This window comes from Rhinolophus sinicus, chromosome 2 (genome assembly GCF_057876585.1).
Source record: "Rhinolophus sinicus isolate RSI-liver-muscle chromosome 2, RSI-T2T, whole genome shotgun sequence".
Lineage (NCBI taxonomy): Eukaryota > Metazoa > Chordata > Mammalia > Chiroptera > Rhinolophidae > Rhinolophus > Rhinolophus sinicus.
This window is the reverse complement of record NC_142502.1, coordinates 118,568,200-118,640,288: the sequence shown is the minus strand read 5'-3', so window position 1 is coordinate 118,640,288 and position 72,089 is coordinate 118,568,200. Positions and strand designations below refer to the sequence as shown.

Below are 72,089 nucleotides of genomic sequence, written 5' to 3'. Positions count from 1 at the left end.
TAAGATCGTCAGCCATACGGATGCATTTAGTACATTATGATGATATTCCAGAAGAAGACGGCATGACTGTATTTGAATAAATGTAGATTGTTGTACATGAAAAAATAAGACATTCCCTGAAAATATTCCCTAATGTGTCTTTTGGAGCACAAATTAATATAAAACCCAGTCTTATTTTTGGAGAAATATGGTATAAGACCCGGTCTTATTTTCAGGGAAACATGGTAGATAGTTGTTAAAACCAAAAATGTGAAAGTAATGGCCTAGTGAGGGAGGCTATTTCCAAGGAGAGATGCCAATGACAGAATCCTGTGTCTCAGAGGTGTGAGAGGAAGGGATTCTAGTCTAGCAAAGAATAGAGTATAGGATGGACACAACACTACGAAGAGGGCCAGATAATGGTGTTGTCATGGAGTGCAAACGAGGAGGTAGCTGTCAGAATTGGAGGTGAAGCGGGGCAGGAAACAAAATGAAATCCCTGAAAAAGGTCAAGGGCCAAGGAAGGCAAAGACTGAAAAGTATAGTCAGATTTGGTTGACAAGAGATTGTTGGTGACCTTACTGAGAGTCATTTGCATAGCATTGTGGGGCGAAAATGAGATTTTAACAGATTAAGGCATAAGAGTTAAAGAAGCAGAGACAGTAATATGCTAGCCCTTTGGAAGTCTTCATTGAGGAAGCAAAGAGAAAGCTGGGCTCCCATTTCCACTGACACCAGTCACCTCAACATAGGCTGTGGCATTAACTTCCTGCTTCTACTCTCCCCAACTCTAATCCAACCTGGGTGATAGCATCATATTATTATTTCTAAAACACCATTCATAGATAATTTTCCTGCCCCAACCTTCACAAAAAGCATTCATTATTTGGAGAAGGCTTCTCTTTAGCTTCTCACTGACCTTAGATGTACTCCACTTCTTTAGATTTCTGGTATCTTCTCTCCTCTGTGAGCAGTGAGGTCATCAAAAAGGCCTCCCTCACATTCTCTGATCAGCTGGCACCCCCTTCCCTCTGCATTCATATTGTGCCATTTCTTCCACTGGGAACTTCAAAGAGCTACATGCCAACCAGTCCCATGCCACTTTCTCTTTTATCTCTCCAGAGCTGAGAATGGCTCAATTCACATCCCTTATTTAATCCTATCCTTAATGGGAACTCCTAGAGCATTAATTTAGAAGTCAAATGAGTCTACACCAAATCCACTTAATTTTACAGTCAGTTCTGCTATAATGAAACATATACACTTCAAAAAATAACTGTGCTATGCAAAATTGCACAATAAATACCACAGGACTTAATGGGAAAAATGAGATTAGGGACTCAACACTCAAAATCTTTGTCTATGACACATAAAAAAGCAAGAATCTAATAAAAATGGTACACCATTTGTATTTGTTCAATGGTCAAGATATACACAAATACCACAATAAATATGACACTATACCTTGAAAAAGCCCAAGGCCATGCTGGATGTGGAGGCCTGAAGGGTGTAGCTTGTGAGTTACTGTGGTGAAGTTAAGGGGTGGCAGGAGGGTGATCGAAAATCAGATAAAAGTTGTAACATGATGTGAACATGTGGTGAACTGGGGTAGCTAGTGGGCATCTAAGGTTTGAGTGTAGTGTGTGTAGAGTGCATTCCGGTGTGGCTCCTTTCAGCCAGGGGGTGGTTTCCTGTGTTCAGTAGTGTTTCTAGGGGACAACATCATGTGTAAGCAAGAGCAAAATTTGCATTATGCTCAGTTGCCGAATATAGCAATTACACTGGAACAAATTTACGTTTTCAAAGCCTAAGTTATAGCAGAACTGACTAATTTTTCTCTGACCTATGCCACCACCATGTTCCTTTACTTCCCCTCTACTTACACATTTCTTACCTACCACGTGACTGTCTTGGTCATCTGCCCACCACCTGAATCCACTGTCCTGAGCCTCTGTTCTGTCCTCGAGGCCCTATCATTTCTGGATCTGTGATTCTCATCACCTGCCTGTCGGTTTACTTGAGTCTGAAAATATTACCTCCACTTTGACAGACTGCTCTTCCTTACTGGTTCTCCTTGTAGAGAAGACCATCTGTCTAGAGAGCATGGTTCTAAATATTGGTTGCACATTAGAATTGGTTGCACATTTTCAAAGCTGGGAGCTTTGAAAAATTCCAGTGCTCACTCGGTGTCTCAGACTAATTAGTCAGAATCTCTGGGGATGAGATTCAAAATCAGGATGCTTCTAAAGCTCTTCTGGTGATTCTAATGTGCAGTCAAGTTTGAGAACCACTGGACTAGAATGACGTTTCTCAGACTTTTATGTACATTAGGGTCACCTGGGGATCAGCATAAAATACACATTACATTTTATTAGGTCTGATATGGGGCCCGCCATTCTTCATTATGGACAAGCTCCCAGGTTTTGCTCTTGCTGTTCCTCCAAGGGCCACACTTTTCTAAACAATGTCTACTAGACAATCATGCAATGTGTTTCACCTTGTTTATCTTTAGGGTGCCATGATTTATCTGTTTTAAAAGGTTTCTTCCCTGGTATCTGCCACAACAGGGAAATGTGGTTGGTAACCAGGACCTGGCTTTTCTTGATGTGGTCCCCAAGCTAATGTTATGCCCTGCCCCCACATATCCCGTTCTTATTTGGTCTCCAGCTCAAGTGTCAGGACTCTTTGGCACTCAGAAACACTGCCCATGGAAGTAAGCTTATTCTTGAAAAGCCAATGAGAGCACAGGAGCTAGAATGGCCTGTTAGTTTTGCTGTAGAAAATCAGTTGAGAAGCAGTTTCTTTTTCTCTCAAATAGTATATCCATGAAGATCGTTATAGAATTTTCTCAGGCCGATAAATCTACTTTGGTCTTTTCTCTGGTTCTGGACAAAGACCAATAGAGAGCTCTTTCTCTCTGTTTTGGACAAAGGATGGAATTGAGGTCTGCTGTGCAGGGAATTTAACTGGATCCCAGCCTTCTCATACTCTGACTGCCCCCGCCTCTGTCTATGGACTTGTGTTTAAAATAATCCTTTAACGCTAGCTGCTCATGGCTAAAGTCAAGGTCTAGGCTCACACTGGCCAGGGCATGCCGTGCTTGAAGCTCAGAGCAACACCTTCATGCTTCCCATGTCATTGTGGGGTATCTGCCTTGGAACTTCCAAGTGTGCTGCACTTGGGGTGGGGAAGCCACTCGCAACATCTGACTTAGGTGGTCTCTCACCCTCTTGTGCTTCTCGATTCCATGGGTAAAGACTTTGTAGTCACAGTTTTAGTCCTGCTGGTTCCACCCTAAAAATCAGGTAGCCTCAGTCCCACTGGCAGCTTTGGGTCATCCTTGAAGTACACACAATGAATTACATATGTCACCTTGAGAATCTCAAGGATTGGCTTTGTATTTGCACCAGCAGCTGCTGCTTAGTAACTCCAGGTGGGAGGAGAAAATCAATTGTAACCTGCCTCATTTGCTCCCAGGATTCCAGTTCATGCTATCAAGCATTAATAGAGAGTAAGAGTTTAGAAAACTGTGTTTTTATTGATTACCTGTGTACAAGTTGAGATAGATTTTAGCCACTGTAAAGTTTATCAGGGTAGTGAGGTTTACATGTAGTGAGGAATTTCTGTAGGTAGTGTCTGTCTGTGCTAATAAGGAAATGTGTAGGCACCTACCTTTATGGAGAGGACTCTAAGTAATGGCCCGAAGAAATCAGCAACCTGGCTGTTGATGTCCTCAGGGTCAGAGCCATGGGTGGAAGTAGTTAGAGGCAGACCTGGTCAGTGTGCCAAAGGGAAAAAGAGATCAGAAGTCTGATACATAGTCAAGTACAGTTCTAAACATCAGCTGTTATGACAAAGGATGCTCATCCAAGTGCCCAAATGCCAGAATAGACCTCAAGTGAGACAGGACATGACCCTACAGTGACATTTGGAGTTTCTTTGGGGTCAGGGGAAGGGGTAAGGATGTCCCTTGCTATAAGAGGGCAGGGGTCTGGTAAGAACTGACAAGAACTGTCAGTTGATGAGTTCATGAGCTGACACCCATCTTTACAGCATACATTGTTGTGCATTCAGTGGCTATTCTGGAGGTTAAGTTCAGGTTCCTCCACCTCCTAGGTATGTGGTCTTGGGATATTTCTTTATCTTTCTGACCTTCAGATTCTCCTCTGTAATAGGGGATATTAGGGGATTATTTAATAACTTAAATTATGTGAAGGGTGTAGTACAGTGTCTGGCATAGGGAGATTGCTAAATAAATAAATACTAGTTGCTATTTTTATTCTTGTTGTTTTTATTATTTTTTACAATGGAGAAATACTAGCTACCATTGGTTATTATGGTCAATGTATTATCTTGATTCATAAAATAAAACCCTAAACCTCCTAACTTACCAATGGCAAGAGAGTTTCCCATCAGGAAAGGACAGTTGAATGATAGGTGTGACTCTGCTCCTGACATTTCTTGCTCCTGAGTTCACCTCTTTGGCCCCTGGCAGGAGTAGAATACAGATATTGCTCGTACCTTCAACACCTAAACCAAGAGTAAATACAAATGTTTTCTAATTTCTCTTAACAGAGATACTATAACCTGTGAAAACAGCACCAAAGAAATAACAAATGGGAAAGCAAGAGAAAAATGAAGAAATAAAAACAAAAAATCTCTTAGAAGTATAATTTTGTCTCTGGATCTCATAAGTCCCACCATTTTGAGTGAGATAGCATGAATAAAGAGAAACCTTTCTGCTGAGGTTTCTTGTTCCTGGGCTGTTTCCCCTCTTTAAATTTTATCTCCCAGAAGTTCTTTCCTAGATATCCAGATCAGTCTCCTGCACCCACCTGGGGCTTTCTCTCCAATTCCCTCTTTTTATTCTGAGCTATTTCACTGTTAAGTGACCTGTGCTGCAATGATGCAACGTAATTTCACGGTACACCACGAAATGATTGTATCGTATCATAGCACAACCCGAAAGCCATAGTGGTTATACCATCGGGATTGGACATACACAATAACCAAGTTTCCTCACAGAAGCTTTCTTTAGATAATTGGCTAAACTATTTGCTAAGAAAATCATGGTTATGATATATATTTTTCATTGTCCACTACAAGTTTGGACTCTAATGATGAGAAATACATTTATTTTGACAAAAATATGTACCCGATTTCATCCGAGTTTGTGGTATGGACTACGTCCACTTTAGCCTCGCACATCCCTGGCTGTGATGCTCACAGCTCTATGGGTAGCATCTTAGGTTCCCTGAGTGGCTGACTTTGTTATTAGGTGACCTTCTTGTTAAAATGGATCTGAAGACCTATTTATGCTTTTGTTATGCTTATTAATATTCAATTCAATAGTTATGGACCATCCATTTGTGTTAGGCATTATGTGAGGAAGTGACTAATGAATATCAAGTGGACATGGGTCATCTCTGGATGCTCCATGACTTTTGCATATTGCTTATACATTTGATAATCCACCTCACCCTACGTAGACACTTCTGTAATAACATCGACTGTTAAACATATTTTCCAGCCTTCCTGAGAGTACACACCTCCTTTTCAACTTTCCTGGGAAAAGCTGTGGACCATACTCTTCCTACAAACACAGAATAGCTACCATTTCTCTCCTCCAGGGGCATTAAAACGAAGTCTCACAGACACATTCCTCTTACAACTCAATCAATTGGTGACCCTGAAGCTCTTCAGGCTTCTGAGACCTGACGTCTCATTCCTCTGGGGCTTTGTGCTTCCGCCACGCAAATCCTTTTTCTATTATGTTTATGTCTTTTAAAGTTGTTTTATTTTCCATTGTAATCCATTGAATCCTTTACATCTTCAGAAAATGTCTCCTCTATTTAACTTTTGATCCTTGGTTTTCCTTTAAAGGCCCTACATTCCTTTTGGTTTTCTAGAATGGACCCTCCCTATTAACCCACACACCGCATGCCGCAGTGTCTAGAGGACCCATTAACATTATCCTACCATCCATCGTGACTTTGAAATATTATTCTTCCTCATCGAAACTTTTTCTTTGAAGGTCATCCCCTCTTCTTGTTGCTTTAATTGACAAAACTTTCTATAACAACTCCCTTCATTCATTGAAGACTTATGTAATAGGACTGTCAACCTTTCTCTAACACTCCAATTTTTGCCTTCATCTTAACATTCACTTGTTCAATTTTAGCCTCGCACTCCTATAGCTACATTCTGTATTTTTAATGGCCCAGAACTCTGGCGCAGCTTTTTAGCCTAGGCCATTACACTGAAACCGTGCATGGCCAAATTGTTTTTTCAAATGTCATCCTTTCCTGCCATCTGTCTGGGAACTATTATTCTACTTGGAGATTGCAAACACTGTGCATATATAAACGAACTAAAATAACATCTCCAAAATAATTAACTTCCACATTGTATTTCAAGATGTAAATAATATTTTTATAAGCAAAATAGGCTTATTTTCATAGTAGCTGTCAGAGAAAATCATTCCTTAAGGGCTAACTGCCAAAATTTATGTATCATAATTTTGCTTCCTATTTTATATACTAGTTTTATAGTCTGTAGAGTAGAAAATAAAAACAATAAAACCAAATATGTTCCTACTCATTCTTCCCACTATATTTGGGGTAAGCAAATATCAAAAATAATTACTATATGCTGAAAGGTGATACTATCTCTGCACCTGCAAATTTCGAAAGCAACCTGAAGCATGTTTCCACAGCATAGATACACACGCCTACCAAAAGATTTCCTCTGAAGTGTGTGTGTGTGTGTGTGTGTGTGTGTGTGTGTGTGTGTGTGTACTGTCTTCTAAAAAAATATGCCCTGCAGGACAAATCACATTTTTTAAGACAATCATTCTTTCGTATACCCGGGAAGAGCAAAGTTGAAAATGTATCCCCCAAAAAGAAGGCTGGTGTCTTCCTGAGCAATTTGCCTTCTTTCTTCTAGTAGGTTCCCTTAATGTAAGATGTTGCTTTGAGCTAATGCAGCCTTAGTTTCACTCAGTCCTTCTCTGCTCCCCACTTCCTTGTGGGCAGTGCTTACAGAGGGATTCTGGCTTCAGTCCTGGGAAGTTACATGGGAAGAGAAATGGGTCCACGTGGTGGCTCTGCTATTTATTTGTCTGTCCTTAGGCAGGTGTTCAGCCTCAGTGAGTGATGAGCTGATTAAGAGTCTGCTCTTTCAAAGTCCCCCAAGGGATTTTTTTTTTCCTTGCCTCTTTGTCTTTTCGTCTCTCCTGTGCTCAGTATATAATAGTCAAGCAGTCCCTATTTAGCCAAGCTTCTAGCTGTGTTCAGTTGTATCCTTTATTTCAGCCTACACAACAGGTCTAATTGGTGAACACGACCTTCAATAAATGAAGTCTTAGCAACGGAGGCTGTCGGACCAGTGTGTGATTCACACAGGTCCTTCTTCCTGGGCTGGCTGACTTCAGGGTGATCAGAAAAAAAGCGAATTCAAGAAATTGCAAAGCAATGCAGCTCAGTAAATACTCAGAAGTATAAAACATTGACCCCACCAACCCAAGTTTAGAGCTTGGGGTTCTTTGTGGATTTTGGTATTAATAGTCCCTGCCTCCTCAAAGTGTCACTGCTTAATGCTATGGTAGATTTCCAGGAGTTATATAGTAGGTACATTGTTATTACAACCTCAGAAAGTCATAGGACATGAGTTTCAGTAGAAGTATTGTTTCAAATTTTTCGAAATGTGTCAAGTATCAAAAAATACATCCAATATTAACGTAATGGCAAAATTGGGGAAATAGCTAGATCTTTAATATTTTCTCCTTTAGCTAATGTTTAAAATTTTCAGTAAATTTCCCCTGTGGAAGAAAACATATTATTATAATCCACATTTTGATTTACTGTCAATAAGATGACAATCTAAGACTTATTACAAATAATTATAGGCATACGTCTATAGCTTTATCTTTTTGCATTACTGAGAAAATAAGGAAATATAACAGGTTCATATACATATATATTGAAATATTCATATATTACTCGTTGTATGTTATATATTTCTATGGTTCCTGGTTGAGAGTATAATAGTAAAGGCTTTCATGTGTAATTTTTACAGCAAATTGTATCTAACAAAAGAGTGAGATTTTAATATGGTAGATAATTAATAGAGGACTGAAAATAAAGATTAATCACAACCAAAGTGGCTGGTAAAATTAAAAACAAACTTGCAACTTCTATTTGTTCAAATGATAATTTTCCATGCAATTTTATCCTCTTTATATATGAAACAAAAATTTCTAGGAAGAAATAACATCTGAACTAAGAGTATTTGTAAGTCCAAAGTAGTGATATACAGCGAGTGCCAAAAAATGTAAACACATTTTAAGAAAGGAAAAGTGTATTAAAATGTAATACTCAATATATACTGATAACAAAAGATGAATACAAGTCACATTTGACTTCTGCAATTGCAAGAGGTGTTCAAAGTGGTTACCACCAGCGTCCAGACACTTCTGATTATGGTGAACTACTGCTTGAGCAATGCTGACAAAAGTGTCCACTGGTATACATTTTTTTTGACACCCCTGATATGTTTCAGGGTTCTATTTTAATAGAACAGATTTTAAAATTTTAAGAGTGGGCCTGCAGGGAGCTATAGTATTTTCTAAATATTTAACTAAAGAGTCAAGCTTAAAAAATAATTTTTTTCAATGAAATTGTGAGCTTCAGGCCTCACTAGCATTAACTGGAGGGTAACAAGTCTTAACAACAGGATCATTTGGGAGGTTTAATAAAATCCTACTGGGAAACGGAAACAGAAAAATGAAGCTAAGGGAAAGGGAGGAGACAAGCGTATATTCTGAGACTCAAAAATGATTTCCATCTTGAATCACTAAAATATATATAATATTTTACATAATACATACTTATTAATAAATTATATATAATATAATATATATACATGTATCATTAGCAACTAAATTTAATTATATATTTATATATATAATTGTAAACATATTTATATTTATTTACTTAAATCTTTAATCTTAGTGCTATTTCTCCAATGGTTTGTATTAAGTCTATTTATTTTCAGTAGTGAATTGAGAGAGTTTTATGCTAAAAATGGCTGGCTACTCAGAAGGTGCTTTCGAAGCACTTCCACCCTGGATTACAGCTGTGAAAGACTGAAAGCTGTGACCAGCCCCCAGAGCCTCTGCAAACCCCTGTCTGTCCCTTAAGAGAGTCCTGGGTGGCCACTGGGTGGTGACTAGCTAATGGAGCTCCTCACTTAACTGAGAGTCAGCCTCTAGTCCCAACAATCACAAGAGGATTGGAGACGCCTCAGAAACAGTGGAATTGTACATTCAGTAATTCAGAAGCAACACACTTTAGATTTCTGTTCTTTTGACAAGGAAAATTCTCAACTCAAGAGGAGCCACCAAAGTGAGGCTCAATCTAAAATAAGTTCATCTTCCCTGCCCTTTGACCTTTCTGCTGTACACACAGCCTAATCACAAATGTACCACATTTTGATAATCAGTATATAATAGTTCTCACTGTGCACCATTAATTAGAGACCTCACTGTGCCATGCCAACTCCTGTCCTTATAATTTTGGATGAGGCTAACAGTGGGAGTTAATGGAGCCGTCTTTGTCAAAGAGCCCAGGAAGTTAAGATGCCAGCCCCAGACCACACAGCAGGTCTAAACAGCAGATTTAGGATTCTCTTTGAAATCCAGTCACTGCTGTTTTGTTTTGTTCTGTTTCCCCATTGCAAGTATATTCCCTCATATGTGATTAATAGTGTAATGAAGATTATAGAACACACACACTTCCATAGGGCTTGTAATGTGCCAGGCCATGTTCCACACGTTTCACACACACTCGCTTGATCAGTGTGGAAAATGGGGCTCAGGATGGTGAAGAAACTTACCAGCAGTTAGCAGATTTTCACATTGTGATTTGAATAATAGCCTGGCTCCAGCATCCTTGATCTTAACCATTATAATCTGCACATAGAAAATAAAAAAAAAATCATTTTTTTAAGTTTAAAAACCATCAACTCAGCTTCCATATAGAGGCTGTATATTTGTCAATTGTGACTAATTTTGAAGATGGCCATTTTGTAAAGTTTGGCACTGAAGGTTTCTAAAAGTTGTCTTCATTTGTGTCGCTTAACAAATTAGAATCAGAAGTAGACCAGAGAAAAGGAAACATAAAGGATGAAATGCAAAGTATCCATCATGTACATTACTAAGTGCTTCCTGTCAGTTGCTACACCACATATGATGCCCATGTGATGAATGGGAAGTAGTATTAAAAGGGGAGTGCTCTGTGCATGATGTGGCAGCTCTCTTTTGTCAATGACCTTGCCTTTAACATCAGGATTGATGGATGTGCTCTGCGTTTTCACCTCCTTTTCACTTTACCTTTACCCCAAATGACTGACTCATAGAATATTTCATCTAAGGTTGTGCACTCAAAGAGCAAACACTTCCATTCAAGATTCAACCAGAGTCACTCTCTGTCATTCTTTCTGCTTCAGGTAAAGAAAATATATCCACAGTAAGGGTGCTTCATGGATGATTGTTTTCTCTGACGAACTTCCTCTTTAGAAAAAAGTCTTTTGGAATCCTTGAAGATAAAATGAGCCTGTAGATATGTAAGTTGTAATTTATAAGTTTTACAAAAGTAAATGAAAATATTTGAGACCAGTGAATCCTAATGCCTGGGCCCCAGATAGAAGACTCTGATTAATGTAGTCAGGTAAGGTGACTGGGCCTCTGGGTTTTTTAACCCAGAGGAAATTTTAATGTGCAGCCAAGATAAGAACCATGGTATAAAACTCTTCAGTTCCTGGCTTCCAGTTTGCTCTTAACTATATTATTACAGTATATCATTTTGAAAATCATTTTTCATGAAGAAAAAATAGAGAACCGATAAAAAAGCCTTGTTATATATGATTTTTTATGGTTTACAAAGCTCCTGAATTTAATACTATCTTAATTGATTTTCACAGAACCCCATTTTACAGTTAGTAAAACTGAGAAGCTATGAGTTGCTTTGTACATAGTGCATTCATTACCAATGGGTATTATTGAAGCAAAATTATAAAAAATTAAAAATTTAAAATATCTTACTAAAAATGAAAATTTTCCATTAACAAGAAAGTTTGGGTATTTTGATTTTCTCATTTTTTTCTCCATTTATTTACTATGAACTATTTCATACATAAAAATACATATCTACAATGAATAACAATAATCTATCACCCATATTAAGTATTAAAGAATTGTATGACTCCATTGATATGAAATAAGCAACAAACCAAATGTACTTCAAAAATTACATTAGTGGTTGTCTGTGTCTGGGAGTGGCAATGAGGAGAAACTGCAGATGGGCCCAGCTGTCATTTTGGGGTGATGAAAATTTTCTAATATTAGGTTATGAAGACAGTTGGACAATTCTATAAGTATACTAAACATCACTTGGTATGTATTTTGGAATTGTACACTTTTTTAAAATGGGTGAATTGTATACTATGTAAATTAGACTTCACTAGCACTCTTAAAAAAGGAAATAAAGCTGATCAATATCGCTGAAGCCCAACAGCTTTGTGTCCCTCTTTGATGACATTCTGTTTTCCCAACAGATGTAACATCTATCCTGAAAGTTGTGTTTAACATTTCCTTGATTTTCTTTGTATACATATACACATGTATCTATACAAATACACATGTATATCCGTATATTCCTTCACATCTGATATTTAAATCTAGATCTGTTTCTTTATCAATATTTATTTTATATGTATAACTGTCACTGTATGTATGTGTCTATTATCTATCTATCATCATCTATTTATCATCTAATCTTCCTAAATAACCTACTGTTTAGTTTGCTTTTATGCTTTATATAAATGATATAATTCTGAATAAATTCCTCTGTAACACGAAATTTGCATGAATGCGACATTATGTTTGCTTATGTCATATGTATGAGAACTGGGTTTTTTAGTTTTTTCTGTGTATTATTCTGTTATCTAAGATATCACAATATATGTACCCTTTCCTTTCTTGGAGTACATTTGGATTTTTGTGTGTGATTATGCACAATGCTTCTATGATTATTCTTGTGCTATTGGCTTCTCTAGATAGCTCTTCCTTTCTATTACTATTTTTTGACAAAGGGATTATTTCTAAGGCAAAAATTTATTGAACACTTAATATGCGCCAGGCATTATACTGTAAACCCCAGTTTGCAGGTGATACTTGGATATTGTAAGTATCTTCCCCATGCTAATCAATGGCTGGAGTTTGATTCACACATTGTATGATTTCAAATGCAGGCTCTTTATCATTATGCTTACAGACTACATTTCTTTGAGCTATCTATGCATTTCTTAATTGCTACCTGTCCCCAAGTTTCCCCTCCTTTCTCCCTCCTTTCTCATTCATGTAGGCAATAGCCATTGGGTGCATTATATTTTTATTTTAAAAACATTTTGGGATTTTAGCCCTTAGAGTTTTGTAATCAAGCTAGCCAATTATTTCTCAACAAAACTAAACATTTCCTAATAAATAGAGAATGCAACAATAACATACCTTTCTTCCTATCGCCAGCCTTGATGCTGATATAAGGGAGCAAAAACTGCTCTCTGAGACTTCATGTAGAGTGTATGTGAGCTAGCAATGCCCCATGAGAGACTAAAAGTGAGTCCCAGTTAAGCACGCTACCTCTGTGAGTAATGGCGGGAGCTGACAGCCTGAGAGGCCATGCTTTCCTTTCACACCACAACTTGCTTCAGATACAGAAAAAAGGCATTGTTCTGAGAAATACAAATGACAGAGACCCTAGCCTATCTTTTCTTTTTGAGTTCCTTCCCTGTATTAGCCAACCACTTAGACTGAAATGACGACAAAGAAATGGGAAAGTCAGGACTACCCATAGTTTCTTTTTCTCTTAGTCTGTTCTACCTTAGCAGAAAGACAAAAGCAAAGAGAATTAGTAAAATTTGTATGTGACAAGAAATGAAATAAAAGCACTTGTGGGTTTTTTGTGTGTGTGTGTGCAGAATTTCCACTGTTCTGGTAAGAACACATTATATATGTATGCACAAGCTACCAAAACATAAATTGTGGAATTTTCATGATTCCACATACAAGTTTAATGCTCTTATATTCTCATTTAAAACTGGCATTGCACAATACAAAGATAAATGGTAAAATCACACACTATATATATCCTAATATAAACCTTTCTTTCAGAAGAGTTAGCAAACAAATGGAACATCTGTTAAGATGAATTATACAAGTGTAAAATCATTGAGATTATGGCAGCAAGACAAATAATCACAAAATATAATTTTAAGTTTCTTGAATAAGTGACAGATTAAAAACTAAGTTTTCAAGAAAGGATACTTATACATTTTCCAATGCTTGTGTCCTCAAATGGTATTAGATACAAAGTTAAACATACAGTAATTGCCTATAATCTACATATTTAATCATCTGTTGGGTAATGTAAGAGATGTTGTAATGAATAGCTAAATCACAATATTTTCTCAACAGTTTTAGGCCTTTCTATGCATCAAAAAATTATTTAAGGAAAATAAACTAAATTCCTTAGTCTTATTTTAAAACAATATTTTAATAAAACCAAAGTTTTTCTCAAGAAGATTTCTATTTATGATGCAAACTGATTTATTGGAGAAATGTTACCTATCATTGTTTCTGAATGAAAGATGTTTAAGCCAAAATAAATGTATTTTACTGAAAATATGTATATGTATATGAAAAATCACCTAGAAGGAAATAAATTAGTTATAAGATCATAATTGAAGATATGTAAAACGTTGGAGGTAATGCAGTGAGAAAATGAAAAAGTTAGTCATTTTTGATTTTCTTACATTTAAAAACATTTTTGTATAATTTTTCCAGCTCTGTTGATATATTATTGACATATAACATCATGTAAATTTAAGGTGTACAATATGATGATTTGATACACGTATGTATTGTGAAATATTTACCACAATAAGGATAGTTAACACATCACATCATTCACCTAACATAATTGTCAGTTTTGTTGCTATTTTTGTTATTTTGTTATGGTGAGAACATCAATGCTCTACTCTTGTAGCAACTTTACATATATAATACAGCACTGTTAACTATAACCATGCTGTTTCTTAGATCTCCAGAACTTATTCATCTTATAACTTACAGTTTGTATGCATAACTTATAACTGATAGTTTGTAGGCATGACTGACATTTTCCCATTTCTCCCACCTCTCAACCCCTGGAAATCACCACTCCACTCTCTGTTTCTATAATTTGGATGTTTTTAGATTCCACTTGACACAATGCCCTCAAGGTCCATCGATGTTGTTGCAAATAGCAGGATTTCCTTCCCTTTTGAAGACTGAATAACATATTGTTGTATACCAATGTTGCATTTTCTTTATCCATTCATCCATTAATGGACACTTAGGTTGTTTCTTTGTCTTGGATACTGTGAATAATGCTGCAATGAACATGCAATGAAATACAGATACCTCTTCAAGATAGTGCTTTTATTTCCTTTGGATATATACCTAGAAGTATGAACTATATGGTAGTTTTATTTTTTCTTTTATTTTTTTTAAATTAAAGTTTATTGGGTTGACAATTGTTAGTAAAGTTACATAGATTTCAGGTGTAAAATTCTGTATTACATCATCTATAAATCTCATTGTGTGTTCACCACCCAGAGTCAGTTCTCCTTCCATCACCATATATTTGATCCCCCTTACTGTCATCTACCACCCCCCTCACCCCTACCCCTCTGGTAACTTCTGAACTATTGTCTGTGTCTATGAGTTTTTGTTTCTCATTTGTTTGTCTTGTTCTTTTGTTGTTTTTGGTTTATATACCACCTATCAGTGAAGTCATATGGTTCTCTGCTTTTTATGTCTGATTTATATCGCTTAGCATTATAATCTCAAGATCCACCCATGTTGTCACAAATGGTACCATTTCAACTTTTCTTACCGCCGAATAATATTCCGTTGTGTATATATACTACAACCTCTTTATTCATTCATTTATCGAAGGACATTTTGGTTGTTTCCATGTCTTAGCACTGTAAATAAAGCTGCAATGAACATTGGAACACATTAGTCTTTATACATAAATGTTTTCAGATTTTTTGGGTAGATACCCAGGAGAGGGATTGCTGGGTCATATAGTAATTCTATTTGTAATTTTTTGAGGAACCTCACACTGCCTTCCGTAGCAGCTGCACCAGTCTGCATTCCCACCAACATTGTATGAGGGTTCCTTTTTCTCCACAGCCTTTCCAACACTTGTTACTATTTGTCTTGTGGATGATAGCCATTCTAACTCTGGTCTGGTGATATCTCACTGTGGTTTTCATTTGCATTTCTCTGATGATTAGTGATGTTGAACATTTTTTCATGTCTATTTGCCATTTGTATGTCCTCTTTGGAGAAACGTCTCTTCAGGTCCTCTGCCCATTTTTTCAATTGGGTTGTTTGTTTTTTTGTTATTGAGTTGCATAAATTCCTTGTATATTTTGGATATCAGCCCCTTATGGGAGGCATGTTTGCAAAAACCTTCTCCCATTCAGTTGGTTGCCTCTTTATTTTGTCGATGGTTTCTTTTGCTGTGCAGAAGCTTTTAGTTTAATATAGTTCCATTCATTTATTTTGGCTTTTGCTTCCCTTGCCTTTGGAGTCAAATTCATAAAATGCTCTTTGAACCCAAGGTCCATAAGTTTAGTACCTATGTTTTCTTCTATGCAGTTTATTGTTTCAGGTCTTATGCTTAAGTCTTTGATCCATTTTGAATTAATTTTGGTACATGGTAACAGACAGCAGTCCAGTTTCATTCTTTTGCATGTGGCTTTCCAATTCTGCAACACCATTTATTGAAGAGGCTGTCTTTTCTCTATTTTATGTTTTTTGAATCTTTGTCAAAAATTATCTGTCCATATTTATGTGGTTTTATTTCTGGGTTCTCAATTCTATTCCATTGGTCTATATGTCTGTTTTTCTGCCAATACCATGCAGTTCTGATTATTGTAGCCCTGTAGTACAAGCCAAAGTCAGGAAGTGTTATACCTCCATTATTGTTCTTTTTTCTTAAGATTGCTTTGGCTATTTGGAGTCTTTCGTGGTTCCAAGCAAATTTGATGATTTTTTGTTTTATTTCTTTAAAAAAATGCCATTGGGATTTTGACGGGGATTGCATTGAATCTGTATATTGCTTTGGATAATATGGCCATTTTAACTATTTTGATTCTTCCAATCCATGAGCACGGAATGTCTTTCCATTTCTTTGTGTCTTCTTCAATTTCTTTAAAAAATGTCTTATAGTTTTCAACGTATAGGTCTTTCACATTTTTGGTTAAGTTTATTCCGAGGTATTTTATTCTTTTTGCTGCAATTGCAAAAGGAATTTCTTTTTCTTTTTTCTGAAATTTCATTGTTAGTATATAGGAATGCAATGGACTTTGGTATGTTGATTTTGTAGCTGGCAACTTTATTGTATTCGTTGATTGTTTCTAATAGCTTTTTGGTGGAGTCTTTAGGGTTTTCTATATATAGCATCATGTCATCTGCAAAGAGTGACAATTGAACTTCTTCATTCCCAATTTGGATGCCTTTTTATTCTTTGTCTTGCCTGATTGCTCTGGCGAGGACTTCCAACACTATGTTGAAAAGCAGAGGTGGTAGGGGACAGCCCTGTCATGTTCCTGAACATAGATAGAGCAAAGGGCTTCAGTTTTTCACCATTAATTATGAGATTAGCTGAGTATTTGTCATATATGGCCTTTATTATGTTAAGGTATTTTCCTTCTATACCTATTTTATTAAGTGTTTTAATCATAAATGGATGTTGTATCTTGTCAAATGCTTTTTCTGCATCAATTGATATAATCATATGATTTTTGTCCTTTATTTTGTTTATGTGATGTATCACATTGATGGATTTGCGTATGTTGAACCATCCTTGTGCCCCGGGGATGAACCCCACTTTGTCGTGATGAATAATCTTTTTAATGCATTGTTGCATTCTATTTGCTAGAATTTTGCTTAGGATTTTTGCATCTGTATTCATCAGAGATATTGGTTGGTAATTTTCTTTTTTTGTGTTATCCTTACCAGGTTTTGGTATTAGGGTAATGTTGGCCTCATAAAATGAGTTAGGGAGTACTGTCTCTTTATTAAATCTTTTGGAAGATTTTGAGCAGGATTTGTATTAGACCCTCTTTGAAAGTTTGGTAGAATTCACTAGTGAACCCATCTGGTCTCGGACTTTTGCTTTTGGGAAGGTTTTGGATGACTGATTCAATTTCGTTACTGGTGATTGGTCTGTTTAGATTTTCCAGTTCTTCATGGTTCAGACTTGGGAGGCTATATGTTTCTAAGAACTTGTCCATTTCTTCTAGGTTATTGAATTTGGTGGCATATCGACCTTCATAGTATTCTTGGATGATCCTTTGTATTTCTGTGGTGTCCGTGATAACTTCCCCTTTTACGTTTCTGATTTTGTTAATCAGTGTCTTCTCTCTTTTTATCTTAGTGAGTCTAGCCTAGGGTTTGTCAATTTTGTTTTTCTTTTCAAAGAACCAGATCTTTATCACATTAATTTTTTCTATTGTCTTTTTGTTCTCTATTTCATTTAGTTCTGCTCTGATTTTTATTATTTCCTTTTTTTTTGCTGACCTTGGGTTTGTTCTTCTTTTTCCAGTTCTTTAAGGTGTAACGTGACATCATTTATTTGGGATTTTTCTTGTTTCTTGAGATAGTCCTGTAATAATATAAATTTCCCTCTTAAAACTGCTTTTGCTGCATCCCCAACATTTTGGTAGGATGTATTTTCATTCTCATTTGTTTCTATATATCTTTTGATCTCTCCTCTAATTTCTTCTTTGACCCAGTCGTTCTTTAAAAGTATGTTGTTTAATCTCCATGTATTTGTGGTTTTTCCTGCTTTCTTTTTGCAGTTGATATCCAATTTCAAAACCTTATGATCAGAAAATATGTTTAGTATGAGTTCAATCTTCTTAAATTTGCTGAGGCTAGTTTTATGTCCCAATATATGGTCTATCCTTGAGAATGTTCCATGTACACTAGAAAAGAATGTATAGTCTGATGTTTTAGGATGAAGTGCTCTATAAATGCCAATTATGTCCATTTCATCTAATGTGTCATTTAGGGCTGCTATTTTGTTATTTATTTTCTGTTTGGATGATCTAGCCATAGCTGTCAATGATGTTTCCAGGTCCCCTAGTATAATTGTGTGTTGGTTAATTTCTCCCTTTAGTTCTGTTAGTATTTGCTTGGTACATTTTGGTGCTCCCTGATTGGAGGCATAAATATTGATGGCTGTTATGTTTTGTTGTATAGTCCTCTTTACCATTATGAAATGTCCATCTTTGTCTCTTGTTACCTTTTTCACCCTGAAGTCTCTTTCATCTGATATCAGTATGGCTACACCTGAATTTCTCTGGGTACCATTTGCTTGGAGTGTCAATTTCCACTCTTTGACTTTGAGTCTATGCTTGTCCTTGGAGCTGTCATGTGTCTCTTGGAGACAGCACATGGTTGGGTTTAGTTTTTTGATCCAATCTGCTACTCTGTGCTTTTTTATTGGTGAGTTCAGTCCATTTACAATGAGGATGATTATTGATATGTGAGGATTTCCTATCATTCTATCTTTAGTTTTCTGGTAAGACTGTGTCTCCATTGTTTCTTTGTCATTTTGTTGTTATCTATTATTATTGTGTGGTGGTATTCTATGATTTTCCCCTCTGTTTGTTCTTTTATTACAGTATATGTTTCAGTTCTCGATTTTTTTTGAGTGGTTACCATTAAGTTTATGTAAAATAAAGTTTGATATTTATAGAGTATTCCATTTTCCTCAGCATGCTTACTTTCTCCATTCTCATATTCTGGTTGAGGCATTTACTCTCCCCCTTTTTATGTTTTGGTTGCCTCAAATTGTCCCTGTTGATGGTGGTCGAATAGCCACCTTTAGTATTTCTTGTAGTGTAGGTCGTGTACTAGAAAATTCTGTCAGTTTCTGTATGTCTGGAAAGGGCTTTATTCCTCCTTCATATCTAAAGGATATCTTTGCTGGGTATGTTATTCTTGGCTCATAATTTCTCTCTTTCAATAGTTTGAATATTTGTATCCACTCCCTCTTGGTTTGTAGAGTTTCTGCTGAGAAATCTGATGATAATCTAATGAGCTTTCCTTTGTAGGTTACTGTCTTCTTTTCCCTGGCTGCCTTGAGAATTCTTTTTTTGTCGTTAATTTTTGACAGCTTCAATACAAAATGCCTTGGAGAAGGCCTATTAGGGTTGAGGTAATTAGGTGTTCTATTTGCTTCTTGGATTCGAGGATCCAGTTCTGTCCACAAGTTTGGGAAGTTCTCATCCACAATTTGTTTGAATATAATCTCTGTTCCCTTCTCTCTTTTTTCTCCTTCTGGTATGCCCATTATTCTTATATTGCTCTTTCTGATGGAGTCAGAAAGTTCTTGTAGAGTTCTTTCATTTCTTTTAAGTCTCAAGTCTCTTTCTTCTTCCATCCTTGTCATTTCCAGGTTTCTATCTTCCATGTCACTGATTCTTTCCTCCATCTGGTCAACTCTACTACCTAAACTGGCTATTTCATTCTTAATTTCTTCTATTGAGTTCTTAATCTCTAGAAATTCTATTTGGTTCTTTTTTAAAATTTAAATCTCTTTGGTAAAATGTTCATTTTGTTCTTTGATTGTGTTTCTGAGTTCATTAAACTGCCTGTCTGTGTTTTCCTGCATCTTGTTGAGTTTTTCATAACTGCAAATTTGAATCCTCTGTCATTTAAGTCACATATTTCCATATCTTCAAGTTCATTTTCTGGAGACTTTTCACTTTCTTTCTGAGCTGTCTTGTTGCCTTGGTTAGTCATGGCAATCAATGATTTATTATTTGTCTTCCTAGACATTTACAGGAGTGGGTTCTGCAACAGGTTGATAGGAAGAAGTCTTTGTTTTGTTTTCCAGTACGTGCTTGTAGAATGTTTTATTTTCTCTCTGACTGCAGCCTTTTTTTCTCTCTCACCCTGTAGTGTTATGTTTTCTCTGCACTATTCCAGCTTCTCACACAATGGGGAGATTCCCTGGAATGCAGGCTTCTCCTTTGTGAACAGTTTACCTGGGTCATAGGGTGCCACCTCCGTGGGGGATGCCTAGAGCTTCTGAAGTTCCAAAGCTCTTCTGCACCAGATTCAGAGCCCCTGTCTTTCATCAGCTGTTTACTCCTGCAGGGATCTGCCCAGATAGCTGGGGACTGGTGAGTGTGTGTGGGGGGTGAGTTGTGAGAATTGGCCCAGAGCAGTTTTGGATTCCACCACCACAGCCAGTCCTGTTTCCATGGCTCACTTCTCTTTGCCAGAACTAGTTGGGTTGCGAGTCTCTGTCTGTGGACCACAGTTCTCAGAACTGCAAACATTCTGTTCTTTTGATCTGCCACTGCTACTCTTCTGCTTATAGCACTTGGCAGGTGGGTGTGGGGTGAGCTCTAGGAGGGTAGGGAAGGGGCGGCTAGTCTCAGTGACTAAGACTTCTGTTCTCTGCTCTGCACTGAGGGCTTAAACCACCGTTTTCAGCCTTCTTCCCTCAGTCTTTGCTCCGAGGTCTCTGCCATGAGCGTTGGGTTCAGCAGTGTTATATGCTGTCCCCTCAGCCCTGTGGGCCATAAGCAGAGCCCTTGCAGTCCGAGTTCTTCCCTCTCCCGCAGCTGTGGTAGTTCTGGGATGCAGCGAGCTCGGAGCACTGAGCTAGGTCTGAGTCCTTCGCCTGCACGTCCCTGTCTCTGCACTTCTCCCTTCCCTCCTCCCCTGCTCGTGCAATTTGCTCACCTTTAGGTGAATTCAGTCGTGAGCCTCTTCATCTTCCCTGTCTGCTGTGCTGTCCTTTGTGGAGTTATAGTTTTTCAATTTGTTGTAAATTCCAGGGGAGATTGCCAGAGGCTCACCTCACACTGCCATTTTGATGACATCACTCTGGTAGTTTTATTTTTAATTTCTGGGGGGAACCTCCATGCTGTGTTCCATTGTGGCTGCACAAATTTAGATTCCAACTAATAATGTACAAGTGTTCCTTATTCTCCACATTCTTGCCCGCATTTGTTATCTATTGTCTTGTTGATAATAGTCATTCTGAGAGGTGTGAGGTGGTATCTCATTGAGATTTTGATTTGCATTTCCCTGATGATTAGTGATGTTGAGCATCTTATCATGTACCTGTTGCCCATTTGTATACCTCTTTTGAAAAAATGCTTATTCGGACACTTTGTTCATTGTTTTAACTGAGCTACTTCTTTTCTTGCTTGTGGAATTATATGAGCTCGTTATGTGTTTTGCATGTTAACACCTTATAAGATATGTGATTTGTAAATATTTTCTCCCATTCCATAGGCTGCCTTTTCATTTTCTTAGTGATTACAGTTGCTGTGCAGAATTTTTTAGTTTTCTATAGACATGCCTGTTTATTTTCGCTTTTGTTGCCTGACAAATCCAAAAGAATTATCACCAAGACTGACATTAAGAAACTTAACCCCATGTTTCTTGTTTGTTTGTTTGTTTTTTCTAGGAGTTTTATGGGTCAAGCTTTATGTTCAAGTCTTTAATCGATTTTGAATTAATTTTTATGTATGGTATAAGATAGTGATCCAGTTTCATTTTTTGCATATGGCTGTCCAGATTTCCCCAACACCATTAATTGAAGAGACTCTCCTTTCTCCATTGTGTATTCTTGGCTTCTTTGTCATAGATTACTTTTCCATATCTGTGTGAGTTTGTTTCTGGGATCTTAATTTTGTTCCATTGATCTGTGCATCTGTTTTTGTGCAATACCATGTTGTTTTGATTATTATAGTTTAGTGGTATGATTTGAAATCAAACAGTGCTACATCTCCAGCTTTGTTCTTCTTTTCAAGATTGCTTTTGGTATTTGGGATTTTTTCTAATTCTGTGAAATATGCCATTGAAATTTTTATAGAGATTAAATTGAACCTCTACATTGCTTTGAATAATATGAACATTTGAAAAATAGTAATTCTTCTAGTCCAGGAGCATACAATATCTTTACATTTATTTATGTCTTCCTCTATTTCTTTCATCAATATCTTATAGTTTTCAGTGTATAGCTCTTTCACCTCCTTAGTTAAATTTATTCCTACATATGTTATTTTGATGCAATTAAATGGGACTGTTTTCTTAATTTTTCTTTAGGATAGTTTATTAGTGAACAGAAATACCATGGATTTCTGCATATTGATTTTGTATCTTTTGCCACTTTACTCAATACATTTATTAGTTTTAGTCTTTTTGTGTGTGTGTGTGGAGTCTTTTACAGTTTCTATATATGAGATCTGACCATTAAGTTTACAAACTCATCCAAGAAGCAGTGCTACATACCTCATTGTTGTCACCTTCAAAGTACACCCTTGGGAAGCTATGAACCAATGCCAGACCCTAGTCCACCCTTCAAAGCAATTGTGGAATTCTTTGAATGGAATGGCCATCAGAGCTGTCATCATATTACCCTTGATGTCCTGAATGTCATCAAACTGTCTTCCTTTAAATATTTCCTTTATCTTTGTGTAAAGAAATAAGTCATTGGGAGCCAGACCAGGTGAGTAGGGAGGGTGTTCCAATACAGTTATTTGTTTACTTGCTAAAACCTCCCTCACAGACAGTGCCATGTGAACTGGTGCATTGTCGTGATGCAAGAGCCATGAATTGTTGGCGAAAATTTCAGGTCGTTTCCGTCTAACTTTTTCATGCAGCCTTTTCAGCACTTCCAAATAGTAAACGTGGTTAACTGTTTGTCCAGTTGGTACAAATTCATAATGAATAATCCCTGTGATACCAAAAAAAAAAAAAGAAAGGTTAGCAACATCATTACAACAAGTTCTTGAACTTAATTGTCTGACCTCATATGATCTACATTATGCTGAGGTATGTTCCACTTTTACCTACTCTGTTGAGAGTTTTTATCATAAATGGATGTTGAATTTTGTCAAATGATTTTTCTGAATCTATTTAAATGATGTTATAACTTATATTCTTTATTTTGTTAATGTGGTTATCGTGCTGATTTGTGAATGTTGAAACAACATTGCATCACTGAAATATGTTCTACTTGATTGTGGTATATAATCTTTTTAATGTGTTGTTGGATTCAGTTTGCTGATTTTATTTATTTATTTTTTGAGTATTTTTGTATCTATATTCATTGGCATGTAATTTTGTGTGTGTGTGTGTGTGTGGTATCCTTGTCTGGTTTTGGTGTCAGGGAAATGCTGTTTTCATAAAATGTGTTTGGATGTTTTCCTTCTCATATAATTTTCTGAAGAGTTTTGAGAAGGATACGTATTAAATCTTTTTTGAATGTTTCCTAGAAGTCACCAATGAAGCTTTCTGGTCCTAGACTGTTTCTGTTTTTTGATTTTTTTTGAGGGGGTGGTGGTTTGATTAATGTTTCAATCTCCTTGTTAGTATTTGGTCTCTTTACACTTTCTATTTCATCATGATTTAGTCTTGTAAGACTGGCTGTTTCTAGGATTTTTTCTTTTTCAAAAGATTTTTATTAAAAATATAGCTAACGTAAAATATTATATTTGTTTCAGGGTTATACCACTGTTATTCAATATATATATATATATATATATATATATATGTATTTATAAAGAAGTGATAGCCATGATAAGTCCAGCAACTACCTGACACTGGACCACACTATCACGATATTATTGAATATGTTTCCTATGCTGTACATTACATCCCCATGACTTACTTGTTTTATACCTGGAAATTTTGATCTCTTATTCCATTCACATTTTCCTCCCTTTTGAAATTTTTCAATTGTAGTTGACATTCAGTATTATTTTATATTAATTTCAGATGTACAGTATAGTGATTAGACACTTATATAATTTAAAAAATGATCACCTTGACTAGCCTAGTACTCACCTGGCACTATACATAATTATTATCATATTATTGACTATATTCCCTATGCTTTATTTTACACCTCCATGACTATTTTGTAACTACCAGTATGTACTTCTTAATCCCTTTACCTTTTCCACCTTGCTGCCCAACCCCCTCCCAACTATCACCCTGACAAATCTTGTACCCATCTGACATCATATGTAGTTATTACAATATTATTAACTATATTCCTTATGCTATACCCTATGTCCCCATCATTACTGCCCAACAACCAATTTATATTTCTTAATCCTTTTTCATTTTTCACTTGACCCTAATCTTTCTCCCATCTGGCAATCATCAAAATCTTCTCTGTATCTATGAGTTTGTTTCTGTTTTGTTTGTTAATTTTGTTCTTTAGATTCCACATGTAAGCAAAATCACATTACACCTGTCTTTCTCTGTCTTACACTCCACTCAGCACATTACCCTCTGGTCCATCCATGCCACCACAAATAACAAAAAACAATTCCCTTCCATGACTGAACAATATTCCATTATATATATGTACAACCTCCTCTTTATCCATTCTTCCATCGACAGACATCTAAGCTGCCTCCACATCTTGGCCATTGTAAACAATGATGCAATGAACATATGGATGTCCATGTCCCCCCAAAATAGCATTTTAGGTTTCTTCAGATAATTACCCTGAAGTGGGATTACTGGGCCTTCTTTGTCACTTTTTATGGACACTTTTTATGGACACTTTTGTGCCAGTTCCTTCTGGCTTGCAAAGTTTCTGTTGGGAAATCAGCTGGCAATCTTATGGGAGCTCCGTTAAATTTCACTATAGTAGTTGCCTTTCTCTTGCTGCTTTTAGGATTCTCTCTTTATCTTTAACCTTTGCATTCAAGTTATAATATGTCTTGGTGTGGTCCCGTTTGGGTTCATCATATTTAGGACTCTCTGCACTTCCCAGACTTGTATGTCTATTTCCTTGGCTAATTTAGGAAAGTTTTCAGTCATTATTTCTTCAAATAGTTTCTCAATCCCTTGCTTTCTCTCTTCTTCTTCTGGTACCCCTATGATGTGAATGTTATGCTTCTTGTTGTCCCAGAGGTCTCTTAAACTGTTCTCATTTTTTTGGATTATTATTATTTTTTTCTTTTTGCTATTCTGATTGGGTGTTTTCTGATAATTGATGATTCCATCCTCTGCTTCAAATTGCTGATTCCATCCTTTGCTTCATCTAATCTGTTGGTGATTCCTTCTAGTGCATTCTTCATTTCAATTATTGTATTCTTCGCTTCTGACTGGTTCTTTTCTATGGTTTCTATGTCCCTTTTTTATGCTTCCTATCTCTTTGTTGAAGTTCTCACTGAGTCTTTGAACAGTCTTACAACCATTGTTTTGAACTCTGTCTCTTGTTGGTCGCTTCCCTCTATATTGTTTAGTTCTTTTTCTGGAAATTTTCTTCTTTTCTTTCATTTGGGATACATTTTTCTTTCCTCATTTTGGCTGCCTTTCTGTTCTTCTTTCTATGTATTACATAGATCTGCTATGTCTCCCAGTCTGGCTGGGTGGCCTTATGTAGAAGGTGTCCTGTGGGGCCTAGTGGCACAGTCTTTCTGGTCACCTGAGTTGGGTGCTCCAGGAGTGTCCCTTATATGGGTTGTGTGTGCCCTCATGTTATAGTTAAGCCATGATTGCTCTTGGCACATCAGTTAGTGAGATTGACCCTTACCCTAACTGGCCGTGGTGTTTGGCCACATCCGCAGCATATGGTTTGCTGTTTGGGAAGCTTACCCACTGAATGGGATTCACCCCAGTGAGCTCTGGTGCCTGTTGAGACCACCCTCTGTGTGTGCCACTTGTGGGCATAATTGGGAAGTGCTCTGCTGCGGTCTGAAGCTAACCTCCAAGTATATTGGTTCTGGGGCCTCTAGGGAAGGTGCAGGCCCAGGTCACCCAGTGCCTGTGGCCAACTGGTGGCTACCTGGTAGGAGCTACAAAGCAATCCACAGTTGTTCGCTGACTGTGCTGGACCTGGAGGCATGTGGGAGAGACCATGCTAAGAACTGAGGATGGCTGCCACCACTACCAGGTCTGAGGTAGCTCTACAAAAAGCCAGAACACCTTGAGGCCTCCTGCCACCTGCCAGGTCACTTAAGTTTCAGTCATTGATAACTCCTCATGTGGTATGGGAGTTCGGTGAGGCAAGGTCTCAGGGAGTCACTAGAGTGGGAAGAATTGTGGTCACCAGGTTAATGTAAATTCTGGTTTGGTGCCAGTGCTGAGCCTGAAATGACTCAGCGAAAATCTTAGAGCACATGAAGGCCAGTCACCATCTGCCTGGGAATAGTTTTCCAAGACAGAGTGCAATGAGCGTGGGGCTGAGTGCTAATGGATAAAGTACCTCCAGCTGTGCATGAGTTGGGCGAGGCAGTGTCCTAGTGAGTCAGCAATATGGAGCAGTGGGGCTTACCAGACCAATCCGATTCAGATTTGGCTAGAGGGAGCAAGCTCAACACAGGAAAGATGGCGCCTGCCTGCCGGCTGCACAGAAGAAGCTGACATAGGGAAAAATGTTGACTGTCTTCTAGTCCTCCCCTTGAAGCCACACTCCTCAGTCTGCCCGCTGTATATTTCCGAAGCCTCCCAAGTCACTGTCCCTCCGCTGGAGCCCAATGTGAATGTCTGTGAGCAAGTGAGTCTGTGTATGGGCCATTTAAGAGAACACCTGGATCTCCCAAAGCCTTCTGTCCCACCCAGATGGTCAGCATCCCCAGTGTTTTCACAGCCAGATTTTGTGGGGATCCTCTTCTTAGCACCAGTACTCCGAGCTGGGGAGCCTGGTGTGAGGGGCTGGGTTCCCATGCTCCTCCAGGGGGAACCAAAGCAGCTGAGATATCCCGTATGATTCTCAACCACCACACGCAGGTATGGGGCCTGTCCTGCATCTCCATGCCTCCTACCAGTCTGACATGTCTTCCTCATTTGTTTAGTTATAGGACTTCTGTTTGGGCTAGACTTCAGATTGTTCTCCAGGTTGGTTGCTGCACAATTTAATTGTAATTTTAATGTGTTCATGGAAGAATGCAGGCAGAGTGTTTATCTACTCCACCATCTTGGATCTCTAAGAATTTTTTTTTTTCTAGATTGTTCAATTTGTTGGCATATTATTGTGGTAGTCTCATCATCCTTCATATTTCTGTGGAATCAGTTGTAACTTCTCTTTCATTTCTGATTTTATTTAAGCATCTCTTTTTTCTTGCTTAATCTAGGTAAAAGTTTTTTAGTTTTGTTTGTCTTTGCAAAGAAACAGCTCTTTGTTTCATTGATCTGTTCTATAGTCATTTTAGTTATATTTTATTTATTTCTGCACTGAGCTTTACTATTTCCTTTCTTGTATTAATTTTTTACTTTGTTTATACTCCTTTTTCTAGTTCCTTTAGGTGTTGCTCAGTAGTATGTTGTTTAATCTACGCCTTTAATGTGTTTGTCTCATTTCCTTCTTGTAATTGATGTCTAGCTTTATACCATTGTGGTCAGAGAAGATTCTTGATACAGTTTCAGTCTTCTTGTATTGAGACTGATGTTGTGACCTATCATGTTATCTGTCCTGGAGAATGTTCCATGTGCATCTGAGAAAAATGTGTATTCTGCTGCTTTTAGATGAAATGTGTTGGATATATCTATTAAATTTATCTGGTCTAATATATCATCTAAGGTTCATGTTTTCTTGTTGATTCCCTGCCTGGATGATCTATCCGTGGATGTAAGTGGAATATTACAGTCCCTTATTATTGCTTTACTGATTTTATTTTTTCTCTTTAAGTGTATTAATATTTGCTTTATATATTTTGGTGCTTTTCTGTTAGGTGTATATATATTTATAAGTATTATATCTTTTTTAATTATTATGGAATACTCTTCTTTGCATTTTAATATAGATTTTTTTCAGTCTATTTTGTCTGACATAATACAACTACTCCAGATTTCTTTTTATTTCAATTTGCACGGAATATGTTTTCCCGTCTCTTCACTTACATTCAATGTGTGTCCTTACTTATGAAGTGAGTCTCCTGTAGGCAGCATATTGATGGGTCTTTTTAAAAAAAAGTGTTCGAAAAGGGAAAGGTACTTAGAACTAGAAATTGTTAGTTATAAAAGTAGTCATGGGGATATAAAATACAGCATAGGGAATATAGTCAATAATATTGTAATAGCTATGTATGGTGTCATATAGGTACTGAATTTATGGTGATCACTTTATGAGGCATACATAAATGTCTAATAACTATATTGTACACATGAAACTAAAATAATATTGTATGTCAACCACAATTAAAAACTAAATTTTAAAATGTATTATTGAGCTACCTTATGTCTTTTGATTGGCAAATTTAGTCCATTTACATTTAAACTAATTATTGATAAGTGTGTATTTAATGACATTTTGTTAATTGTTCTGGCTGTTTTTGTAGCTATTCTCTGTACCTTTCTTCTTTTTTTTTCTCTCTTCCTTTTTGGTTTGATGGCTTACTTTAGTGTGTGTTTAGATTCCTTTCTCATTTACTTTTGTGTATTTACTATAAATTTTTTCCTTGTTGTTAGCATGGCATTTACTTTATCCGATGTAAATAGTAGTCAGTTGTAAGTTGTTAGAAACTTAAAATTGGGCACATTTTAAGGCTTTATCTTTTTTTTAGACCCTTTCCCATATTATATTTTTATGACAAATTTTACATCTTTTTAATGTATCCCTTAACTAATTGTTTCAATTTTAGTTAATTTTACTACTTTTGTTTTTTAACATTCACGTTTGTTTTATGTGATTGATCCACTGCCTTTATTACATATTTACCTTTTACAGTGATTTTTATAGACTTGTTTTCTTTTTATTGATTAGAATCATTTCTTCAGCATAAATTAATGTCTATAACATTTATTGTAGATTTGGTTTAGTTATGATGAATTCCTTTATTTTTTTTTATTATCTGAAAATCTCTTAATCTCTCCTTAATTCCTGAATGTAACCTTGTTGAGTATAAAATTCATGGTTGGAGTTTCTCTCAGCACTTTGCCTTATTCAGCACTTATTCTTTCAACACTTTGCCACTTCCTTCTGGCCTATCAAGTTTTTGCTGACAATCTGTTGTTAACCTTATGGGGTTTTCCTTGTACATAAGTTGTTTGTTCTTTTCTTCCTCTTATTGCTTTTTGGATTCTCTAGCTTAACTTTTACCATTTTAATTATAATGTGTTTTTATGTGAGTCTCTTTGAGTTCATCTTATTTGGAACTCTCTTTGCTTCCTGGACCACAATGCCTATTTATTTCCACATATTAATAAAGTTTTCAGCCATTATTTCTTTAAATAATTTTTCTGGCCATCTCTCTCTTACCCTTCTAGGACCCCTATAATGAGGAAGTTATTCCACTTGATGTTTTCCCAAAGTTCTTTTAAGGTCTCTTTACATTTGAAAATTCTTCTTCTTTTTTTCTTTTTTGTTTCATTTTGCTTCTCTGTTTGTGACAATTCCATTGCATTCTCTTCCAGCTTGCTGATTTGTTCTTCTACTTCATCCTGTCTGCTGCTGAACCCTTCCGATGTATTTTTCAGTGCGGTTGTAACTTCTCTTAAGTACTTTCTTGTATTTTCTATCTCTTTGTTGAAGTTCTCACTGTGTTCATGTATTCTTCTCTTGACTTTGGTGGGCATCATTATGACATTTACTTTGAACCCTTTATTGAGTAGATTGCTTATTTCTGATTTGTTTTAGATTTTTTTTTTTCCAGAGATTTTCTTTCGTTCTGTCATTTGGAACGTACTCCTTTGTCTCCTCATTTTTGACTCCTCCCTAGTCTCTGCATTTGTTTTTGTGTATTAGCTAAATCAGCCACATTTCCCAGACTTAAAGAAGTGGCCTTATGTAGGAGATGTCCTATGGGGCCTAGAAGTATAATCCTCTTAGGCCATCAGCACCTGGCACTCAATGGGTGTCCACTATGTAGGCTGCATGAATTTCCTATTGTGGCTGGGCCACAGGTGTGGTATAAGGATGGACAGGACTCTTGCCTGGGCAGATTGTGACATGGGGCGGGGACTGCTGAGATTAGCATTAGTAGGCAGGGCTGGCTCCCACACCTGCTGTGGGTTGTATCTGTGACTGCTGTGGTGTGTTGGTGGATGTGGCTAGTGTCCAGCCTGGCGGTTAGATGTGTCCATGGCACAAAGATGGGCAGGGCTCTTTGTCAGCCATGCCCAATGGCACTAACATGTTAGGGGGAGAATTCCAAAGTGGCACCTGCCAGTGCTGGTGTTTAGCAAGATAAAGCAAAATAGCAAAAATGGCTCTCTCCAATGTCTCCACTCCCACAAAGAGACCCAACTGAATCCCACCTCTTTGGTAGTCACTCCAAGACTAACAAGTGCTTCTCCTTAAACTATGGTCTATACACCTTTTACACTGGTATTTTTGTACTGGTTTCTGGGTTAAGTGGGTGTGCATATGAACCCTTTAAGAGAGATTTTGTTTTTAGTCCTTATAGTTCTATCATTTTGCTGGAGGTAACCTTTATTGGTTTACAAACCAGGTATTCTGGGTGCTTGTCTCTCCTGTGTAGAATCTTACAGTTTGGGTGCTTGACGTGGAGCTCTACTCCCCTGATGTGGAACTCTACTCCCTCCTCAGGAACAAGTACCTTTGAGGTTCCTCATGGCTATGTATTGCTGCAGCTGGAGTACATTTTTGTTCCCTGGCCAGACTGTGTCTCTGCCCCTCCTTCCAGTCTTGATGCTGTCCTTTTATCCTTTTTGTAGAGGCTCTCTTCATCCAATTTTCAGGTCTCTTCAGAGGAAATTATACCATATATAGTTATAGATTTGTTGTGTCTATGGGAGGAGGTGAGTTCAGGACCTTCCTACTCTATCATCTTGAATCCCTTTACTGTATCTTCTTATAGTTTTTAACCAAATGTCTGATATAACTATTCCTGCTCTCTTTTGGTTTCCATTTGCATGGAATATCTTTTTCCAAACCTTTTCTTCAACTTATGTGTGTCCTTGAAGTTGAATTGGCTCTTTTGTGGGCAGCATATAGCTGGGTCTTGTTTTTGATCCGTTCAGCCATGCTCTGCCTTCTGTTTAGGCATTTACATTTGACATAATTATTGATAGGTAAAGACTTACTGTTGCCATCTTGTTCATTGTTTTTAGCTCTTTTGTATTTCTTTTGTTCCTTTCTTTCTCTCTTACTGTCTTCCTTTGTGAATTGATGATGTTCTTTAGTCATATAGTTTGATTACATTCTCTTTATTTTGTGCATATTTATTATAGGTTTTTGTTTTGTGGTTAGCCTGAGGCTTACATGACACATTTTATTAATACAACAATCTATTTTAAGTTGATAACAACTTAATTTGGTTTGTATAAAGAACTCTTTCTTTTCACTTTCCCATTCTATGTTTTTTGATATCACAATTTACTTCTTTCTATAGTATGTATCATTTAACCAATTACTGCATAGATATTTTTAGTGCTTTTGTCCTTTAACCTTTATACTAGAGTTAAGTGGTTAATTCACCATTATATTACAGTACTAAAGTATTCTCAAGATGACTATATACTTAGCTTTACCAGAGTGGTGTATATTTTCGTATGTCAACATGTTACTCATTAGTATCCTTTCCTTTCAAAAGAGCTTGAAGAATTCCATTCATCATTTCTTGTAGGGAAGATTTAGGTTTTGTCCTCCCTCAGCTTTTGTTTGTTTGGGCAAGTTTTATCCTGCCTTCATTTTTGAAGGACAACTTTGCTGGGCAAGATGTTCTTTGCTGGTAGTTCATTCTTTTAGCACATTGTATATATTATCCCACTCTTTTCTTGCCTGCAAGTTTTATGCTGACAAATGTTCTTATAACCTTATGAGGGTCCCATTTTATGAGATTTTTTTTCTCTTGCTGCTGCTGCTCTTTTTTTTTTTTTTTAATTTTAGACAGTTTATTATAATGTGTGCTGGAGAAGATCATTTTGTATTGAGATTTTGGGGTGATCTATTAGCTTAATAAACTTGGATGTCTGAATCTCTCTTCAGGTTTGGGAATTTCTCAGTCATTGTTTCTTTAAATAAGCTTTCTGTTCCTTTCTCCCTCTCTTCCCCTTTCGGGACTCCCACAATGTGTACATTTCTTTTCTTATTTGTCTTGTTTCTCTTCCCTTAAATCCTATAGGCTTTGTTATTCTTCCTCCTCCCCTCCTCCTACTCCTCTTCCTTCCTTTTACTTACTTATTTACGTTTTATTTATTTATTTATTTATTTATTTATTTATTTATTTATTTATTTTTCTTGCTCCTCTGATTGGATTACTCAAATGATCTATCTTCAAGCTCACTGATTCATTTTTCTGCTTGGTCTAGTTGATTGTTGAAGTTCTCTATTGCATTCTTCAGTGCAGTAATTGTATTTTTCAGCTTCAGAATTCTGTTTGATTCTTTTTCATACTTCCTATCAGTTTGTTAAACGTCTCCTTTTGTTCTTGTATTGTTTTCCCGATTTTGTCAAATGGATTGTCTGTGTTCTCTTGTAGTTCTCTGAGCATTCTCAGAATTATTTTGAATTCTCTGTTTGGCAATTCATGTATCTCCATTTTGTTGGGGAACAGTTACTGAAAGTTTACTGTGTTCATTTGGTGGTATCATGTTTCCCTGATTTTTCATGACCCCCACAGCCTTGTGGAGGTATCTGCACATCTGAAAAAGCCATCACTTCTTTCAGAGTTTATGTACTGTCTTCTATAAGGAAATACCTTCACCTCTGAGGGGGAAAATGCTGGAGTGTGTAGTAACAGTGGCTTTAGTGGGGAAGGGCACCAAGTTCAGGGACATTTGTCAGCTCCTGACTGGGGGGCCTGATTTCTCACTGGCTCAGGTCTTTGGGGTCCATTGTATTAACAACTGCATGGTTCTTGGCTAGTGCTGTGGAGTCTACAGTGGCTGCAAAATCTATGGGGATTTTCAGTGACACCTCTATTCCAGTTGCTAGGATCCATGGCAGGTGACATTGGAGGCTGGAGCTGGTGATGTGCACATACTTGGTTGAAGGGGGCAGCTGGAGGTATCTATGTAGTAGCAGGGGCTGGTTGCAAAGATACACACAGTGATGGGGACCAGGAACATCATCAAGGGTCTGGGAAAACTGGGTGTACTGGCAGTTGTGGAGGCCCTGCCTGTCAACATGCACTCCTCTGGCCGCAGAGTCTCCCCATGGGTGTATGCATGGCAGTGAAGGACCGTGAAGGGAGTTGGGCCGGGGCATGAAGGTACACAGCTAACGGGAATTGCTGCAGGACAGCCCAGTGGTGCAGGCCAGTGACAGAAACTAAAGCTTAAGCCAGGACCATAAGCAACTGTGAGGGCTAACTGCACATGAGCCCAGTGCTGAAGGTCAATGACTGGAGGTAGGGCCAGAACTAGGCCCACAAGCAATTGGGAAGGCCTTGGCTTTGGGGGAGCAGTTCTGTGTCTTCAGGGTCTTGCTGCAGGCACTCACATGGCAGTAAAGGCCAGTTATAGAAATCAGGCTGGTTGTGTGCAAATGCACAGCTGGAGGGGGTAATCCTAAGCACGGGCACGTGCACATGGAAGGCAGCCATGAGGGTCTAGGCTGGTGTCTTGTACTTATGCAGCTACAGAGGCCTGGCCTGGCTGCTGTTGCCATTCCTGGGCTCTGGTATGATTGAAGTGGAAGGGAGTGGGGAGGGACTCAGGTGGCTGGCATCTGTGAATGCAAATACCTGTGGGGAGAAATCCCAGTGAAATCTACAGGGTGTCCACAGCTGCTGTGCTGATTTCTCCAGAGAAATCCTGCTGGGGTGCTCTGCAGGACAGGTTATTGCAAACGTTGGTCACTCTTGCAATGTGGTTGATACCAGCTGCCCTGCTTTGCTCTCTTGTTCCTAGCCAGCTTTATTCATTTCCGCTTTACCAGTCTCTGGGTGGGGTGAATTCAAAGAGGGTCCTTCCTGTGGTGCCTCAAAAGGTTGGGGAAGCTAGTTGCTCACCCTTCTCTCCCTTTCCCACCGAGGGGAACTTTTTCTGGTTGGGGAGTGCCCAGATGGTGATGTCTTACAGTTTGTTTGTTTTTTAATATGATTTATTAAGTAAAATCAGAAAGTGTTTTCCAAAAACTATGAACCCTCTGGTTCGTAATAAGTACACTTAGAAATATTACTATTGCTTGATCTTTGATTTCTATTAATACACAATAAAAATTGTTGCCCAGTCTCATAAAATGGAATAAACAATTCTATTTCCAACCCAGAAATACTCTGAAGGAGCCTCAGAACCTTTTTCCTTGGCTAACCAAACATGGTATGTATGTGCTAGGTAATACCTGGAATGATGGTTCTGACCTCTAGACTTACTAATATCTCCCTGAGGAAAGATATCTGCGGCACATGAGTCTCTATGCATCTCTAAGTTTTCTTTGTGTAATGACTGCATTATTGTGGACAAAATGGTGTTTTTAGGGCATGTCAATTGGCTTCTGTTCACATCTGTCCCCCTATGATCAAGAATGAGCATGGAAGATGTGTACAGTTTTATTTTTTCTGTATGTCTAATTGGCTGAAATATCTCTAATAAGGGAAATACAGTGGGCAAAGGCAGGAAATCCTGTGCTTTACGTCCATCTCTCTACTCAATTCAATTTTTGACATTTTTAGAAGGATTATAAATTAGGACACTTCCTCTGAATTGTTTGAAGTCCTTTATAAGATGTGTCTGAAACCAACAACCTTTTTCTTTAGGCAAGAGGACAGACAACATAAGTAGCCTCTGCTAAATAATGGATGAGCTCAAACTCTCATGGAGATTTTTCCTTCAGTGAAGAGGGAGAGATTAATACACAAAATATGGTATCTTGTAATCACTTGCATGATGACAGCAGTCTTTGATATGCCATGCATTTTGCCTGCAAAATTAAGTGTTCTCATTTTCTCTGTTGTTGTTTTAGTTTATTTTAGCTCTAGATTATATAGGCACACCAAATTTGGTTTTAGAAACCATGAGAAAGTTGTGCTCTTAGAACATTAGCAGAATTGATATACTCAAATCAGGAGCACACAGTTTTATAAAAATGAAAGTGTGTATAATTTTTTCCTTCCTCATGCTTTAAAAAGGGCTTTTGTAGATTTGCCACCTTTGTTCTGATCCAAGTATTGCGTGAAGATACGGAACTTTGGAAGACAGAAATGGCTGAATCCCTTTCTATATGAGAAAGAAGTTCAAGAGAGGGTCACAAAGAGACACTCGCCAGAAATCTGGGGACAGAAAGACAGAGAAGAGAAATAGGATAGGGCCAGGTATTGTGGGATTTTGCAGACTTATGTGCATAAAGTTTGACTATCTGTGAAGTGGTGGAGTTTTCCCTTTGCCACCTCTTCAAAATGGATAACTATATTATTTTAAAAGTATATTAAAGTTGCATCTGTATTGCTTCTGAAAGGAACATTATTCAGTAATTGGAATACTCAACCTAAATGCAGTATGAAAAACACTTTTCATTCTGAATTGGTATCTCATGAGTTAGCCACCTATCTACTACCTTAGCTGCATTCTTTTAAATTAAGAGAAAAGATGACAGAATATTACTATGTTAATCAGATTATATGTTACTATACATATGACATTATATGTAGCTTTTTGAGGGGCAAGGAGTGGGACTCTTCTGTCACATTTATCAATAAAAATTACAGGAAAGGAAGGTTAATTTTGTACTTTGCTATATAAAGTTTTTTGTTTCAAGTTTAAGGGAAAAAAGGATTTTGCTTAGTAAAATAAATATGTGCCAAATAGTAGGAACTTTCTAATACTTAAGTAGGCTAACTCAGGAGTTGGTGAGTATGTTTCACCAATATGCTCCAATGTGAACTGAGGGACCGCTTGGTAGAAGGGAGTAGGCAAATATTACTTAGGGGTCTGGATGTTTTAAGTGAGTCTTACAGGAGTCCACTGGATCTCTTTTCCTAGGGGAAACTTGGAAGGAGAAAGCAAATGGTACCAACTGCAGCTTCCATCACTACACCTGGTTTCAAGGCCACCGCTAGTGTTCATTGTCTCTCTTTTCTGCTGGCCATTCTAAGTTCCCTTCTTCCATAGCTAGCAAATCTGCTAGTTTTGGTGACAAACTGCATCACTGAGGCGGTGTAAGGGTAGGCCACCAAGCTCCTTTTCAGGATGATTTGCTACACTTGTCCATTTATCCTCACAAGCAAGCAAGGGAGTACCGAAAGGGACCAACGTAAAAATTTGAACGCTAAAGGTATTACTTCCTGTTCTCACTGGATAAGAGCAGATCTAGCTCCTTCGGACAATCAGGGTCAATGTGTCCATTAGGTTGGTGACTTTTCTTCCTGCCTGCTAGAGTCTTGACAACAGGAGTTCAAGCATCTAGGTGACAGCTATGACTTTTAATTCAATGGAGCTCTTCTTGTTTCCATTGGCAGAAGTGCTCCCTCATTGGGACTTCTACCTATGTAGAGGGCAGGGTGGTAGGGCTGGGTAGCACAAATTCATCATTGGGTCAGTAGGAGTGGTGGTTAGTACGGTCAGTCCTGCTTCCCTTACCCCTTGCTTCCTAGAAATATTTGTTTTTCCTACTGGACACACAGCACCACGTAAATGTCTTTGATTCAAGGTATATACTGCATCCTGGAGAATGGCACTCTATTATTGTAAAGTGTTTCCTCTGAAGCATGTTTAAGCTGTATTTTAAGCAGGCTGTTTCCACTCTCTGACAACAGGCACCCTTCTGGGTCGTATGTTATAAAATAAGACCAAAGTATCACATTGGCATAGGCCAACTCCCACACCTTCTTTTCTGTAAAGTAGGTCCCTTGGTTTGATGTGAGGTTATGAGGGATCCAGTGTTGGTGAAGAAATATTCTATAAACCCTTAGATAGTGGGGCTGTCAAGAATGTCAGCACATACCCAGAATATATGTATAGTCTATTTGTATCAGAATTAATTGTTTACTCTTCCAGAGTGAAAGAAGCCCTATGAAATAACTTGCCACCATGTGGCCTGTTGGTTTCCTTAAGGAATGGTGCCATATGAGGATTCAATGTTTGTCTCTGTTTCTGGCAGACTAGACACTTGGGGCAGTAGTATCTGTATCAGCCTTAGTAAGAAGGAGCTTGTGTTGTCAGTTCCATCAATAGCCTCTATCTATGCCACGGAGGCCACCTCATTCATGTGTTCACCATATCAGTACTTGAGTGGCTGATAACAAGGGCTGGCTGGTATGTTGTATACCTGGTCATTAGTGTCTCTTCCAGAATAGAAACTTTCTGATAGGAGCACTCACCTAAGATACAGGATATAATACCTTGGCAAGGACTCCTGGAGATGGTATGAACTCAGTATTAGGATGTCTCCTAGAAACATGGAAAAGTTTTGGCCTAGCTCAATGAAGTTGCAAGACTAGAATTGCCATGTGAGACATTGGAGGAAGGGATTAAAACATTCTGGGAAGTGGGCTTACTGGAGTGGCTATGCTAAATAGTGTTGGAAATTCAGTAGTGCTTTTCTCTGGAGGTGAAGGCAGATGGTAGTAGGGCTCACTCAGAGTGGTTAGGATGACAGGAGATAGGACCCCAAACAGTAGAGTCTAAGTAGAGGGGCTGAACTATCAGAAGAAAGGAGACTATGATTGTAATAAGCAATAAGATTGGGTGGTCATTACAGAGATTTGACTCATAGAAATGTATGGAAATATTTTACGGCATACAGTATTTCTGGGCACCAGATACTCCATAGATGAGAAATGAAGAAAAATGATTTTTCTTTGCTTATAGAGGTGAAGGAGGCAACTGTCCCCCTTCTTTCCCAAATCTCCCTAAAAGGATAATGGGCATGGATCCTAATTCTAACCCTTTTGGTATTTAAACCAAAATTCAGATAGCCCCATGTGTTTTGGCTTTTATGACTTACATACATTTTGTATTCTTCCAAGTTCTGGGCTTCATTCCTCCTGCAGTGTAAATAGATAGTAAGAAAACATTCCAGTCTTCTTGACACACTTGGGTGACTATAACCCTACTTGGTATAAGAGAAGATTTATTACACTTTTGGATCAGATCAATTAACTAAAAAAGGTCTACAGAGTTAATTCTCATGGTATTTAGAGTCTCTGAATATTTGGGCTCTCACAGGAACACTGAGATATCCAGGTAGTGTGTGTGTGTCCCCATCATTCTACATAATCTTATCTGTTGCATAGATCTGTATAACCACTGTCATAATCAATATTCAGAACTGCTAGATCACCACAAGTTTTTATCACCATTCCCATAATGCTTCAGTTCACAGCAAATAGTAAATTTGAGATCTTGGAAACTCAATAATTTAAATAATTCCAGAATGAGCAATGAAGTATGTCTGAAGTGATATGAAGGAGAGATACAATTTTGCTGACTCATGTAGTTGTTAAATTCCAAGCCAATGAGACACCCTCAAGATCATCCTTTACAGAAAATGACTTGTGGCCAAGAAAGGTCGATTAGCTCTTCCAAGATTAAACAGAAGCAAAACCAGGACTAAAGGGTAGCATCTCCTAATTCCTTCTTTCAGGAAGTGATGAAGGTAAGAAAGTAGAATCCCCAGTTAGTCATCAACATGAATGTCAATACCTTGCTTTTACTTCAGACTTCATTGTTCAAAAAACTCCTCTTTTTTTTTTTTTTAAATTAGAAGGTAGAGTCAACTAAAATTAATTTTAAGGGTCTTCAGCCACCTTTCTAAATAACAGTGATCTCAAATTGTTTTATAGATAATAGGTGTAAAAAAGAAGACTGAATAAAATATGTGTGAAGCCATTGAGAGACATTTTTATTTCATATTATTATGTTTTAAAATCTCTTGTGTGAACTGGTTTTCTAGAGCTTTACAGTTTTCTATGAAAAATGAAATGTGGAAAATATTTACTAAACCTTGTGTAATTTAACAGAAATTTTACTGTAAAAAACTTAAAATGAAAAGAAAGTTGTTATAAAGTGGAAGTCTATGTAGGTTAGGTTTTTTCCTGAGGGCTAAATTTCAGCTTAATGTTGATTAACAGAAAATAGATCATGTGGCATCCATTGTAGCTATTCAAACTCTGTGAACACAGACAAATGTGGTTGGGACAAAGATTGCTTTACGTGGGTTCAAACCTGATTGCTCCCTGCACTTAAATCATAGCTTATATTTTCTGCCCATGGCCATCTATGCCTTGGACATTTTAACCTACATAGAGTAGTATGGTTTGCAATGCTTCTTGACCTTGATGTTTTTAAATTTCACGTTAATTTTTATGGCTATCCATCAGCACTTGATTCCTACTCCCACCCCAACATACACATTTACGGGCCTTGAGGGCCAGCTTTGGGTGGTTTTCAAATAAAATTTCCTTTTTCAATCTCCTAGACTTTTTATTGCCTTTTTAAAATATTGTTTGAGTCATGAAATAATGCCTTTTAATGAAATGATCAGAAATATACAAGAAACTACACTACAGAAAAATGTTACTGATTTTTCCAAACCTCCAATAGACTTTCTATTCTTTACTTTCAGAACAAAGTACACTTGTAGGTGGTATTGCCTAAAAATTCCAATATGAATAATGAGGCAAATTTTCCATAGATGTAGCCACTCCTGGTTAAGCTTATATTCACACGTGGACCACAATTTGGGTGCATACAGAGCAGCACTAAAATTCTGGTAAATTAGGTCCTTGAGAAGCCAAATAAAGCAAATATGATCTATATAGCTTAATATACTTTAAAACATGACTCTTCTTTCTTCATCGCTAATTTGGAATCCATACTTAAAACTAGTTGAATATGATAAGATTCAAAGTCAAAATGATTTCCCAAATAGCTAGACACATTGTGTTATAATTTTTTCAGTAGCAGAGCTATATTTATAGTTCTATATCTTTACACTGTGTGTTGTACCTTGTAGCCTCTTATGTATCATATAATGTCAGCCTAAGAACAGGTAAATACATCCTGGTTTGGAAAACTGAGGCCCTAGAAGTTAAGTGATTTGACTAAGATTATATGACCTTCGTTTGAGGCAGAGGTGCTATTTGAAGCCATGTGTGTCTTACTCTACAACCCCAGTCTTACCTACTATCTACCAAGTTATGCTACAATTCTCCAAATAGATTTCCAAGTAAGGGTGTAATCAAAATTTAGATATATAAAAGACCTTAAAGATCATCTAAATCAGAAGCTTACAGAGATAAAAGAGAGATCCAGAGAGTTTCAATAATTCTCCCAGCTACATCCATTTTCAGGCCAGAAGTCAGTGAGTCTGAGTTCTGGAGCGATTCCTGAGCTGTGGCTCACTTTTTTTGTTTTTGTTTTGATTTTTCACACTGATTAACACTTGTTTATTAGGCTCACTTCAGCTGCAATTTGTAGCACTACCAGGGGCTGTTTTCATGGATGCCTTCCGTTAATACCCACTGCTCTAACTCTGTCATTAGGCCTTAAATCCTACTAGGTTTACGTTTTTAACTGCTTTGAGATAAAAAATTAACAAAGCAACACAGCATTTTGGCTTCAAAATACGTAACGCGGTACTTCTTTCAAATAGGTAACTATAGTTTTCTAATTAAAAATCAAAACAAAATTACCATATACTCTGGTTTTAGAGAATTTAAATAATAAGGAATGGCTGTTTTTTACTGTTTGGGAGCTCTTCTTTGGGTGACTGTATTAAAAAAATGAAGAAATAATTATTTATCATTATTCTGTAGCTCCTTGGATCTCTCCCAGAATATCTGTCTTGGGAGAATGCTCATGATCAAATTAAACTCTCTAAACACAATGGTTACAATGAAGAAAAGATGCACTGGCTTCAATATCATACTCTCTACATTCTCTTGTCTAGCTCTTAATTATTTCTCCTATAGTATAGATTTGTGATAAAGCAAAAATACATGCTGTCCAGAGCTGTGTCCTTAATGGCAGACAAATTGGTGTGGTATTTCCTGCCATACTGCTTATTCTTTCCTTCATTCATCCATAAGCTCATTCTAGGCTACCTATATGCATCCAGGGGCACAAATGTTTATGATTAAGGTGTAAGAGGTCAAAGTTCATCTGAGAGTATATGTAATTACAATTTTAAAGACAACTTGAGAGAGTTTGGTGAAAGATATGAAGTATATACTTAGAGCATAATGAGAACAGTTTGTCGTTTAGTGATCATTCTCATATATCCTAAATCAACAATTATTAGACAACTATTTGGTTTTTAGCATGCCGATCTTGATATTAACGGAAGAGATATTATGTCTGTTGACTTCTTTGATTCAAAGAAAGACTTGCATACAGTGGTCAACTTCTTTTCCAAGAAAAATAATTCACAAATTCTGGGATACACTATCATATTTCACCAAGGTTTATGTGAGGTTCAACATTTCCACTTGGTATTTGAATATATTCCAGTAATGAGATGGTTTTTTTCAATTCCATTGTATAACTTGAAACACCATTTATATTTGTTTTAAGACAGGGCCCCAAAAAGCCAAACCTAGACAATGATATCCTGAATTGCACCAGCACAATTTAATACAATACTGTTACATTTAAAACATTTACGTGTAGAGTTGCAAATTTACTTAATTCAAGCATAATTTATATATTTTGACAGACAAAAATATATATATATATAGAACCACTATATGTATCTGGTCAGTAGCAAACTTACAGTAAATTATACATTGTATCATATTAAATTTTCTTAAAGGATGGAAAAAAAGTCATGATTTATGTTTAAAATACAATGCTAATTCATTATTTCCAAGTAAAAAAGCTAATGACCATTACATTTGATTCACTATTTCAAGCTTACATTCATTTGATATCCACATAAAATTCATTACTTATGAGTATAGTAATGAAGTTGGATTTTGACACTGAGTGTTTGAAAGCTTATTGTCAACTTTTCAGTCCAGCTACAAGCTTGATGTTTTGAAAAATATGTGAGAAAAAAAACCATTAAAATTACCCAATAAACATATTGCAATTATTGTAAAAGTGTGAAAATGAAATACGTTGCATTCTAATGCCACAGCATTACATTATAGCCAGTGTTTAAAATGTTTCTGTTGTTTTATTTTCATTGAGAATGTGTTTTTGAAAATAAGTCCACTGAGCAAAGCTGAAAGAATACAAGGCTGTCTGCATTACCTGTGATTTCAAAAGAGAGCAAATGATGAGCATAAAGAATTGTCTTCTGCATTTCATAATTTTGTTCCTTCCTTGAAAAGGGGAAAATTTGTGCTTGAATGTGCCTAAATAAAGATGTTGCAATCACTGTTTCATTCTTTTTGATCTTCAACTATTTATGTCCTAATTTAAAAAATCATCTTGCTAATATTTAGCACATTATTGGACTTTACACTAAACTAGCTTTATAGTGGTTTACCTAGTTTAAGAGTAGGTAGGAAATAACAGGTTTAATAAAAATAGAACATTATTTATTAGCTAAACTGACTTATTTAGTTTTTAATATTTTGGATAAAGTAAACTATTTCCCCTTTATCTTTCTATTGTTACAAAATGAATAGAATGAAAGAAACTTTCACTATTAGTATTTATTCTTTTTCGCTGGATTTAAATATGATTGTTCAGACAATTGTTGCCCAACAAACTTGTAAAATATAGTGTCTGTAAAGAAAGTATTCTATCTCATTGCACTCTGTTATAATGTGGATGATGTGTTTCTATGGATGCATGTACCTGAATAGGTTGAAACAAAAACTTGTGGTGATGGAGTGGGGAAAAATAGTAATTCAGGTAATGTCTCGGAAAGCATGACATATCTCAAGTATCATGTTTGCCAGGAACTGTAGTCCCCACTAATTATTCACTTTACGTGCCAGATGTTTTTAACTTGGTTGTTTTTCATTAATGTGCTTCCTGCCCCTGGCTCTTCTCTCAGTCCATGTCTGAGAATTGGGACACCCACACTTACTGGTTCCAATAATGTGCTCCTTCCACATATTCTATGGGATACTGGGCATAAAATAAATTCTGAGCAAACAGATGAATAAAAAGAATTCTCTTTTTGTTTACGTATAGATGATGGTCTGTAAAGATTCTGAATGCAATGTCATATTCACTATTAAGTTTTGATAAAGCATTAAAAATATGGGACAGTATAACATGTAGAATTATTTAATTTTATGTTTAAAAAAATAACCCTGTAAACTTACTTCATGTTAAATAACAGATATATTATTTGATGCTTTTAGACGAGTACACTTTTTTAAAAAAAGGAATTCTACCTTCTTGAACACAACTTTTATACTTAATGTTGAACACTGAGTTAACTTCACTTTGTCTATGAATCACAAAAAATAAGTATTTTTGGAAAAAATGCTTTAGTTTGAACAATTCAGGCTGCCTTTCATTATTGGATCAAATGCCCAGATAATTTTTCAGCTCACCAGTATGCTCTGTTTTGTAGACAAATCTCCAGTTATATCTATTATATCGGTTATGTGACTGGTGGGATAGCATTTGAAATTTTAAAATGGAATATATATATATATATATATATATATATATATATATATATATAATCTCCAGAAAAGGAGCAAAATAATATTTAATGACTGACCTTGTGAAAATTATATAGACACCAAATATTAAAATTGATGGCTTCTTCCCTTTAGAACTTATTTTTACTTTCTGCTTTCTTCTGCATTTTAAAATTCACTATGTAATTTTTGTAGTGGTGATTTGTCCAGTACCTAAGACTGGCTTACATGCAAAAACACTACAGAGTAGCTCTCTTAACACTAAATCATCCTCATTAATAAATATCTAAAATTGAGTGGGTTTTGTTTTTCTATTTTTTTTCTACCTTCAGGAGGTGCAGTTTGTCCTTCATTAACCTTAATTGGTCCTATGGAGCTACCTCACCTTACATATGGCTCAATTTCACTCCCAATACTAATTAGATAATAAACTAAGACATTACTTCTTTAATCATAAATCATAACGTTATAAACTTCAGATTAAAATAAAAATCTACTGTGCTTCTTGTCACTTCTACTTAGTGGCCTTTTGATTTATTGCTTTAAGGTTGCCCAATAATCATGTCTTCCATGCTTCCAGTGCTCTTCTTAGTGCATATGGTAGCTGTAGACACATTCAAAGAAGCCCAGTCTCCTCTGCAAAGATGGATTCTATTTTGCTATTACCTTGCACATTAAAAAAATCACTATACAATATTTTTTGTATTTGTTTTGCCTATGCTCAGAATAACACACGCTGCTACTGAAAGAAAAACAAATTGCATATTCAGCAAATGTTATAGTGAAGAACATGAAAGAAGGGGTTCATCATTACATCGAGAAAGTCAGCTGGTTAATTCATTGCACCATTGCTTGGTATAAAGGTGAGTTATTCTCACAGCTTCAGGGCGGTAACTGAACTAGATTCACCAGTGCGTTAGTAAACAAGGTCTGGATCAAGATGACCTGATTTCTTTGGCTCCTTCATCTCTACTTCCTTTTGTCATCATAAAGATACTCTGTTTGGCCCTCTGTTCTTTGAATGGGGTTTTATTCATTTTTTGAATACTTAGTGAAACTATCTAGAGTCAAAATCAAATGAAGGTGAGAAATTTCGATGAGAAAGAAAGCTTTCGCTTTCATAGGTGCTTCCTTCTAGCTTGGCTTGTATTTGTACAGGTGTACTTTTATATGGACTTTTGTCCTCCTGAACATTATTTTTAAATATATTTTTATATGCTGCAAACCATCCTTCCAGGACTAGCTTGCTATAGAGCTCTGAGAAAGCAGTGTTTTATTTAGATGGGGTTATTATAAATTATCTTCAGTCCCAGATCCTTCTGGGCTGGAATCGATGGCAAGGAAGGCCTCTTTATTGGTGAAAGTTGAGCTGAGAGTTATGCTCTGTCGAGGCCTCACAGGTGCAAGTTCATCTAATTTAATATTTTCATTTCTAACCAGAATTGTCTTATCCATGTTTTCTTCACTGTGCCTTGCAACAACAGCATCAAATACATCTAATTTTGGTGGCATGGTTCCACTTTCAAATAGGTATTTGGCTAGATAAGAGATGCCAATGTTAAATAAGAATGAGGTAACCATGGAGAGTGTTTTAAATGGGAATCTCTGATTATATATACCATTCTTATCAGAATAATAACCAGGATAAAAGATCAAGGGCTGCAGGTACAGATATGGCTCCCCGCCAGTTATTCTCAGGAAAAGGCCAGAAACATAACCAGCCACAGCTCCATACGTGTTAGTTCCCTTGACGAAAAGCACACAAAGCAGCTGCGGGAAAATGATGATGTAAACAAGGTCTGAGCTGAGGTACCAGAGCCCGTACACGGTCTTTGTCAGCAAGGCCATAGCTGTTGCAGAGGCTCCAAACACAAACACTGTGACTCGCATGACCCAGACGATTTCCTTGTCTGATGCCTGTAAGAAGTTGCCACAGTGTCAGTTTTTTACACAATGTTGGCTCATTTACACGAAGAATGAGATGCACTTCTGTGCATGAAAGCTGGTTGAAAGAATTCCCCTTTTTCCAATGGCTCAATCTATGGGCAAAACCAACCTAAACTGCATCGTATAAAGCAAGCAATCTAGGTGGCCACCCCAGTGGGCCTTTGGGAAGGGTTTCTAGGTACCATATGCAGGAAACACGGACCACCTTGTGCCTTTCCCTGAATGTGCAGGGGCAGAGGTGAGACAAGCTAATGTGTTGTCCTTGCTTCCTCTCTCCATAGGAGCCCTACCGTCTCTAAGGCTAACCTCCTTAAAAAACAAGTGGGGCTATTTTGTTAACTACAACCTAGAAAACCTAGAGAAAGACAGAGACTTAGTCAAGGAAGAAGGTGGAGAGGGGCTGGTGGCCCCTTAGTCACCACAATAGCATGCTGTTCGGCACCCACTCAGTTCAATTAGGAAAATAAAATTGAAAGCCTATTTTCGGGCAAACATGGGCTAGGGAGTCAAGTGGAGAATGGGACAGATGTTAATACAAATACCCATGAAATAATTTACTCACTTTCACTAAGATTCTCAAGTTTCTTATTGTATTTAATTAAACTCTAAGTTTTTCTAACATATTTTAGGTTTCATGACTCTGGCATTAGAAAAACAAGAGTTTAAGTTATAGCAATATGATGGCACCTCTATGGGAAATATTTACATTGATTTGTTCCCTTCTGTATTAACATGAATGATAACAGGTATTAGAAGCATTCACACGTAGCATAAACAAAATTCATTGTTATTTAACCTTGTGTGCTTAGTCACAGTAGGGTCAGATTTAAATATAAAGTATTAATAAGTATATATTACTACAGCACAATAAATGCAATGACACCACCACCACCACCAACAACAATAATGTCACATAAAAAAAGTTCTTACGTTTTGTCTGAATGAAAGCTGGTAGATGTTCCGAGCAAACATTGAACTTGCTGACAGGATAGAAGAATCTGCTGATGACATAACAGCAGCAGACACTGCACCAAGACCAAAGAAAGAAATGTACACAGGGCAGAGATACTGCAGAACAATCGGTAAAATCATGTCTGCTTCTTCTTTACTCTTGGGATCTGGAAATCCATATGCAGTCTGGTTCCAGTCTGTTGAATAGAAACAAAAAACATAACAACAACAAAAAAGCCATATTTTCTTTAACAATCTAGGGTCATCTTATTTACTAGGTAGTTTTAAAAATAAATTTAGAATGTATGAGTCAGTCTAAGTAGGTGGGAAGTCTAATTAGTCTAACTAGATATGTTAGTCTAATTAGGTGGGAAGTTCACGTACTAGTCAAATGAAATTGTCTTACATGTCCTGGCCTCTAATGGGTTTTAGTTACACTTAGTCTTATTCATAGGACCTGCACAGAATATGATGGTGATCTATGTATATATGTATATACGTATGTATGTACGTATGTATGTATGTATGTATGTTTGTATCATCATCATCATCATCAAATCTTCTGCAATGGTGGCATTCCATTGTACAGAATTACAGAAAACAAATGTTAGTAACTGAAGCATAGATTATTTCTTTAACCATTTGCAGATGTGAAAGGACATTCAATATTTCATTTCTTAGTCCTCTTTTATATATGCATAAGTGTACAAAGACACAGTGGAGCTATTCTCACCCATCCTCTTCCTATATATAAACTTGGTTTTGGAGCTTCCTCAGCATTACTTTTCCCCTAACTATATTCTTTCTTGCATCATCTTTTACTTATTGGAAATAGGAGGCATGATAAAAAAAGGACAGTCCCTTTTTTTTTTAAAATTAAAAAGTGCAGATATAAGGCTGAAATTTTCAGAAGGTTTTTGGGCTCTTTGGTAAAAGGCCTTGACACATGTTTATCTTTGAATAGGCAGCTCTTTTAATGATTGATTATTGAGTAGCCCCCTCTTATCTGCAGTTTCACTCTCGGCAGTTTCAATTACTCGCAGTCAACTGGGGTCTAGAAATACAAAATGGAAAATTCCAGAAATAAACAATTGGTAAGTTTTAAATTGCCCGCCATTCTGAGTAATCTGATGCAATCTCACACCATCCCACCTGGGATGTGAATCATCCCTTTGTCCATCACTTCCATGCTGTATACACTCCCTGCCCAATAGCCACTTAGCAGGCATCTCAGTTATCAGATCCTCTGTCTTAATATCCCAGTGCTTCTGTTCAAGTCACCCTTGTAGTAGCCTAACACTATGTCACACTGATTACATCATTCACCTCACTTCATCTCATCATGTAGGCACTGTGTCATCTCACCTCATCACAAGAAGGGTAAATACAGCACAATAAGATATTTTGAGACAGAGAGAGAGAGAGAGAGAGAGAGAGAGAGAGAGAGAGAGAGAGAGAGACCACATTCACATAAGTTTTATTGCGGTATGTTTGTATAATTGTTCTATTTTATTATTAGTTATTGTTAAAATATTACTGTACCTAATTTATAAATCAAACTTTATCTTAGGTATGCATATAGTTGTAGAATAAAATATAGTATTTACAGTAAGTCCTCAAATAATGTCATTTCATTCAACATCACTTGGTTGTAATGTTGATGAGGTGCCATAGGAACCTAATTCTTGTTTATATACATTAGCCTATGGTAAACTTGGTTTTACCATATGTCATTGCAGAATGTATGGGTGACATTAAGTGAGGACTTACTGTATAAGATTTGGTACTATCTGAAATTTAGGGCATCCAGTGCAGGTCTCGAAACATATTCTCCATGGATAAGGGGATGTGGGAGTACTGTACTAACATGTGCCAAATAATACAATAGAACCTTTAAATGTACATTAGTATATCTCCTTTTTTTGTTATTGAACTTCTTTAATGTCATGATTACAGGACAAAATAGGAGTGGTTTCCCTTGGATGCTACCATTTTTTCTCCCCCCAATTTCCATGAAAACTCTTCAAAACTATGCTTTTATAGCATTAACTGAGATGTTATGACACCAGAATTAACAACCAAGAACATGTATCTAATCCAAGAAAAGAAAGCTTTACATTGTTTGTTTCAGTCTGTTGTCTTACAACACACACATACCCTCTCTCACACACACAAATAGCCACATCTGTTTTCTGACTGTGACATAAGTGTTATCTTTTATTCAAAGGCACACAATCACCTTTGTCAGCCATCTTCTTAAGTTTTTATTTATGCCATAAATGAGCAACTGGAATAGAGAATATACAATATAAATCATAACCGCTATTTTAAAAATTAAATAATCCAATAAATTGCTCAACTAATTGAAAATCAAAGTAGCCCTGTGAGTATCAACCTGGATCACCTTGACAGAACACAACAGAGTAAAAGTTCTTTAATCTGTTTTAATTACCTCTACCTAGAGTACATATTTGAATTTGGGTTAATGTGATGTGTTTTCATAAAATATTCTTAAAAGCTGTATAGCATGGGAACATAAGGTTCAGGAGTAATTAATAAGTTTAATCAGAGATTTAAAAAAATGTTGTAGATAGAGGCTAAGAGCACTTTATAATGCTCTTCTTTTTTAACCAATTTTGACTAAGTTATTTTCTAAGTGACATGGTGTCTTAGTTTATCTTTACCTATACACTTATTGATTGATTTCTCCAAGAAGGAAAACTTTTAATTATCAAACTATTGAAACTGTAAAGAAGAAATCTTAAGTTTAAAATGGTCTTTAGATGGTCATGATCATGGCAGGTAAATGTTGAAGCAACTGACTGCCAACTCTGGCTGCACTTTCACTCATCAAGGGGCCTTTAAGAAAACACGTGTCTCTGGCTCTGTCTTAAAATAAAATCCCTGTGAGGTAAGATAGAAATAGGTATGTTTGAGAGTCAGTCCCCTCCCCGGATGACGTTAATATGCACCTTGGTTGAGAACCACTGCTGATAAATATACCAACACTGGTGGGAGGGCTGCTTACAAATGTTTTATTGGTGGGGTGAGCAATCAAAAACTGTTTGGCAACTACAAATGTATAATACAATTTGTTGAATGCTACAGCAAAGGTATATGAACCTGATGGGAAACAATTAACTGTGTAGGAGTAAAAAGGAAAGTGGGAGAGGGAGGGCAGCTTGGTGGTAACTGGTAACTTGGGTGGAGCCTGAGTGGGTCAATTAGCAAAGATGCAAGAGAGTTACCTGTTGACGCTCCAATGGCCCCAATGAGTATGGCTGGTAGAGCCATCACCAGGCATCCAAAAGCTGCCAGGAAGGACAACACCTGAGCATAGGTGGCTGAGGATGAAGAGAGGACCCTCTGGAAGTAGGCTTGCCATGGAATTCCCCCCAGCATCTGCATGGGAACCACAAGGACTCAGAATGAACTGGAGACAAATAGCACATATTAGGCATTTTTAAAAGGAAATTTTTTACAGTCGCACTCAGAATAGTCACATGTACAGCTCTGAAGTACAGAAAATGGTCCTACATGCCACACATCTTAGTTGGTATCATTATCGTCATATTTTCAACTGTGCAGAATTTCCTCAAGTTCTTTTTCTTCGTAATTACATAGGAACAACTTCTTCTTTTCCTTAATGTATCCACGTTAAGTTGCATTACAGTTACCCAGAGGCCTGTTTGTTCTCATCTGGAGGCCCTAACCATCATAAAATTGTCTCAAAAAAATTAAGGTTCTGAAAGTATAGAGTTTAATCTGAATCAGTATAACACAGTGAATATTTCTGGACTCTAATTATGTGCCAGGCAATGCAATGGCTGTTGGAGCACAAAGATGAGCACAGAGCTTCTTGTTCTCATGTTCACTGTCCACAGGGAGAGGCAATGCATTGCAGTGTTTTCCAAAGCGGCGTGTGCAGAGTGTTCCAGACAGCATAGTAGGGCATCAAAAATATTAGAATTTCTATTTATACCCATTTTTACCTCATACCTAGATGTGATATTGTTTTTATTAAATTATTTGCATAATGTGTTAGTACGGTATGTAGAAGCAATTTATAATTACATGCACCTACATTGGGGGTGTGCTTAAAATTCATATTCAGCATGCATATCAAAGAAGCTTGGAGACAGTGAACTATAATATAATTTATTGCATGTTACCGTGTTTCCCTGAAAATAAGACCTAGCCAGACAATCAGTTCTTATGCGTCTTTTGGAGCAAAAATTAATATAAGACCAGGTCTTATTTTCCTATGACTGGGTCATAATATAATATAATATAATATAATATAATATAATATAATATAATATAATATAATATAATGTAATATAATATATAATAAATATAATATAATATAATATATAATAAATATAATATAATATAATATAATATAATACCAGGTCTTATATCAATTTTTGCTCCAAAAGATGCATTAGAGCTGATTGTCCTGCTAGATCTTATTTTCAGGGAAACAGGATATAAAGATGTATGGAAGGGAATAAAAGTGAGAAGCAATTAATTATTCGGGGGTAACAGAGGGAGGTGGAAAGGTGTCAGGAAGGACAACTGCCAAGTAATTAGGAAAATCTACAGAAAAGACATTTGAGTCAGTCCTTAAGCACTGAAGGGGTGTCACTAGATGGAGGTGGAGAGAGAAGAGAGTACCTAAGAGAGAATCCAATAGAAAACAGAAAGACAAAAGCAATGAGGCAGCTATGAGACCACTCTGTATTTGGTATAACTAGAGGTCAGGGTATATGGGAATGGCTAGAGAGAAGGCTGGGAAAATACCTTCCCCTTGATTACTGCCACATTCTTCTGGCTGTCATACGAGTATATATATATATATATATATATATATATATATATATATATGTATTATGAATGAGCTTCCCATATCACAATATATTGAAGTTGATTCGTTAATTTCCTGTCTCACTGGGCTCTAAATTCTGGGATATCCTTATTTTGTCCATCCTTGTCACATCTGTGCCTGCCACATATTGACTCCAGAACAATTTCCTTCTTATAAAAGCCATGTATATTTAAAAGAAAAAAAAAGTTAAAAGATCAAATTCTAAATGCCTTAAGTCTATATTCTTCCCAAACTTTTCCTTTTGTTTTGCAATTTACAAATTAATATACCATTAACCTCTTCCATGTCGATGAACATTCATCAATAATATCAGTGACTATATGAATTGATACATACTAATTTACATACTAATCTCTCTGGACATTTACATAATCATAAGTTTATAAATAGGGTAAAGCTTGACCTCCACTGACAAACAGAAGCTCCCATGCCAAGGTGAAAATGGTCTTGGAGAAGTGAGATGTGCATGGACTGCCTCCAGGGAGACCAGTGAGGGGCTGTCACAATGGGCCAGGTGAGGAAAGCTGTCAGCCTGGTGCGAATATAGGGACACTGGGCAGGTTCAGGACAGGTTTGAGACATACCTGGAGGGTGTCACGAGCAGGACCTGACAAAGTCATGACAATTAGGAGATGGATTGTAATGAGAGAAGAGACAAGTGGAAGATCTGAGACCATCGGTGAAACATTTCAAGGCTAACTTCACAGTTTATTCATTCATTCAACATCTGTTATTCCATTTCAACTTATTTTACAATTTGATGAATAAACATGACTTAGTCGTATAATTTTTTGAGATGGAAGAAACTTTAGCAATCATTAGATATAATGCTTTATCCTGAAAGAAGTAACTAAATGTGAGGCCTATGTGTTGTATAGGAGAAAGGACCTTGGAATCTTGATTCTCTCGTTCAGTCTCTTGCTCAGACAGTGGTGTGATTATCAACAAATTGCCTAACTTTTCTGAGCCTTGTCATCTCCTCCATATAACCATAAATATACCTGTCATGCAGGTATAATCACATACATATATAATATTTAATCCCTTTCTCCATTGAATTCATAATTGTGAACCATTCAAGACAAATTTCATCCAATACATTTCTTAACAATCCTCGGGAAAGAAGTCGCCTATACCAACACACGAAACATTTGTTTTCATGTTTTCCTGCCTCTTTACCAGGGAATTCTTTACTGAGACAGACACCTAATTTTTGTGCTAAAAGTTAGCAAAGTGCCACAAACACAAAGTGAAATCACAAAATTTTGTGAGCCCTTTGAAGAAGAAACAAAAATAAATAATTGATCCTTAATTTTGATATAAAAATTAATCTATTTCTTACTTTGAAATCAAACACAGTGTTTTATTTTTAAACATAACCCCTCTTATTAGCAAAATCACAAAACCTGGCAGCTTCTTTTGGTTTTCCCCTCTTCCCTCAGTCTGTGATCTGCCTTTATTTCTTCTGTTCCCACCTCTCACTGATAGCACATTGGCCTCAAGTTTCTGCGCCTTCCCAAGCTGCCTCTGTCTGCCCAGGGCTTCTTTCCTGAGGACTCCTGTTCCAACTTATCTCATGCACTTAACGCCTATTACACTGCTAATTTACTTACACTGTAAAGACTGAATGAGTTATTTACTTCAGAAGAAGTAGGTTTTTAACGCCTTAATTCAAACTACAGATGAAAACTTTTAGAGGGCTTGGCTCTCAGACTATAGGAGGTGTCTGGGGGTAAGACATGGTGTTCCCTCATTTACAGCAGAAGTGTGAACACACCACACATAACCCCATGGATGTTATTCTTTTATGGCCTCACTCACTCTCCACTTTGACCCAAGTCAGCTACCACAGTCTGTGAGTGGCTCCACCCTTCCAATCCAAAGGAGTCAATTCAGAAATGGCCATGAGCCAGTAGGTAAAATTTACAAATAAACATTAAAATCTTGAAAATGTATTTGATTTTAGGAAAAATTACATTGCATTCCTCAAGTAAGACATCACTTACCAACAACATAAAGCTATCAAGCCAATTGTAAACTTCAAATGGCTCAATTGTCCCCAGCCAAGGCTCCTGGTATTTGGTATGAATAGCAGTGAACCCAATGTCGGTGACTGCAGGATGTGACAATGCAAAAGGGACGCTGATCCACTGTAACCAAAGAGTGACATTTAGAGCATTAGGCAATGTTTTTTTAACTATTTAATATATGCAAGATTTAGCCATCTAGTTCATAGATCACTTAACTCAGTAATTTGTCTTGTTCAGACAGAGAAGAACCAGGAATCGTGTTCTCTGTGGAACATCATGAAATACTCATTTAGAAAAGGTAAAGTAACATATCGTCTACTTCTGGGTTTAATTCTATCAATCCTATCAACTGTAGGAGCAGGCACCAGAAACCTTTGGGGAGAAAACATTAAATTTGAGAACATTTTTTTAATATATATTTATATATAAACTTTTTGTTTTCTTTACATTAAAATAAGATACACATTCATTAAAGTGACAAGAAAGCATTTGATTGAGAAATTGATGGATGAAACAAATCTTTAAGGATGGGCCCTGTGCTAATAGGCAGAAGAAGAAGAAAGTCAAGGGATAGGTGGTCTAGGTAGAGCAAGGCAAGGAGTAGAACATGGTGTGTGTGTGTGTGTGTGTGTGTGTGTGTGTTTGTGTGTGTGTGTGTGATTTGCTTGAAGGGGGTTGGCTTAGGGAAACAGGAGAGATAAAGATAGATATGTGGGGAGAAACTTGAATTGTAAGCTAAGTGATTTGTGTATATTTTGTAGGCAACTAGAAGCTAGAGGAATGTTTTCTGAGTTTTAAAAAGATTTTAGTAGAATTTCTTTTACATTTTATTATCACAGATGTGAGCAGTAAGTTTATAAAAAGGGAGGAGTCAGGAAGAGCAGACGGTGGCACTGTATAATCCAGATAAAGGCCTGCAGTATAGTAATGATATAGACCATGAAAAGATATTGGTATTAAATCGGATGATGAAGAGAAATTCAACAGCCCTTAGATTACAATAGGAAGAAAGAGGTCAAAGGGAGGAAAAACTTATATAGGAGCTTCAGGTTTACAGTTGGAGAGCTCCAAGGACGATGATAAAATTGATAGAATTAGAGCATTTGAGAAAAGGAAATGGTTTATGGTGGAAGATGATTAACTAATTCTGTACACATGTGTAGCAATTTGAAACTTATAAAACAAACTATATTTGGCCTTTTATTCAGCCAATTCAAAAAGGACTTAAATAGTAACCAACAGAACTTGATTCTTTATCAACTTAGTTAAATTTTGCAGCAGAAAACCACTGGAATACTTACCCGTACATATATGTGCCCCATCATCTTTATACTAGCACACGTGATGTATGCATCTGTGTGTTTGAAGTTCTGGTCGCATGCAAAGCAATACATCATAAATAAAAAGATTCATCCCCTGGGTTATGTTTCTTAGAATACCAAGTGCATCCTTTATGAGAGCTGTCATTGCCAAACTAAACTTACCTCTGACATTCTGAATAGAGAGATATTTCTCAAGTTTATGAGGATGCTAAGGAAAATTCAGAATTTCAGTACTGGACACATGCTTTTAGAAATTTAAAAATATAAAAGTAGAAGTCCTTGAACAAATAAACATTTTTGAATTCAACTAAAATATAAGTGAATGAAATTCCATGAAATGCAATAAAATGTCTAGGGGCAAAAAAGGAAATATTATAATCATTGCTAGCATATGTAAATTTATGGATAAATTGTAATTCTAATTGTAGTCAGTTTTTAAAAATTTTCCTCCTGTATATATTATTAGAGTTGCTGGAATGTAAAAACAATAAATAAATAAATAAATAAATAAATAAATAAATAAATAAGTAAGTATGATATTCATTCTTCATCTTTCATTTCTAAGTGCCTAGTGTAAACACTAAAATAGAGTGAAAGGCTTCTTCTTATGAGGAAAATCAAGAAAAACACGGAGAATCAAGGGTGCTTTGATTGCGCATGGGAAAATGAGTCATGATCTGCAGTCTCAGCTTGCTCTGTCCATGGCCTTTGCGCTTATGGGATATGCAACTGAGGTAATGTACATGTATGAACCCATGACAGCCTAGCACAGAGTGGACAAATCATTTTCTTTATTCTTCCTTTATATGTCTTAGGTATTGGAGGTTATTTAACAATCTTCCCATTTTAAGATGTGAGTTTGCAAAGGCTAAACATCGACTAAAATGTGTTCACAACATACAAAAGTGCTTTTCATGTAATACTAACAATGTTCATGTCTCATAATTACACAGTACTTTTTGTTTAATAAAACACAAATATATTACCTAATTTAATCTAGGACTTACAAGAAATACATAATAAATACTTTAATGCCTTATGTAATTCACCCTTTTGTTTGCTTAGTGTCGAAACCCACAATACTCCCAATGGGAGAATTTCTATGCCCTATAAGCAGTATTATGGATTAACGAACACTAATATAAGAGAAGGATAAGAGACTAATACAGGTTAGCACCAAGGTTTAAATTTTAACTTTGAGGAAAATGTGTTTCCTTCAAAACTCAAGGAAGATCACACATGTTTCCATCAAACGTAGACTTGAAGAAAAGACTTAGACCTTTCTAAGAATTAAACTGAGGACACACTTTTCTGTCAAAATCTAACAGAACAACTGTAGATTTAAATCCAATTAATTCATAAAGAAATTTAATATTTCATAGTGTATGACTTACTATGTATTATTTGTGATGAAAAATAACATTTCTATTAGTTTTTGCTGAGTTAGTATAAAATACCACATTATTACAAAAGAAGAAAGAAGAGGAAGGAGGAAGAAAGGAAGGAAAGGAAGGAAAGGAAGAAAAGATGAAAGAAAGAAAGTCTGTGAATGGCCCCACTTACCAGTCCTATGAAAATGCAAAAGAGCTGAACAACATCGGTGTAGGCCACTGAGTAGAGGCCGCCCACGAGGGTGTACAGAATGGCGATGAGCGCGGAGACAATGACGGAAATATGAACGTCGATGTCAATGATCACACTGATGGTGGCTCCTGGAAGAAAGCAAACAAGAGAACAATGCTATGATAAAGGTACTCAAATGGATTCCGTCTCGTATGCAAAGACATATTGTAAGTTCAGTGACAGCAGATATTTTTCCCTGTGTAATGTGAAATATATTGGATTATAACAGCTAAAGTGAGTTTTCATATTGAAAATTTTAATCTCTGTAAATTGAATAGATGTATATGTATTTATGTATATACATACATATATTTAAAATTTTTCTTTCTGAAATTAATGTCTTGCTAACTTATGTGGGGACACCTGCAAATCATGATATGATTACATAATTCCATAAAATATACTAAATTTAATACTAATATAAGAAGTTACCTTAGTTCCAATTAACTGACACTCTGACTTAAACATATGCAATATATTTACTCACATCTATGAGCGAACAAGCATAATGACCCCTTTTCATATTTTACAATTAATACTCATCCTCTATTTTGCATTAATTCTGACCCCTGCTAGCTTTTATTAGATGATAGATGGTATAACATACCAAGGTTTGAGACAAATTTGTAGGAGAAAATAATAAAATTGGTAAATTGCATCTACTAAATTTTTCTCTTTAGCTTTATGAAAGATCACTTTTATTTTATTTTTTCAGTGGAGCATTCCAGTCCTACTCCTAGAACACCAATGTATTGAAGAGCCCTGTATTTCAACATCGTATTTTTAATTAATTTTCATCATCAAAATTTTAAACCTGCCTTAGAAATCAAAATTATGTTTTTCTTACTTTATGACTTTGTTTATTGTGTTTGTTAGTGTCCATATTTTCAGTGAGGATATTATGGTATGGACAGTTGGAGCACTGTGGTTCTTAGATTGCCAGTTCAGAATTCACTTATTGCTTTACTCATTGCTCCCAAAAGCTGAAACGTTTATATTTCGTATTACTAAACACAGCAATAACAATGCCCACATACATGCAGCAGATCTGTGATTTTTTTCTTTCATTAATTGAAATCTTATATTCACTACCCATCTTCAACTGTGTGCTAATAGTGTATGCAACCCACCAGAGATAAAAATCTGTTAACTCAAAGAGAAATATAAGATATTTTGATCTAAGGCAACAATATAAAATATTTTTCAAGAAATTTTTTCTTAGTGCTTTGGCTATGGTAACAAAATTAAATTACTTTCTTGAGTAAAAACCAATTAATAAAAGGAAAAGCTTGGTAAGAATTGGAGGATAAGACGAGGTCAGTTATTTATAAGAGACTGGATAATTGACTGAGTTGTTATATAGATATTTAACAAGTTATTATTTTTTCGGAAATTATTTATTTAATATTGAAACTTTAGTTGCAACTCTTGGCCATTTTTCCTTTGGTCTAGTTTTCTACTTTAATAACGACATTTCTAAGTTACATACCATGAATTATTAAAACTCCAGTTACTACCCTACCTCTTTTCAATGCTGTCTGTATGTTATAGAAGAAAGACCACTCACTGGACTGGGATCCCAAATATTTGGGATACTAATAGATGCTGCTATTTGGTTGTAACTCAGCGGTTTTAAAGAAGTCACCTACTTTTCTATCACTATTAAGATTGAGATAAACTTTTTCCCTAAAATATTTCTAAATCATTCCATCATTGGTAGTGAGTAAAATCAAAGTTATGCTTCCACATCTGCTTTGAAATATTAGTTTACTCAAGCAGCCATAAAAATAAATATATTGTAAATAAAGTTATAAAAATTCATTAAATTTGAGCCATGAGAAATGTAAGTACTACCTATATACATTTCTTTAAAAAGTTGTCCACTTATATCAAAAAGATAGGTTAAGAGTCTCCTAGGTTTCAGTGGTGAGACATGTACATTCACAGTAAGGGGATAATAGATCTTATATTTGTCTATTCTTAAGTATCCCAAGTTATTTCAAATGAACATTAACTTTTAATTATGTCCAACTTTTATTTTTGAAGAAAATACAGGTGCTAATTTAAAAAAACAGAAACACATTCTCTTTGCCAGAGTATATATTTCAAGCAATAGCAGTAATCTTTTCATATATGTTGTTTGGTGTGTGTGTGGGTATGTGTGTAGAGAGACACATTATCATATTTTCCATATATATTAACATACACACACAGACACAAACACAAAAAAATAACTAATTGCAACAAAGTTCAGAGTTTAACTATTATGTTTTATATTTCCAAAACATTTTAGGAATTTTAGCTTATTAATTCTACTCTCTCTTCAGGTCTCTGTTACATAAATTGATCTTTATTCAGTGAGAGTGAATATTTTGTATTCTGTTTGATATTCAGCCCACTCCTTTTTGATACCTCAGCAGGCAGTTTGTTCTTAAAACCAAAATTTTCTGGTGTTGAAATCAATGACAAATAAACGACCACTGCTTCTTAGCTACTAAGCAAGGTGGATGGGGGTGGTGGTGTATATTTGCACATAATTAGAATATAAGAGCAGTGGTAGTTGTGGAGTATTGTTATCAACACCATTTTACACTGAGTTATTGCAGTATTTTATAACTATTAAATTATCTTCTTTTCTACGAGTCTTTCCCTCATTGGACAGTTGGAGACCAAGAAAATAAGATAGGATTATATAGGGGTTTGAGAGAGAAAGGAGTGAAAGGCAGTATAAATTAAGGTCTGTTATTATAGAGACCAGATCTGATGATAATACTGAAACCAGAAGACAAATTTGTAATCTAAAATATATAACACAGAAATAAATTAATCTTATTTTACCTTTGTTTTGACCACTTAAAGTCTGGCTATAGACTTAAGCCTTTTATTTTCATTTGTAAGAACAGATGGAGAGTAACGTATGTGAATGACTGGATGTCCAACATTGACATAACTCACTAGGAAGGTTGTGAAACTTCCAACTCTGTTTATCTTCAAGAAGGAACTCAACACTCAGTAGATGTAGATTTCCCTTTGATCAAAAGGGAGGGACCTGAGCCTGAACACCTCCCATGATTCCATGGAAATCTCGTTTTCTAAATCTTATAAGTGGGCTGAGAGTCCAGGAGCCAAGGATAGGTTGTCCTTAGCATTAATTGATCTTAGCAGTAAGTTAGACCCTAAAGAGTCTAAGTTCATTTTCTAGATCCCTAAACATGTCTATAATCCAATACTTTGTGAAGCTATGGAATTATATTGAGGAAAAAAAGTAACATTCTTTTTGTCTCTTTTGAAGAAAGTATAGCCATGTATGGTTTATTCATTCGTGATTGGATTACAACTGTTAAGAAAATGCAAGTCCTGCCTTCAAGAAATTTATAACCTCTTTTGTGAGGTTGGAAAGTTGGCATGAAATAGATAAACAGGCATATGACCACACAGAGTGACAAGTCCAATGAAAACAAAATTTCTTCTGCCTAATGAAGTCCATAGGAAAGGCATCCAACAAGTTCAGGATGACTGCCCTAAGAAGTGACATCAACGTGAAGACCCAAAGGAAGATTCCTGGTTAGTCAGGTAGACGTGAGAAAGGAAAGAGGAGAGATGAGTCCTAAACAGAGGGCACCAGGGCTTGCAAAGTGTCAGAGGCAAGAGAGGAAGACTACAGTTCTAGAAGAAGGAAGGAAGAGAGAGGAATGATGAGAGGAGCGAATCAGAGGTCAACTCCTGAAAAGCTTATGAGCCTGGGAGAAAAGTTTGGTTTTGCTAGATGGGAGTGGGGGTGAAGGGATTAGAAAGCACAGTCGGTAACCACAAGATTGCCACGGGGATACGAAAGTCAATTTGGGGAATGTAATCAATAATGTTGTTAAGATATTGTAGGGTATCTGATGGACACTTGTCTTATTAGGGAGACCATCTCAGGAATGATGTAGATACCTGATCACTGCACTGTACATCTGAAGCTGAAGCTGAACAATAACAAATGTCAACTACAATTTTATATTTGTATTTACAAGAAGCAGAGTACAGCATTAGGAATGGAGACAGTGGAAATGTAATGGCTGTGTGCGTTGTCAGAGGGGTAGTGGATGCAGGGAGGGGGTTGTCACTGTGTGAGGGATATAAATGATAAATGTCTAACTATTACATTGTTTTGTACACCTGAAACTAATAATTAAAAAAATGTTCAAAAAGAAGATAATAAAAAAAAGAAAAGCTTGGTTTTAAGCAGGAAAGGAGCGTGATCAGATTTGCATTTTAGAAGGAAGAGTCTGGCCACCATGTGGAGACTACTGGAGGGAGAGCAGAACTGTAAGCAGGGATATAGTTGCTTTAATCCAGGTGAGGGAGGATGCGGGTGGCCTGACCTGTGGCTGAAGAAAGTAAAGTTGTGTGCCTGGCATTCAGTCAACCAGAGAGATGCAGCTAGAGCAACGTTCCATTGGTCCTTACCTAAGGCAGAGAAAATGGCTGCAGCCCAGAACATTTCTCCCATTAGTGCAGGAATAAACAAGAGCCCGCCCATGCGTTTTCCATAGATCTGCTGAAATGGGTCTAACATGGTCACATATCCCTTGGAACGCATAGGTTTTGCAAAAAACAGACCACCTAAAAGAAATGGAACAAGTGTTTATGAGAAAATAAAAAAATTCATAAAGTAATAGTGTTTGTCAACCTTTTACTATGCTATAATTTCTCAACGGAAATGAATTTTTTAGAACACTTATATGTGTTGAGGAACCAGTCTGAAACATCCTTTTAATACAGACTCAAGGAATATTTAGCAGCCAAATGCAAATTTCCTAATACATTTAGAATTGTATGCATCCAAAGAACAGTTGAATGGTATATCTGAGGCCTGTGGATTGAAAAACATGGCCTAGCACAGCCCTCACGAAAATGCCTTGATGGATTTGTATCACCTGGCACTGCAAGCAGATATTTCGATTAAGCACAAGATTTAGTAAAAAATATTTTAAGTGCAAAAATAAGTTAAGAACTCTCTGTTATATAATATTCTTGACCTTTTATTAGTTTGATTTACAAAAATAAATTCAGGTACAATTCACGCTGATTCATTTTTAATGACATATCCACACTGTTTTTGAAAGAAAAAAAAACACATCATTAAGAAATTCACTGTTCTGATAGTCATAATATCAAAGGTTTTTTGTTTGTTTGTTTGTTTTTCATATTCCATAATCAAAAGATCAAATAATCTAAGCATTAGTGTTATCAATTTCTGGTAACATCTACTTAGAGATTTCTGGCAACATTTTTCCACAATAATTATTTACATTGTTTGACTTGTTATTTATATTCCCGTTCTTTATGCTTTCCTGAGTGGTTCACTGAAGTTTAAACTTTCACTTACCTAAAATCAGACTAAGAGAATATCCGATTGGTGCCTGGGCCCAAGCTAGACCATAATCTGGTGCATATACTGCTTCAGCCGTGCCATTGATGTAACCTCCTCCAACCCACGTGGCTGAAATAGAATGAAGAGTGAGGGAAAGACACTCTTGTACCTGGCATACCCTAGACCTGCTCAGTCGAACACAGTGGCAGTTAGCCTCATCTGGCTATTGAGCATCTGACATGTGGCTAGACTGAATGAGATGTTCTTTGAGTGTAAAATACACATGGTATTTCAAAGACTTTGTATGGAAAACTGAATGTAAGATGTCTCAATAATTTTTTTATTACAAGGTGAAATAAAAACATTTTCAATGTATTCAGTTAAATACGTCATATTATTTGCATTAATTCACTTATTTTTTATGTTTTCTAAAGTGGTTTGTGGAAATTAGCATTACGTTTATGGCTCACATTATATTTCTATTGGACAGTGTTGCTCCCACATGTTTTCTAAATCCATTTAATCACCACCGCTTTTAAATGATGTTATTATATCATAAGTCTGAGATCATACACAATATATTATATGACTATTTCTATTCTCAATAAAACTACAACTTTTCTCCCACCCTTCATCCATAACATGGGTCAAATGTCTTTATTTCAAGGTCCTTCTTTCTAATTGTACCAATCTTTCCACATGACTATTGTCCTCAAGGAATGGTACGTGTATCATGTATATGTGAGTGCGTGTGTGTATTTTCTATTAATAGAGTCACTTTAAATCATAGCAAAGTTGTACTTACTACTTTAAATTATTAGGAGAGTGAAGGGAGGAGAGAAATGACACTTTCACTCCAAGGTGTTCTAAAGTAAACTTAAATTACCTTTTCCCTCTCTCTTCCCAAGTACCCAACATACACTTAGGGCCTAGACCAGCATTCAGAAGAATTTAAAATGTTGATTCCATATCCACTTGCAATTCTTTGTTCTAACCTGGGTCTTTTAGTAATATATTTGATATTTCACAGAGAATAACAATAAATATTTCTTTAGATACTATTTAATAAAATTTTTGTAGCATAATAACTGAAGAAGAAGGTCAAGGAATAAAAAAACACATTTTGGTTAAACAAGATTGGGAATGATCTATAAACTGTACCATTTGTCTGAAAAGACAATATAATATTTGAGTCTTGCTGAAATATTGAAGTTAATGGAACACTTAAATTTCTACAGTTCATATCCTTTTAAGAGTATAGTCAAAATATTTACAATAATCCCTATGTATAATTTGTGTAAAATTATGAAGAACATAGGCTGACAGAAGCTTATCAGATATGAGATTGAATTCTAAAGTATATTGTCCAATTTGATTCTGAAAAATTCTCTAAAATCTCACAGTGAGAATGTAAGTAAAATTTTAAAAATATGTATATGAAACTATAGAACACAAATGTTTCTGTTGTATTCATGCCAAAACCTATCTGGCTTTTAATCCAAATACAAAGCAAAGAAGAAATAATAGTTTGGGGTTTAATACTATTTTTTAAAGGTTAACATAAAAAGACCTTTCTGCAAAGGAATTTTAAGTATATTTAAATGAAAAGTTTATATACAAAATCTTAAAGTAGACAAATACGTATTTAGCAACCACTCTTCATTGTCATAGTAGCTTTTACATGGGTGTTAACAAGTAACAAAAGCTATAGTGGTTTTTGTTTGTTTGTTTGTTTTCATTCTAAGTCCTGTTGAAAAGGGTTCTCTGTCCCCAACCCAGTGGTTGTGTAACTAGGACAAGAAGAAATGAATTCTCACAGGCACAGAATCTGAGGCTTTATCTTCCATATTCCTGCTAAGAAACTGGAACTGCTAAAATACCCCAGCCATGTTTCATTGCATAAAGTAAATGGTCTGAAGGTCTTACAAGCAGCAAGCTTATTAGTCATCATTTTTCATTGTGTAGGTCTCCTCTCCATTGTCCAGAAAGAAAATTGGTGCCTGAATGATTGCAAATATTATACCATAGAAGTGAAGATTTAGTTACTTGTTATGAATAAAGTCCCTCCATTTTTATCAAGCTAGTCCGGTCTACACCAGAATTTGCTCTGCATGTTTGTATGTTTAATGTTAGATTCAGGAGTGAGAACAAGAACTCTTTTAAACTATATGCATTTTAATTTTCAATCTGTATTCTTCATCAAATATATGCAGTTGATGAATCTGACAATGTTTGAATAATGTGGTTCATATTTTAAAAGAATTATATTATTGACCAAGGTTCTTTTAAGTTCTGAGAGATTAAAAAAAAAAAATTAAACTGAGCTAGACCATGACACTTTATAAGAAACATTGTAATTCAATATTTTTCTATATAACTTAGCAGCTTATTAGATTGAAAAAAAACTCACTCTACATGATGAAAGAACAAATATTGAAATATTATCTTTTTGGCCATAATAAATATAATTTTAAACTAGAGTAACAGAACATTATGATAATTTACAATGAACAAAATACTTTTATATTCAACAGCTCATTTATTCTTTTCAACATTTTTTTGAATGAAATCAACCACCTTTGTTGTTTTATTTTGCTTTTCTTCCCATTTTCTTTAAAATTGGGGAAATATGAGGGAAATATAATTAATATGTTGTATTCCTTTTCAGACACCAGCATCAGATTGGGATTTTTAAGGGGGAAAGAAGAAATGGTCTAATGAAAAATGAAAATAAAAATATCAAGTTGTGTACACTGCTCATCAATAGGTAGATAATAAGAGAAAAAACATCGGGAAATCTATGCCAGCATTTCATTAAACTTATCTGCATGTGGTAGGTAGGTTTATGGATGACTCTTATTCTTTGTGTTTATTTATCTAATTTTATATATTAGGCATCATAGACAATATTTTGCACAATACAATTTGTTCTATATATGTGTGTATATAATAAGAGAAAAAGAAAGAGAGAGAGAGAGAGAGAGAGAGAGAGAGAGAGAGAGAGACCTCTTTGCAACTGTGTACCTTTGTAAAATAAATAAATAAATAAACAAAGAGAAAGCAGCTAGAGGGGATGTGGTACATTGTGGAGAGGCCCTGGGCGTGGCTGCCAGAAGACCTGGGTTTGGCTCTGCCTCTGGCCTTTGTTAGTCCTGTAACTCTGTATCCTCACAATCCCAGACCCCTTTCATGGTGCTCAAATACAGAGAGCTTCATAGAGACCAAATGAAAGCAGGTACAGTTGGCCAAGAGCTTAAAAAAAAAGTGATTATCTGAAAGATAAAATCTATAGTCCACAAATTATTCTAGAACATTGTAGGTTGCAGATGGCCAAACAGGGCTGCAGTCCTCACAGATTGGTTTGGTAAAGTATTTCACATAGAGAGTGAATCATTTAAAAAAGCACTTCAGGACTGAAACTGGCCATCATTTGGATATGGTTTTCAGTGGGATACTTTTTCAATGAGCACTGAGAGCTCCTGTTAGTATGGGTTATGTTGTTGATGTTTACAAGTCTAATAAGACTCTAAATTGAATGGTGTGTGATTAGTAAATATGTCTCAAATAATATTAAAGATATCATTTAAAACTATTTTTCCAAAACATTTTCAATGACCAAAACAGAATATAAACGAGAAATAAGTCACCACTTAAACAGAACCACCTCTAGACAAAGGATAGCATATCGGCTCCTCCTAGTTCTCATAAGATTTGAGTGGGACAGAGCTGCAGACCGTGGCAGAGAGAGTCCTGTTAGGACACACCCTATATATTTTTTCCTTTTATATCAAAGTTTCTGGAAATGTTTTCTTTCAGTGCTATGGATTTCTAACATGCGATTGTCTTCCTGTAAGGAAATTAGTTTATTAAATGGGAGAATTAGGTTTCAAAAGAGGCCATCAATCAATTTGAAATTGTGTGGCCCCCGAATTGATTTATTGTTTGAAACCATCAGTAGTTAGTATTCATTGATATTCACCATTTAAGACAACTCAAGGTCACAACTTCATGTCTGTATTAATTAACAAGATGAGATACTGACTGTATCATATTTATTAAAAGAGACATAACTTGTAAGACTAAGACACTTTTGCACTTTCCTCATCTCTTTGTTTTTACTGTTTCCACCCATTAAACAACCCAGATAGCCCAGGTTTGTTTCATTGATAGTCTGCCGAGTGGTTTATTATAAAATCATTTTGTTCAAGTCCTATTGAGATGAACTCTTTTACTTTTGTTTTAAATAAATGTAAAATTATTTTTTTAAAATACAAGCATTGAACATAAAAAAAAAAATCCTCAAGAGACAAAGAGTAACATTTGCTTTGTCTGAAAAGCCAAGGAGGGGCGGGTAGCTGAACTCACCTGTCATGGTAAATCCCCCCACCAGCAGACCGATGTCTCGGCCACCAACTATTATGGCCTCACTGCGCTCTTCTGCACTGCCGCTGTTTTTGGTTCTCCAGGCAGCCCATATTCCAACCAGCAGTATAAGAAGATAGAACACGATGATAGCTATCAGTCCTTCCACGTGGAAAGCCATTTTTATCTAGGGGTTTGGAATCTTCCGCAGCTGGCTACCTCATTAAGATTTCTGAAGAAAATACACCAAAGCATTATAAAGCAGCCAAGCATACATTGGCAGCCAGGAATAAACCAGCTGGCTCAGGAGACATCCTGTGCCACTTGAAGAAAAAGTACACTAAAATCTCATGTTAAACTAGCAGTTACCAACAAGTGTCCACTATATTATTCTATTTAGCAATATAACATTGTTTTGAGCATTCAAGAAACAAACAAAAAAAAAAACAAAAAAAAAAAGAAGAAAGTGCCTTTTTAAAAGGTAATCATAATCATTTGTTTTAATAAATTCTTTGAATATAACATTAACCCTGTCTTGTATCTTCACTCATTAACTCAGTCAAGAAATCACTTATAAAGAGTATACCTGAATTTGCTTTTTGGAAGTAACTATTCAATCTAGAATTATTCAGTAAAGTTAAAAAAAAAATAAAGACTATAATGAGAATCTAAGGTATTCGTTCTTTCATTCATTCTTCTGTCCCTTACAAACAATGCCAGGGAATGGTTCCAAAAGTAGTATGACATGCACATATCTAGGAAAAAACACAAAACTTTAGGAAAATCAGTTTCAAAAAACACATCAACTCCAATTTTCAACAAGTGCCTGTGGTTCAAGTTTCTGTAGCAACTAAAGATGTCATGTTGTTTAAGTTGTCCACCCTTTTGGTCACTTTTCTTCGCCATCCATTGTCCTTCCTTTCATCTTCCCTTCCCCCCTCAATGGTATATACAAAAAAAAAAAAAAAAGACTTAAAAATACATAAATGCTTAAAAACATAACAGAGGGTCAAATATATTAAAAACAAGACTCTTAGAAGATAGATGTCAAGTTCTAACGCCTTCATTTACTGGAATTCTTGTTCTCTGTTGTTTTCCCCCCTCAGGACCACTGCTATTTCATTCACCCCGGTTCACACAAACACGTTTCTGGGGAAAACTCAGATATTCGTGCATGCCGGTGGGTAATGAGACCTTGGGCAAAAGAACTAGTCCCCCTCGCATTCAGGGGGAAGCAAAAGAATCTTCAGTGGGTTTGATAGGCTCTGCCTTTGTGTGAGCAAAGGAACCGGGAAGTTCTTTCTCCGGCCAAGGCCCGGTGCTACCCGGGCCCCCGCTGTCCCTCCTGGGCCCCCTCTACACATCTCCTGCGCCCGGATTTTGTCTCTCCTGCAACCAGACTTTCCGGCCGTTCGCACCCGAGAACCATGGGTGCCAGACATTGGACCGAAAACGCCCTGCTCGGTGCCCACCGCGTCCCGGAGGGAACGGCCCCGACGTTCCTGGGATGCCAGCTCCGCGCTTACCTGGAGTGGTCTCCGCGCGCGGAAGCGCTCCGCCGGGTCCGGCTGTTCCTGGAACCGCCGCCCCCGGGAACCGCGGCGGCGGGGGGCTGCAAGGGTGCAGTGTGGAGTATGGGTGTGTGTACCAGGGTGTGATGGGAGGGGTTGGGCAGGGGTGCAGAGGGGCGGGGACAGGGCCAAGCGCCCGAGTCGGGATCCCAGCGGTTCCTCGCCGGGCTTCTCCACCGACCTGAGCGCGCGCGGAGTTGACAGGTGTGGGCGCCAATAGAGGGTGCGTGGCTTGGGGCGAGGTGGCGATCGATCCCAGTATTGGCAAAAGTCCCCTTTATAAGGGCAGCTGGCGGGGGCGATCGTCAGAGCTCAGGAGCGGACGTCAGAGAAAAGTGGTGCTGGGGCGGGTGCTGGGGACAGTGCCCTCACGAGCAGGGTGGGTGTGGAGGTGCGCAGGCAATGGGGGCCAGAGGAACTGGGGCCCAGCCTGGGCTCTAGGCCAGCGCCCTGGAGATATCCCAGTCCCTGACGGAGGAGAGGCGGGTCCTGCCACTCGTGCTTCCCTCCTCCAGGAAAGAGGGCGTGATTCCCTAGGGTCATTTCCAATTCTAACTTCTCACGACTCCGGTTGGAAGTAGGAAATGGAGATTGGGAGGGTCTCAGAAAATTATGTTTTTAGATGAAACAGCGGGACGTCCTATAGAGAGCAGGGGTCCAGGGTTCTCGACTTCCCAGATTTCACCCCTAATGGTTTCTTGAGGCATCTCTCGCAGAGAGCAGAGGGCTCTTTCCCACTGGCCCCCAGGGGGCCTCGGGGAAGTGGGGGGAGGCTGATTTCGGCTTCCCTGAAAATGGTTTCTATGAAGGAGACATTTCAGGGATGTTTCAAAAGTCATTTTTAAATTCATACCCCTTCCACTTAAAAATGGGATCAAAAGGAAAGACTCTTAGGAGTTGTCCAAAATAATTGGACACATGAGCCAGACAGGATAGCTTTCCTTGTAGAGCCAACCACGTTGCTTGCCCACCAAAATGTCTTATTCCAGCATTACAAAACTTTCCCCAGATACATTTAAAATATCTACCTATGTACACCTAGATATCTGTATTTACTACCTAGACTATTTATGTATTCATGGATATAGTTACATATTATCTATAGCTATGTTTACACATAGCTATATATCTATCCTCTATAAGTAGATGGCCACTTTCTCACTTCTTTCCATATTCCACCATGCTGGTGTATTAAACCATGAAATAGGAAAATCTAATAACTGATAGAGTAAGAGCATTTCCTAACTATTGTCCACCTCTCATTAGGCAAAATTCCAGACCATTTTCTTACACTGGATACAGAAATGAACCTTCAAATTTGTATCACTACTCCTTTTCTTTGTTTTCTGGAAACACAATAACTGTGTCTACCCACCTTTGTGTGAGATTAGAGAGTTTATGCAGTTCAGACAGAACAGACAGGGAGGAGGGCCTGCATGCCAGCTAACTCATCTCGTTGTTCTGATGGCTCTTTCTGCTTTTCTAGAAGGGGTTTAGCTAGCCTTTCAACATAAACCCATTTTTACATGGAAGGGTAATGAATTTAAGCAACCTTAAGTAATTGAAGAGAGAGAATTTCACATAATTAATTACTCAAGTGTTTTTCCAAAGAGATTCATTCATTTATTTTGTTTTTGACAGTTATAACTCAATTTCTGATTTTGGATTTTGGCCACAGGTTAATTTATGTCTTACCTACTAGAATATACGTAAGGTGATGATAACAAAAACTTGAGGTGGTAGCAGGGTAGGCATAGGCAATGACAGCATGTGAAGCAGTACCCAAGGCTAAGGTCAAATGCAAAGAGGAACAAAAGAGGTGCCTGTCCTCAGAGAAATATCACCAGGGCTTTTAGGTAATAACAATCAGGGATGCAGCCAGGATACAAGTCTCTCTTTGGGGCATCATAATCCACTTTAAGAACCCAGACTTGCCAGAATCTAGATTCAGTACCAGATCTGGAAAGGTACAATGACTTTGAAGATGGCCAAAAAATTCTGACCTGGCAGAGCAGCTGTCCTTCATGACAAAAAACCCCAGTTGAAAATAACTGCTGATGTATTGAGTCTACTTCTGTGGAGACATTGCCTCATTTGCCAAGTCGTTTGAGCTTCTGTGTCTGATCTAAGGATGATGGTGCATGTGAATTTCTGCTCTAGGATGTGTCCTTCTTTTTTGTTCAGTATGCACCTCTTCCTCCACTCTCCTGAGAATATGTGATCATTCTTAGAGTTAGAGAAATACAGGTCATTGGAAGATCAATTGCAGCTTTGGGGGATAACAAGCATTAATTGCCAAATCATTTATTTGTTTAAGATACATTTTCTAAAGGCTTTTTATGTTCCGGTTACTGTCCTAAGTACTGAGAAACATGTAGAAAATTATATAGACCCTAATTTCAAGCAACTTAGCATCAGTGAAAGGAAAGAAAGAACAACAAAGCTCTACCTCAGTATATTGTTACAAACGCTGAGAAAGTTGTATCATATCTATTCACAGATCTTAGGGAAAACACAAACCAAAGGCCTTAATCGGATTGGAGAAAGGGGAGATTTATTTACCCAACAAACACATGGTGAGCACCCACTACGTGCCAGGAATTGTCATAAGTGCTAGGTATATACCAAACTACTGGAACAAAAAGAACCCTGTCCTCAATGAGCTGACAGTCTGTGTAACCTTGCTATCAAAGTATGGTCCGTGGGACAACAGCATCAGCATCATTTCTTTTTTATTTTAATAACCTTGGTGATTTGAAAAGGACATCACTTGGCATACATGTATTGAACATGACTCAGATATAAATGAAAATGCATAATGAGATTTCTGGACATTCATTTTCCTTAAGTTATTATCCATCATGATGTCCTATTTCTGCATGCAATTTTTACTTGAACCTTTCATAATTTTAATTGGTTACACTTGGCTTCAGTTGTAATTTTGGCCTATCATTTCCAATCCACAGTGATCATCACAATCATCGAATGCTTGTAAGGTGAAGATTCTAGGGCCCGATAGAAAAAATTATGATTCAATAAATCTTGGGCAAGAAAAAGAGAAATCTTTTTTTTTTTTTAAATAGACTTTAGTTTTTTAAGAGCAACACTGAGCAGAGTTCATTTCCAATATACTCCCTGCCTCCACTCATGCATGGCCTCTACCGTTGATAGTGTCTCCTATTAGAATGGTGTATTTGTTATAATGGATGAACCTACATGGACACATCAGTACTCAGAGCCCACAGTTTACATTACGGTTCACTCTTGGTGTACTTTCAATGGGGACAAACATATATCCACCATTACAGTATCATGCAGAGTAGTTTCACTGCCCTAAAAATCATCTGTGCTCCATCGATTCATCCCTTCTTCCCCACTAACCCGTGGCAACCACTGATCTTTTTACTGTCTCCACAGTTTTGTCTTTTCTAGAATGTCATATGGTTGGAATCAAACAGTAATTAACTTTTTCAAATTAGCTTCTATCAATTAGTAATGTGCATTTAAGTTCCTTCTATGTCTTTTCATGGCTTGATAACTCATATTTTTATTGCTGAATAATATTTCATTGTCTGGATGTACCAGTTTATTTATCCATTCTCCTACTAAAGAATATTTTGGTTCCTTCCAAGTTTGGACAATAATGAATAAAGCTGCTATAAACATCTGTGTGCAGGTTTTTGTGTGGACATACGTTTTCCACTCCTTTGGGTAAATACCAAAAAGTGTGATTGCTGGATCATACTATAAGGGTATGTTTAGTTTTGTAAGAAACTGTCCAACTATGTTTCAAAGTGGCTGTACATTTTACATTCCCACCAGCAATGAATGAAAGAGTTCCTACTGTTCCACGTCCTTACCAGCATTCAGTGGTGTCACTGTTCTGAAGTTTGGGCCTTCAAATAGATGTGCAATGGTACTGCTTTTTTATTTTAATTTGTATTTCTCAATGGTGTATGATGTGGAGCATCTTTTCATGTGCTTATTTGCTGCCTGTATCTCTTCTTTGGTAAGGTGTTTTTAAGGTCTTTGGCCCATTTTTAAATTAGGCTGTTTGTCTCTTTTTGTTAAATTTTAATAATTCTTTGTTCTTTTGGATAAAAGTCCTTAATAACATACATGTTTTGCAAATGTTTTCTCCCAATCTATGGCTTGTATTTTTATTATTTTGACAATGCCTTTTGCAGAGCAGAAATATTTATTTTAATGAAGTCCGGCTTATCAATTATTTCTTTTGTGGATTGTGCCTTTGGTGTTGTATCCAAAAAGCCATCTTTATACCCCAGGCCATGCACATTTTTCCCTATTTATCATCTAGGAGTTTTGTCATTTTGACTTTTATATTTAGGTCTATGATTCATTTTGTGTTAATTTTTGTGAAAGGTTTTAGGTATGCTTCTAGATTTATTTATTTATTTATTTGCATATGGATATCCAGTTGTTCCAGCACAATTTTTTGAAAAGACTATCTGTCCTCTATGATAGTGCCTTTACTCCTTT

The 72,089-nt window shown here is 36.7% G+C and overlaps 1 protein-coding gene across 1 annotated transcript; it reads right to left on the bottom strand.

The window, feature by feature from the left end:
* Window positions 1-41,374: 41,374 nt before the first annotated feature.
* On the bottom strand, window positions 41,375-68,029 carry SLC5A7 (solute carrier family 5 member 7). The gene is made up of 9 exons (XM_019751685.3): window positions 67,545-68,029; window positions 66,022-66,250; window positions 61,672-61,785; window positions 60,750-60,905; window positions 56,238-56,386; window positions 53,329-53,472; window positions 49,683-49,836; window positions 46,414-46,631; window positions 41,375-45,453 (listed from the first exon to the last, which is right to left on the bottom strand). Exons 2-9 carry the CDS (start codon window positions 66,197-66,199, stop codon window positions 44,827-44,829), a joined length of 1,740 nt encoding a protein of 579 aa, XP_019607244.1. The 5' UTR covers window positions 66,200-66,250; window positions 67,545-68,029; the 3' UTR covers window positions 41,375-44,826.
* Window positions 68,030-72,089: the final 4,060 nt, after the last annotated feature.

What these genes read in the sequence shown, in the direction of transcription:
- SLC5A7 (XM_019751685.3), bottom strand. Translation starts at nt 66,199, where the DNA reads ATGGCTTTCCACGTGGAAGGACTGATAGCTATCATCGTGTTCTATCTT. An exon ending in TTTGCATTTTCATAGGACTG is followed by an intron (nt 53,473 to 56,237) that starts GTAAGTGGGGCC and finishes CTTTGGTTACAG; the next exon opens with TGGATCAGCGTCCCTTTTGC. An exon ending in GGCCATTGGAGCGTCAACAG is followed by an intron (nt 46,632 to 49,682) that starts GTAACTCTCTTG and finishes TCTATTCAACAG; the next exon opens with ACTGGAACCAGACTGCATAT.